A 71,520-nucleotide genomic window follows, 5' to 3' on the forward strand; every position below is an offset into this window, starting at 1 on the left:
GTTAGGGATCTGTGACAAAAAGGAAGATTGCTCTATGTAACACTAAAAGCTAAAAGGCAGCCAAGGCTGCAAACGTGGGCTAACTGCCTGCTAGCTGGAGGCTCCAAGGGCCTGGCCCAGCTTCCCCTGCCCCGGAACGGCCGATGGAACTGTGACTGTGTGTCAGGAACAAGCTTTGCTGTTCTCAGCCTTTTCAGTTCCCTGGGTTGCTGCTTCAGTGGCGCCGGCCCCGTGACGCAGTGTTGTCCTGTGGCTACCCTGGGGCGCATCGGCTTCCAGATACTGTGTCTAAGGGGGTTTGTCCCAGTGTGTCTTACCGGCTGGCAGCGTCTGCTGGCAGCGCCCCTAGGCATAGGCAGCTCAGCTGGTAAGTGGGGGATCGGCAGTCCTTAGTGCTCCAGGGGCCCAGGGCAGTGGTGCAGAACGGAGGCAGGGTCTTGCCTCGGGTTGCAATGTCTTGCTATGATACGTTGGCATGATTACATGTTGGAAAGGTTTGGACCAATTTGTATCAGTGTATCGAAGGGACTATTTATTCTCTACGTGCAGGGTTTTAAAGCTAAGCTTTCTCGGCTTTTATCTCACCAGTATTTTTTAAGATAATGGGAGACACATTTGTCATTGATTTTGATGTACAAACCAGGTGTGTGACTGCCTTGCTTTTAACTGCGTTCCTACTGTTACGGTGTCTGAAGTAATTCAGTATTATTCTGAATGTTATTTTGCCCTTAGTTAACAAAATAAAAACATTTCTCAGTTTATCAGTGGAAAAAAAATAAAAAAATAAAAAGCAGCCAAGGAAAGAGCTGTTAACCCTTTCCAAACCAGTCCGGACACACACGTCATGGCTCTCCCATTTTCGTGGGGCCCGTGCTCCTGCCCGTTTGTGGATCAGTCTCCACGGGCTCATCCTAACAGTCTGGTTGGGCACCAACAATCTCAACATGAATATGCCAGCTCAGGGGCTGGAGCACAAGCTATGCATGCAGAAGGCCTGGGTTTGGTCACCAATACCACATAGTCCCCTGCACATGGTGAAAAGGGGCAGCAGTCTTCAAGATCAGCACTGGGATTGCTTGATTTCAGAGCGGGCCCAGTAACGTCTCCATTGGAGACTTTGTTGTTACTGTGTCTGGCATATCGAATACATCACAGAAAACTTGCCAGGCTCTGCCCACTAATTAGGCGTGACTCAAACCCTGCCCCAACCATTCTGAAAAAAGAAAGGATCTGCTTAATTAAGAGATGCTGAGATGGTGATGAAAAAAGATGCAACACTAGGAAAATTCCAAACACCATGCCCTTCAGATTGGGTTCCTTCTTCATAATGACAAGCATCATCTCAGTCATTTATTTTGATTTTCAACTTTCTCCTCTATAAACTTCTAATATTTATTCTAATGAGAATATCCAACAGCACGTATTAGTAATTTATTATTTGGCTTAAGGATCTGAAGTTCCCGTCATCAAATATTTGACAGCCTGTTAGGTAAAAGGTGTTTGCATGGTGCCGTCATAGATAAGAGAGGGGTCAAGAAAAACTTACCCTTGCCACTGGCCCATGGTTGGAAACTTGCCTTAAGTAGGGTAAGGGAGAGAGAGCAGTTAGAATAGAGAAGGTTACACTATGACTATGACAGTTGGAAAATATCACTCTAGACAAGAATTGAAGGCTAAAAGTAGGCACAGGGTTATTCATAATAACCTTGCTGTACTGTACCTTACTGTAGTGAAAGCCATAATAACCAAAAGGAGAGGGAGAGAGAGAGATAAAGGAGGAGAAGGAAGAGGAGGAGAAAGAGGAGGAGGGGGAAAGAGGAGGAGGAGGAGGAGGAGGAGGAGGAGGAGAAAGGAGGAGGAGGAGAAAGGAGGAGGAGGAGAAAGGAGGAGGAGGAGGAGAAATGAGGAGGAGGAGAAATGAGGAGAAGGAGAAAGGAGGAGGAGGAGAAAGAGAAGAAGAAGAAGAAGAAGAAGAAGAAGAAGAAGAAGAAGAAGAAGAAGAAGAAGAAGAAGAACAACAACAACAACAACAACAACAACAACAACAACAACAACAACAACAAGAATGACTGAAACCCAGTCATGGATAACTAAATAATAAATTAATAAATTAATAATAATAATAATAATAATAATATCACGATCATGATCATCCTGTTGTTCATCGATTGTCTCGAGCAGGCACCAGTAACATCTCCTACCTAGCCCTGATATTTTATTTTTATTTTTTATTAGTGAGACATCATGAGGTACAGTTGTAGACTTACAAATTTTTGTTCTTGGGTTTCAATTATACAATGATCAAATGCCCATCCCTCCACCAGTGCCCATTTCCCATCACCACGGATCCCAGTATCCCTCCCACCCCCCATCCCCCCATCCCACCCTGCCTCTGTAGGAGGGCATTCCCTTTTGTTCTCTCTCTCTTATTGGGTGTTGTGGTTTGCAAAAGAGGCATTGAATGGCAATCATATTTGGTCTATAATCTACTTTCAGCATGCTTCTCCCATCCTGGGAGGTGTGGGAAGCCAAGAGCCCTCTCATAGACCCTGGCCATGGTTCCCATGTTAGGAACTGCTTGGGACAGACATTGGTGACAGTCTCCCAGGACTTCCTGATCTCAGCAGATACCTGATCTATAGCCACACATCAGGCTGACAGCTTATCTGGCCTTATCTATAGTAACCTACAGGATGCATCTACTCCCTAAGACCCTTTGATATACAAATGTAAAGCTCAGGATGCACCTACTGTCACAAGACCCTTTGATGTGCAAATGTCTACCTTGAATGTTAGGTAAAGCTCTTGTTGCTGACCTTACCATATATGGTTATATTGCCTCTGCTCCTGACTGAGCTGCCCGGACCCTATATAAACAGCCTGTATCCCTCAATAAAGCCTGTCCCTTTTTCTCTCTGTTTCTAAACTGTACTCTGTCTCTTGTGTCTCGTGTTCATTCGGTTGGTCCCTCCTTGCACCATCGGATCAATCCTCCGGCCACCTCCGCGGGCCGGAGAGTGGTTACCGGGGCCCCCTGCAGGGAGGATCCTCCCAACACCTTTATTTGGTGTTCCCTTCTCTGTCTGAGCAAACTTTTCCCCTAGCATGTGTGGTTGGCCTCCAAGCCATGGAGTAAAATTCCTGGTTCTAATCTCGGCCATTCTTGGGTGTTAGTCTCCTATTTTGTTACTTCATGTATTTATAAATAATACATGGGTGGAGAGGGCCCAGTCCCAAACCGAGTAGGCTTGGAGACCTCAGCCCCGGGACCTGCATACCTGGGTTCCTCTGCCAGTTCTTTCATGCATGAGGCCCATCTGGACGTGTGGAGAGTGGTCCCAGCATAGCCGTGGCTAGCTCCGGAGGTCCTCAGCTGCTGGGGCTCTGCTCAGGGCATAATGTAATAAATATATAATATGTATATAATGTATTTATAAATATATATTATATATAATATATAAAATATATATATATAACATATGCCTCAGAGACCTGGACCCTACGAAAACAGGATGAGAACGCTATTCGGGTCTCTCAAAGAGGAATTCAAAGAGCTATGCGGAAACGTTCAGAATAAGAGAAGGAACACGTGGAGGGTGCGGGATCCCGGAGGAAAAGAAAAAAGAAAAAACAGGTTCCAAAAAGAGCCGAGAGCACCGGCAAGTTCCAGATGGAGTAGGCGCCGCATCCCGCCTCCCCCAGATGGAATCCTGGTGACCAGAAGCCTCTACAAACACAGCTCGAGTATGCGGGAACGAGGACTTTTTCTCAAATCTGCCGGACTACACCTCCCAGGTAACCTCTGATCCCGGAAGTCACGCCCACAGCCCGCCCCCCCAGCGCCATCTTTGAAACGTTCAGAATAAGAGAAGGAACACGTGGAGGGTGCGGGATCCCGGAGGAAAAGAAAAAAGAAAAAACAGGTTCCAAAAAGAGCCGAGAGCACCGGCAAGTTCCAGATGGAGTAGGCGCCGCATCCCGCCTCCCCCAGATGGAACCCTGGTGACCAGAAGCCTCTACAAACACAGCTCGAGTATGCGGGAACGAGGACTTTTTCTCAAATCTGCCGGACTACACCTCCCAGGTAACCTCTGATCCCGGAAGTCACGCCCACAGCCCGCCCCCCCAGCGCCATCTTTGAAACGTTCAGAATAAGAGAAGGAACACGTGGAGGGTGCGGGATCCCGGAGGAAAAGAAAAAAGAAAAAACAGGTTCCAAAAAGAGCCGAGAGCACCGGCAAGTTCCAGATGGAGTAGGCGCCGCATCCCGCCTCCCCCAGATGGAACCCTGGTGACCAGAAGCCTCTACAAACACAGCTCGAGTATGCGGGAACGAGGACTTTTTCTCAAAACCGCGCGGCCGCTTACGCGGCCGCGCGACATCTCTCTATATACAAAGTGATCAATGAGAAGTAAACCACCCAATCTTTCTCCCTGAAAATCAGAGTTAAGTTTGGAGCATGGCCACAGCCCCAGAAACACAAGGACTTAATGCAGAAACCAGAAGCTTAGAGCGGAAAAGTGAACGGATGATGAGTTAACCCAGGCCATCATTTCTGCCCAGAGGGGAAAGGGTGTTGCCCCATTCGCCCTCTCTTCTCTGGAAAGAAGGATGGCGGCCGCATGGGAGCCTTGTGGACAGCAGGTATGAGCCAGAGTTTGGGGGCGTCTAAAACCTCATGGGAAGGGGGGTGTTCCGGTCCGTCCTTCACGCCCTACCAAGGTCACCAGTTGCCCCCCACGAGCGGCTCTCCAGCACGGCCACAGCCCCAGAAGCACAAGGGCTTAATGCAGAACCCAGCAGCTTGGAGCAGAAAAGTGAACGGACTATGCGTTGATCCAGCCCATCAAGTCTGCCAGAGGGGAAAGGGTGTTGCCCCATTCGCCCTCTCCTCTCTGGAAAGAAAGATGGCGGCCACATGGGAGCCTTGTGGACAGCAGGTATGAGCCGGGGGTGTGGGGGCGACTAAAACCTCATGGGAAGGGGGGCGTTCTGGTCCGTCCTTCACGCCCTACCGAGGTCACCAGTTGCCCCCCACGAGCGGCTCTCCAGCACAGCCACGGCCCCAGAAGCACAAGGACTTAATGCAGAACCCAGCAGCTTGGAGCAGAAAAGTGAACGGACTCTGCATTGATCCAGGCCATCAAGTCTGCCGGAGGGGAAATGGGTGTTGCCCCATTCGCCCTCTCCTCTCTGGAAAGAAAGATGGCGGCCACATGGGAGCCTTGTGGACAGCAGGTATGAGCCGGGAGTGTGGGGGCGACTAAAACCTCATGGGAAGGGGGGCGTTCTGGTCCGTCCTTCACGCCCTACCGAGGTCACCAGTTGCCCCCCACGAGCGGCTCTCCAGCACGGCCACAGCCCCAGAAGCACAAGGGCTTAATGCAGAACCCAGCAGCTTGGAGCAGAAAAGTGAACGGACTATGCATTGATCCAGGCCATCAAGTCTGCCGGAGGGGAAAGGGTGTTGCCCCATTCGCCCTCTCCTCTTTGGAAAGAAAGATGGCGGCCACATGGGAGCCTTGTGGACAGCAGGTATGAGCCGGGAGTGTGGGGGCGACTAAAACCTCATGGGAAGGGGGGCGTTTCGGTCCGCCCTTCACGCCCTACCGAGGCCACCAGTTGCCCCCACGAGCGGCTCTCCAGCACGGCCACAGCCCCAGAAGCACAATGACCTAATGCAGAACCCAGCAGCTTGGAGCAGAAAAGTGAAAGGACTATGCGTTAATCCAGGCAATCATTTCTGCCCAGAGGGGAAAGGGTGTTGCTCCCTTCCGCCCTCCTCCCTCTGGAAAGAAAGATGGCGGCCACATGGGAGCCTTGTGGACAGCAGGTATGAGCCGGGGGTGTGGGGGCGACTAAAACCTCATGGGAAGGGGGGCGTTCTGGTCCGTCCTTCACGCCCTACCGAGGTCACCAGTTGCCCCCCGCGAGTGGCTCTCCAGCACGGCCACGGCCCCAGAAGCACAAGGACTTAATGCAGAACCCAGCAGCTTGGAGCAGAAAAGTGAACGGACTCTGCATTGATCCAGGCCATCAAGTCTGCCGGAGGGGAAAGGGTGTTGCCCCATTCGCCCTCTCCTCTCTGGAAAGAAAGATGGCGGCCACATGGGAGCCTTGTGGACAGCAGGTATGAGCCGGGAGTGTGGGGGCGACTAAAACCTCATGGGAAGGGGGGCGTTTCGGTCCGCCCTTCACGCCCTACCGAGGCCACCGGTTGCCCCCCGCGAGCGGCTCTCCAGCACGGCCAGGACTCCAGAACACAGAAACCAATTTCTTAACTATCTGACTTTCAGTAGAAATACTTCCAGGGTCAATAGGTAAAAGAGCAGAAATCCAAAACCAACATTTAATTCTTGAACCCAGCCGTAGAAAGCAAATCACTTCACAATGCTTTTTCAGCATGTCTGATTTGGGGGGGGGGGTAAACTCTAAATAATAGTGGTGAATCTTTTATTGAAACAATGAATCTAATCAAAGCAGATAGAGTGTTAACTAGAATTCATCTGCTTCACAGGGACGGGGAGGGGTGGGGGGTGGGGTTTTATTGGGGTTCTTCATGGTAAAAAATAAGTATTGGTAAAGGGAAATGTGTTTGATATTTGCATGACTGAGACATAAACCTGAAAGCTTTGTAACCTTTCCCACAGTGATTCAATAAATAAATTAAAAAAAAAAAACAAAAACAAAAACAAAGAGCTATGCTTGGAATATCACGATTCACTCAAATGAGAGATAGAATCCGGAGTTCTAATCTTTGTCAACGCTCAAGAATCAGGGACGCTTTCTCATTTGCCAAGACATCAAAAATCAGATGGGCTGGACACGTAATGAGATTTACAGACAACCGCAGGACTAGAGCCATTACTGATTGGATTCCACGGGACATCAAAAGATCACATGGACGCCCGCCTATAAGATGGTCAGACTTCTTCCTCAAGACCCTGAATGATCGGTTTGAGACTCTGCATGTTCCTAGAACGAACAGATACCATTGGGCTACGCTAGCACGCAACCGGGATGAATGGAGACGTTACTGACAACCGCTCGAGTAAATCGATGAATAATGGGGATTAAGTGATTAAGTGATAAGTGATAATAAATATATATAAATAATAATAAATAATGATGGCACTGTCCTCCCATTGTTCATCGATTTGCTCAAGCGGGTCCAGTAATGTCTCCATTGTGAGACTTTGTTGTTACTGTGTTTGGCATATTGAATACATCATGGGTAGCTTGCCAGGCTCTGCTGTGCGGGCGAGATACTCTCGGTAGCTTGCCAGGCTCTCCGAGAGGGGCAGAGGAATTGACCTCGAGTCGGCCATGTTGGCTGCGTGGAAGGCAAACGCCCTACTGCTGTGCTATCGCTCCAGCCCAATAATAAATAAATAAATAAATAAATAAATAAATAAAATAACTTACCGTTGCCTTTAAGGACCTCACATTCTGGTAGGGGACACATTTCAAACACAATCAAAGGGGTTAGGTAGGGAGTGATTATCTCAAAGTCCTGGAATGTATGTTTGAAGCAGAAGCCTCAGGTTGTTTTTTTTTTTTTAAATTACTCCCAGGTTCCAAATTTTACTTTTTTAAATCCAAAATAACACTACAGAAACATTCAAATCAGCTTTCTCAAGAGGAATAAAATTTGTAATAGAAAGTAGAACGATTTCAGATACATTAAGAGACAAAAATTTCATTCTTGAGGATTACATACTTGCTCCATTTTGAGAGAATTTAACCTTCATATATGTTTTAGTTTCCAGTATTCGTTGTGTATTTTTTAAAAAAATTTTTTATTAGTGAAACACCATTAGGTACAGTTGTAGATTTACAATTTTTTGTGCTTGGGTTTCGATTATACAACGATCAAATGCCCATCCCTCCACCAGTGCCCATTTTCCACCACCATGGATAATATCCCCCCACCCCCATCCCCCCATCCCCCCCTGCCTCTGTGGCAGGGCAATCCCCTGTGTTCTCTCTCTCCTTTTGGGTGTTGTGGTCTGCAAAAGAGGCATTGAGTGGCAAACATGTTCAGTCCATAGTCTACTTTCAACATGCATCTCCCCTCCTGGGAGGATCCTCCAAACACCCTTTATTTGGTGTTCCCTTCTCTATCTGAGCTGCCCTTTCCTCTAGAATGCCCGACTGGCCACTAAGCTATGGAGTAATCCTCCTGGTGCTGATCTCAGCTATTCTTGGGTATTAATCTCATATTTTGTTACCTTATATCCCCCAGATGAATGCAATCTTTCTATGTCTATCCCTCTCTTTCTGACTCATTTCGCTTAGCATGATACTTTCCATGTTGTACCACTTGTATGACTTCATCTTTTCTAACAGCTACATAGTACTCCATTGTGTAGATGTACCAAAGTTTCTTTAACCAGTCATCTGTTCTTGGGCATTCAAGTTTCTTCCAGTTTCTGGCTATTGTAAAGAGTGCTGCAATGAACAAACAAGTGCAGATGTCACTTCGACTACACATTTTTGCCTCTCTGGGATATATTCCCAGGAGTGGTATTGCTGGATCAAATGGGAGCTCAATTTCTAATCTTTTGAGAATCGTCCATACTGTTTTCCAGAAGGGCTGAACCAGTCAACTTTCCCACCAACAGTGAAGGAGTGTTCCTTTCTCGTCACATCCGCACCAGCATCGGTTGCTTTTGTTCTTTTGAATGTGGGCCAGTCTCCGAGGTGTGAGATGGTATCTCATTGTGGTTTTGATCTGCATCTCCCTGATGATTAATGATGTAGAGCATTTTTTCATGTGCTTTTTTGCCATTCAGATTTCTTCTTTGAGAAAGTTTCTGTTCATTTCATTGCCCCATTTTTGTATGGGGTTGGATGTTTTCTTCTTGTGGATTTTAACCAGTATTTTGTATATCCTGGATATCAACCCCTTGTCAGATGTGTATTCGGCGAATATCCTTTCCCATTCTGTAGACTGTCTTTGTATTTTGGTCACTGTTTCTTTGGAGGTGCAGAAGCTTCTTAGTTTAAGATAGTCCCATTTATCTATCTCTGTTTTCACTTGCTCAGTCAGTGGCGTGGCATCTTTGAAGATACCATTAGCTTCAATGTCATGGAGGGTTTTGCCAACTTTGTCTTCAATGTACCTTATGGTTTCTGGTCTGATGTTGAGGTCTTTAATCCATTTTGATCTTACTTTTGTACATGGTGTTAGGCAGAGTTCTGAGCCCATTTTTTTGCATGTAGCTGTCCAGTGATGCCAGCACAATTTGTTAAAGAGGCTTTCCTTACTCCACTTCACATTACTTGCACCTTTATCAAAGATTAGATGATCATATGATTGAGAGGAGATGTCAGTGTATTCAACCCTGTTCCATTGGTCTGAAGTTCTGCCTTTGTTCCAGTACCATGCTGTTTTAATTATTACTGCTTTGTAGTACAGTTTGAAGTTAGGGAGGTTGATTCCTCCCATTTTCTTTTTCCCAAGAATTGCTTTAGCTATTCGTGGGGGCTTATTGTTCCATATAAATTTCAGGACTGTTTTCTTTGAAGAATGTCATTGGTATCCTTATAGGGATTGCATTGAATTTACACAATGCTTTCGGTAGTATTGCCATTTTGACAATATTAAGTCTCCCGACCCATGAGCAGGGGATATCTTTCCATTTCCTCATGTCCTCTTTTATTTCCTGAAGTAGCGTTTTGTAGTTTTCTTTGTACAGGTCCTTTACTTCCTAGTTAAGCTGATTCCTAGGTACTTGATTTTCTGGAGCACAATTGTGAACGGGATTGTTTTTTTCATGTTGCTTTCTTCTCTCTCACTGTTTGCATATAGGAAAGCCATGGACTTTTGGGTATTGATTTTATAGCCTGCAACTTTACTATACGAGTCTATTGTTTCTAGGAGTTTTTTTGGTGGAGGTTATTGGGTTCTCTAAGTATAGTATCATATCATATGCGAATAGTGAGAGCTTGATTTCTTCCTTTCCTACCTGAATGCCCTTAATATCTTTTTCTTGCCTAATTGCTATTGCAAGTACTTCCAGTACTATATTGAATAGCAGTGGAGAGAGTGGGCAAATCTGTCTCGTCCCTGATCTTAGAGGGAAGGCTGTCAGTTTTTCCCCTTTGAGGAGGATGCTTGCTGTAGGCTTGTGGTAGATGGCTTTAATTATGTTGAGGCAGGTCCCCTCTATACCCATTTTGGCTAGGGTTTTCATCATAAAGGGGTGCTGGATCTTGTCAAATGCTTTCTCTGCATCTATTGATATAATCATATGCTTTTTATCTTTTCTTTTGTTGACATGATGGATTATGTTGATTGATTTCCGAATCAATCCTTGCATCCTTGCATCCCTGGGATGAATCCTACTTGGTCATGGTGTACGATCTTTTTGATGAGTAGTTGGATTCTATTTGCTAGTAGTTTGTTGAGGATCTTTGCATCTGTGTTCATCAGGGATATTGGTCTGTAATTCTCTTTCTTTGTGGTATCTCTGTCTGCTTTTGGTATCAGTGTGATATTTGCTTCGTAGAAACCGTTCGGAAGTGTTTTTGATATTTCAATTTCGTGGAAAAGCTTAAATAGGATTGGGAATAAGTCCTCTTTAAAGATTTGGAAGAATTCACTAGTGAATCCATCCGGGCCAGGACTTTTGTGCTTGGGGAGACTGTTTATTACCATTTCAATTTCCTTGATGGTGATAGGTCTGTTCATGTATTCCAGGTCTTCTTGGTTCAGCCTTGGGAGTCTGTAGGAGTCTAGGAATTTATCCATTTCCTCGAGGTTTTGATGTTCCGTGGCATAAAGCTTCTCAAAGTACTCCCTGAGGATCCTTTGAATTTCTGTAGTTTCTGTTGTAATGACCCCCTTTTCATTTCTGATTCGGTTTATTAGGGTTTTCTCTCTCCCTTTCTTTGTGAGTTTTGCTAGAAAGCCTCAGGTTTAAGCCCTGTACTGAGCCTATGATCCCCCAGCACTGCTGGGAGTGATCTTTGCACACCAAGTTGGGACCAGCCTCCCATGCCCAGCCGAGTGTGACCCAGAAACCAAAAATTAAAAATATCATTCTGCAAAGAGCTAATTGCAGAGTTAGAAAGGGAAGTCTAAAGAGAATAAATTCTGGTAGTAAGAGGGTTATATCCAGGTCTGGAGATTCAGAGAGATTATCTCTAAGGAAATAGCATTTCAGTGGAAGGATGAGAAGGCTACTTGAGGGGACAGGAAGCACCACCATCTGAAAATAAGCTTTCATAAGAGGAAAACCACACTTGCAAAGAAGACCTGGGGCAGGAAGGAACTTAGCACAAGAGAAGAATTGAAAAAAAAATGAAGCTTAAGTGTGATGTTCAAGATGGGGGAAACGAGGCAGCTAGATGGACAGGGTCAGAAGGCTTAGAGATCAGGTTTCAAGTATAAAGTTTGGTGACCAGAATGATAGTTCAATGGGTAGGGCACTTGCCTTGCAGGCAGCTAACCTGGGTTCAATCTCCGGCATTCCATATTGAGCCCCAAGCCCAATAGGAGTGATTCTTGACTATAGAACCAGGAGTTACACCTGAGAATTGTCACCGTTCACGCAAAAATATAAAGTTTCATCTGAAGTGAAGTGGAAACTGATTATTCCTAACTGCAAGTCAATAGGACTGCTGGGAAAATAAGTATGGGTGGGGGAAAGGAGGTTATTGTAAATGTACAACTGGAATATTACTCAGCTATGAAAAAAATGCCATTTGGAATGATATGGATGAACATAAAGGGTGTCATACTTAGTAAACTAAGTCAGATGGAGAAATATAGACACACATAATTTACTCTTTCAAGAGAAATCAAATAGGGCCGGAGTGATAGCACAGCGGGTAGGCATTTGCCTTGCATGCGGCCGACCTGAGTTTGATCCCCGGCATCTCATATGGTCCCCCAAGCACCACCAGGAGTAATTCCTGAGTTCAGAGCCAGGAGTGACCCCTGAGCATCGTTGGGTGTGACCTCCCCCCCAAAAAAAGGCAAAAAAAAAACCCAGAGAAATCAAACAAATGAATGAACTAAGTAAAACAAAAATAAACTTTTGGACTATGATACCAAATTGGTGATGGGAGTGGAGGGGTGGCGGGGGTGAAAGGATAAATGAGACAAAAGGGGTCATTATAAGGCAGAACTGGATTTTTTATGATAAACTTAATGTAGCATAATGAAGAAGTTGATGGACAATAACATATGCCTGAAACATACATCTTATACTGCAATGTAACTTCAGGTTTCAAGTGTTGTTATTGGGCCAGAGAGATAAGATGCTTGCTCTGCATATGGTAGACCATGGTTCCAATCCTGGCACCACACATGGTCCCCTGGACATTTCCAGGAGTGATCCTTGAGCACAGAGCTAGGAGTAAGACCTGAGTACCTCTGGATATGGCTCAAGACACCCCCCTCACATATATCATTATTATTTGGGTAGGAGACTCCATAGCAGTGCTTAATGACCAGGGCCACTTCCTGTGACACTCAGCCAGCTGCAATGGTTGACTGACACTGAGAACACGGCCCTGGAGACAGTGCAGACTCTGGTGCTGGGAATATCAGGACCACCCCAGCAGTGTTTAGGGGCTTCCAGGGGTACACTCTGCAATAGTTGTGTGTTGCTGGGGATTGAACCACATGGCTTGTATGTGGACAAATTCTTGAATTTCCCCCAGCCCCTAGGAATTTATTTTTTAAGAAATGAAAAATGCTGGTAGCCACAGAATGTCTCGGTTCTCTAAGTGGCTCTCCCAGCAAGCTAACACGTGTAAACATACATTGTGGGGCCCAGGTTCCAAACCACACAATTTGGTGCAAGAGCAATTTTCAAATTTTCACTTGCATCCTATGTGCTAACTTCCTATTGACCCAATAGGACCAATAGAAGACCAAACCTAAATTTAGACATATGGCTCTCATGCAAATAAAATTTGTGAAACAGTAACATGCAGTTGTCATTTAAACTGGGTATTAAAAATAAATTCTAAGACACTCCCAACATAAATGAGTTTATCAAGAGGAGAAGAGATGAAGTAGAAGAGGAGATGAGAAGGAAGAGCCAGCTGGAATGTCAGCACAGTGGCGGGTATGGGCACTTTGGTGGTGGGGATGTTCTAATCATGTCACATGCTTAACACATAAATACTAACACAATTGTAAACCATGTCACCTCAAATTTTTGGCTTTTTGGGTCACACCTGGCAATGCTTAGAGGTTACCCTGGTTCTGCACTCAGGAATTCCTTCTGGCTGTTCTTGGTGGACCATATGGGATGCCAGAGATCAAACCTGGGTCAGCCACATGCAAGGCAAATGCCCTACCCTCTGTACTGTCACTCCTGCCCCATTTCAATTGCTTAAAAGAAATTTTACTAGATTGTTTAAAGGAAAAGAATAATTCTATAAATTGAACTATAGTGTAGTACAACTTAAAGATTAGTCTGGAAGGTAGGGAGGGAAACTGTTTCTACAATCGAAACTCCATTCTACAGTTGAAAAAGAAAAGGTGTTCAGTATTAAGAACTCTGAAGCAAATGATCATGAACAACGTTGTAAAGCATGACATTTAAATTAAGTTGCGGGGAGGAAGAATTCTGAAGCCCACCAAGGACATAAACCTGGTAATTTCCAGCACAACATCCTCTGGTTCTACTGTTAAATCCTCAGTTGAATTGGTCTGGTGACTCCAGGAGGGACCTCCAGAATACCTGAGCACTACTTGGTAGGTCCACTAAAGACAAATAAAACAGGACTCACGTTTTCTGGGTCTGTTACTGGGATCATGATCACTGAACCTAACTTTTCAGGATACAACAGGGCAAATTCTAGGTCAGGAAGAAAAATCAGCATTGGTAGATTCCGTGCTTTATCTTATACAAAATACAAGTCTTTTGCCCAGTGATGGTGATTAAATCACAGTTGTTCTGGGAGAATATGAAAGGGAAACCTCCCATTCTGCTCTCTTGGTGATGCAGAACAAACATTTTAAAGCCAAACTACTAATAGTTCTTGGGGGAAACTCTGTGATGCAACACTTCTTCCATGTAACATGAAGCATTTTCCCTGACAAGGCAAAAATTCACATGTGGTGCACATTTCTACATTTTTTTTCCTCCTAGGCTGACAAACTTTCTGGGTGTCCAGTTTAAGGAGAAAATCATAGATCAAGAGCTACTATGCCAGAGGGATGGAGCAATAGCACAGCAGGAAGGGCATTTGCCTTGCACACAGCCGACCCAGGTTTGATTCCCAGCATCACATGTGGTCTCCTGAGCACCACCATGGGTAATTACTGAGTGCAGAGCCAGGAGTAAACCCTGTGCATTGCCGGGTGTGACCTCCCCCCCCCCAAAAAAAAGAGCTACTATGCCAGGGGCTGGAGCAATAGCACAGCAGGTAGGGCATTTGCCTTGCATGTGGCTAACCCAGGTTCGATTCCCAGCATCCCATATGGTCCCCCAAGCACCGCCAGGAGTAATTCTGGAGTTCATGAGTCAGGAGTAACCCCTGTACAATGCCAGTGTGACCCCCCCAAAAGTAAAAAATTTAAAAAGCCACTATTTAAAAGATCTAGCTATGTGCCAAGGTCCTTGGTCCTGTCTGCTCCAATTTTAGTCTTATAACGTCTACTTCCATTTTATATGCTGTGAATCCAGTCTCAGAAACATAAATGAGGTATAACTGAAGTGAAATGGAAAGAGGGAAACAAAACTTAAAACAGCTACTTAGTCATTCTCATAGGGCTAAAAAACAGTATGAAATATGAACCCTAGAGGTTTGGCATAGAAAACAAATAAAAATGATTTCCTTATTCTCCCTGATCCTACCTTTCTTCTTCCGGGTTTATCACATTACTTGGACGATACACTTGACTACACCTCCTGATGTTGCTCAATATTTCAGTGAAAGAGGTGTTGGCAATCCGAAGGAGGATCTCTCATCACCCTCCCTCTATCACCCCGTAAACTTCTGATCGAGCCTTCACTATCCCAGTCCACCTGTTGGCGAGATGAGACTCTACCATCAGATGCCCCTACGGGCACTCCTATTGTTTTCTCTCATTTCAAGCCAACTGTGCAAGATCTGTGGTGAGTATTCTTTGAGCTAAAGCTACTCTAAGGGGATAAACTCCTGAGGGCTCCTATGTAGAGTTATCCAAGGAAAGATCCTACTCCAGTTCTATATGTGGTTGGACTTCATGTTAAAGGTAGCAGGACATAGTGAGTTAAGTTCCAGAATGTATCTTGTTTTAGGAAGGAGCCTAGATTCAGCCTCACTGTGGCTCCCGGTTCTTCCTCATGCTCAGGTTCTCTCTGTGACAGCCTCCCTCCCCATCACAGTCCATTCCTGCTCATTTTTATTTTATGTTATTTTGTTTTGTTTGATTTTTATTAGTGAAACACCATGAGATACAGTTGTAGACTTACAAGTTTTTGTGCTTGGGTTTCAGTTATACAATGATCGAGTACCCATCCCTCCACCAGTGCCCATTCTCCACCACCAATGATCCCAGTATCCCTCCCACCCCCCCCAAATCCCCCATCCCATCCCGCCTCTGTGGCAGGGCATTCCCTTTGTTCTCTCCCCTTTTGGGTGCTGAGGTTTGCAGAAGTCCTGCTCATTTTTAATCAGAAAATTCAGGGTCCCAGAAATTCTTGAAGCACAAGATTTTGAGACACAATCTGTTTCTCTACAGTTAAATTCGTGGGTTTGGGGGTTAGCCCTTTATAACTCACAGGGGGAAGAGAAAGTTAATAATCTCTTTCAAATAATGAAAATATTTGTCTTGGCATTAGAGTTTGCAGGTCTCAAGACACAGTTTTCTGCTTGTTTTTTGCTACAGAACTTTTATTTAAACCTCATTGTAGGATAGCATTGGTTTGTCCTTTCAGCCTTGCTGCAGGGAGCTTAGGTTTATTGGGTTACTTCCATCACAGTGCTCCCATTCCTCTGTGTTTATTTGTAACCTCTTTCTTTGTGCTCTGTTGACTTGTAATGTTTTTCTCTTTCCCTTCTTTTGCCTAGTTAATTCAGAGCAATGTCCTTTTTGTATGGACACAGTAAGAGATACATTAAATTTGTAGGGTGGCTCTCCAGGGAACATCTCAGACTACAGTGCTCAGGCCGGATTAATCATTCCTAACCTTAGCAGGATCCAAATCTAGTTATTACTTTTTGGATCATTACAGCATTTGTCCATGACCAAGCTTCTAACTTATAGTTAAGTATTATGGCACTTTGACCTGGCCCATTTTGATGCCAGGGTAACACATAGCTCACAGCTTGCCCTGGGTCTATCCAATCCCTCGTCGGGACCCTGCTTTTGGGGTTCTAGGGAGTAAGGGAAACAGGGGCTTAAGTCAGGAAAACAGATGTACAGGAGGAAAATATCATTCAAAGTCAAATAATGCCCAAGTCACAAAAGCATAGCTTTAACTGTCTAAAATATATATACCAAAAGGACATTGCTCTGAATTAACTATGCAAAGTTAACTCTTATCCTTATTCTTAAGGATAAGAGAAAAACAATATTTATAAGTCAACAGAGCACAAAGAAAGCAGTTACAAAGAAACACAGAGGAATGGGAACACTGTGATGGGAGTAACCCAATCAACCTAAGCTCCCTGCGGCAAGGCTGGAAGGACAAACCAATGCTATCCTTCACCTCACCATTTCTCTTCTGGGTGTTGGCCCCTGTGTGGTTTTATTTTTCAAATAATAAAGTAGAAGAAAGAAACCAGGATTTGGATTTAGTCTGACTCCTTTGTACTGAATGATCCAATGTTTCTGACTTTTATTTCGCTTCATCATTGAGGATAATACAGAGTGGGGATTGAAGCAAGTGATTTCTTGAAGTTGGGTGTAGTTTGTCAGGGTCATGATTTCTCTTTTGTAAATCTTTTCCACACCTCTGTATTAAAGCACTGTGATTTACTAAGTTACTCATAGTTGGGGGCTGGAGCGAAAGCACAGTGGGTAGGGTATTTGCCTTGCACGCAGCCAACATGGCCGGCCCGAGTTCGATTCCTCCGCCCCTATCGGAGAGCCCGGCAAACTACCGAGAGTATCTCGCCCACAGGGTAAAACCTGGCAAGCTACCCCTGACGTATTCGATATGCCAAACACAGTAACAACAAAGTATCACACTGGAGACGTTACTGGGCCCGCTCGAGCAAACTGATGAACAACGGGAGGACAGTGACAGTGACAGTGACTCATAGTTGAGTTTTAGACATGCAATATTGCAGCACTGATCCCATCACCAGTGTCAACTTCCCTCCATCAAGTTCCCTCCCATACCCTGTAACCCTTCACCTGCCTCCAGCCTGCCCTCTTCACAGACATCTTTCCAAGTTTGGTTGTTAAAGTTTGGGCCTATTGGCTTCAGTGTTGTTGACTTTTGTGGTTTGTATATTTGACTCTTCATGTGTGCGGAGAGTAGTCTCAGCATGATGGTGGCTGGTTCTGGAGGTCTTCGGCTGCCAGAGCCCTGGTCGGGGCGGTGAGGAAAACTCAACCCGCTCCCCTCCAAGGGGCCCCGGCGAGGACAGCCAGGCACTGGTGGCAGGAGACTCTGCGCTGTTCTCTTCCGGGAGCTGGGTTTTATAGTCTCTGAGTCTTGGCCATTGATGGGATTACACGGCACCAGGGGGCCAGTTGGTGGGTGTGACCCCCGCCTACTGGAATTTGGAGGATCTGGGTGGAGGATGCTCAGCCCCGATCTGAGCAGGCTTGGAGATCTCAGCCCCGGGACCCGCATGCCTTTGTTCCTCTGACGGTACCTTCATGTGTGTGGAGAGTAGTCTCAGCATGGTGGTGGCTGGTTCTGGAGGTCTTCGGCTGCCGGAGCCCTGGTCGGGGCGGTGAGGAAAACTCAACCCGCTCCCCTCCAAGGGGCCCTGGCGAGGACAGTCAGCCGCGGGGGCAGGAGACTCTGCTATGAAGGTACAGGCAGAGGAACAAAGGCATGCGGGTCCCGGGGCTGAGATCTCCAAGCCTGCTCAGATCGGGGCTGAGCATCCTCCACCCAGATCCTCCAAATTCCAGTAGGCGAGGGTCACACCCACCAACTGGCCCCCTGGTGCCGTGTAATCTCATCAATGACCAAGACTCAGAGACTATAAAACCCAGCTCCCGGAAGCGTGCGGCCGCATTTGTGGCCGCCCGACATCTTATTATCTCATTCCTACTTTGGACAAACTGGCAGGCTACCGAATGTAACCTGCCCACATGGCAGAGTCTGGCAAACTCCCCATGGCGTACTCAATATGCCAAATACCAGTAACAATGATGGGTCTCATTCTCCTAAAGAGCCTTGAATAGGGCACTTTCTTAAAAATCTCAGGGCTAGGATGAAGGAGATGTTACTGGGGCCTGCTCGAGGCAATCGATGAATAACAGGATGGTCATGATCATGATCAGATATTTGACTCTATCATCCCTTAACACCACCTTGTCCCCATTACTTCTCATCTGTCTCTTCTCTCCTTTCCCTCCACTCTTTCTTTCCTTCTCCTCCCTATACTTGGGGCCAAGTTTGATCAGAGTAGCACCTCCTCCCCTTTGAAACATTGCTTTCACTCATTCGATAATTCTAAATGCCAAATATAAGTGATATCATCCTGTATTTAGACTTCTTCTTCTGGCTTACTTCATTATACATGATGTTTTCCAGTTCCATCTATGTCGCCACATGAATTGCATGATTTCATCATTCCTTAGAGCTGTGTAGATTCCATCATGTATATCTACCACATCTTCATGTCAACGATTCTGTCGTTGGACATCTAGGTTGATTACAAATCTTAGCTATTGTACTTAGTGCTGCAATGAATAATGGTGTACATATGTTCTTTTTAATGTCCTGGGGATAGAGACCCAAAAGTGGAATTGCTGGGTCATATAGGAGCTCAATTCTGAGGTTACTGAGTACTCTTTACACTGTTTTCTATAGGAACTGGACCAGACAACATTCCCACTAGCAGGGATGAGGGTTCCTTTGTCACCACATCCCTGCCAACAGAAATTGTTTCCAGTACTTTTGACATGTGACATTCTCACATATAAGATGACATCTCATTGTCTTCTTGATTTGGGTTTCCCTAATAATAAGTGATGATGAGAATTTTTTTTCATGTGCCTGTTGGCCATCCCTCCATCTTTCTCAGAGAGTGTCTGTTCAGTTTCTCTCCCCATTTTTTTTTTTTTTGCATTTTGGGCCACATCCAGAAATGCACAGGGGTTATTCCTGGCTCTGCACTCAGGAATTACTCCTAGCGGTGCTTAGGGGACCATATAGGATACTGGGAATTGAACCCGGGTTGTCTGCATGCAAGGCAAATGCCCTACCCACTGTGCTATCGCTCCAGTCTGTCTCTCCCCATTTTTTGATGGGGATTTTAGATTTTTGTTGTTGCTGTTGATGATGATCCTTGTGCTGGAGTGATAGCACAGCGGGTAGGGTGTTCACCTTACAAGCGGCCAACATGGCCGACCCGAGTTCGATTCCTCCGCCCCTCTCGGAGAGCCCGGCAAGCTACCGAGAGTATTCGATATGCCAAACACAGTAACAACAAAGTCTCCAATGGAGACGTTACTGGGCCCGCTTGAGATCCTGTATATCAACCTTTTATCTGATGTGTTGAGTGAAAATATTTTCTTCCATTCAGCTGTTGTTTAGTTTTAGCCCGTTTTTCTTTTACCATACAGAAGCTTTTGATTTTGTAGTTCCTGTTGTTTAGTTTTACTTCTGTAAATATTTGCCCTGGATTTGAAGTTTCAAACAATTCTATCCTAGGCAGCCACATCTTCCTGGTGTGTAAAATAAGTAACAAAAAAAGATCAATACCACAGTGGAAAGACATGTACTCCTATGAGCTAAAGCACAGGATTCTCCAACTCTAATTTTTAATCCTGTTCCATCATCTCTTCTGTTGTATTTACAAATAAAGGGCCTCTAGAGTTCCTTTCCAATGAAATTTTTGTTCATTGTAAACAATACTTACAATTATATTATAATTCACTTTGTCTTTCTTGGCCAAGGAAGCTGATTTGAGTTGTTGACCAGGAAATGAAAAGGTCTATTTCTGTGCCAAAAATATATATATACTGAGCTGGACGGTTCCACAAAATTTCACAGTAAATGACTCACAATAGTTGAATTGTACCTGCTACAAGCCATGACCTTTCAACAATTACTTTATTATGACCTTCCTGACTCTTTCTTTTATAGTAAAATAAGGTGGTCAGTGAAAATCACAGTTCTTGAGTTCACTAAGTATAGTGATAGGAACTCCCACTGGGTTAGATGTAACAATATATACAAGTGTTACAGTTTATAAAGTGCTTTTTACCTAATAACTATAAGTAGGTATTATAATAACCATTCTAGAATGAAGAAACTCAAGGTCAAGAAAAGTATACAACTTACCTACAGTCATGAATCAAACAGCAGAGAGTCCAGCCAAGAACTGGCTGAACTAAGATTCTTATTTCCAACTATCTCACTCACCTGTGAAATAATATAGAGATGGGTAAGATTTTCTTGGGTTTACGGGCAGAGTTTATTTGTTTTAAATATAAGCCATAAACATACTGGAATATTTGTTATTATAAGAGGATATGTTTTAGTATAAATGCATTTTAAAACATTTAAAAGTATAAAGGATTGGGACCAAGAATATAACTCAGCAGTAGAGTCAATGAATTGCTTGCATGAGTCCCTGGGTTTGGTCCCTAGCAACAACTAACAATTACATGCATGCACGCACATGTGCATGCGTACGTGTGTGTGTGTGTGTGTGTGTGTGTATGTGTGTATGTGTGTGTAGCAATTCTTGGGCAACTTTGAGCTCTCTTTACTTCCATGGTAAAATGTGTTTTTCTCCAGTCCTCACTCCTGGGACCTAGATGTATTCAGAGTAGGTACTGACAAATTAAGATTTTTTTTTTTAATTCCCAGTCTGTTGAGCAATCAGAAAATGCACCTTTAGGGCCACTTGACAATATTATACAGATATTTTTACTTCTTTCTCTCAGTATTAACCTGAAGGAAAGGACATAGAAGGTGAAATAACTGAATCCAGGAAGTACGAGGACAATAACAGCTGATGTGTGTTTTATCTCAGTGAAGACCCCAATGACCCCATATTCAGAATCATGGATTGGTAATAGAGCTGTCTACAGGACTACTATGCTCCCAGCTCACAAGGGGAAGTTTGTGCAATTGTCAAATTAGTGAAATACTTCCATGCTGGCTGGTAAATGAACAAAACATCGCAAAACAGGTGCAATAGATACGTTTTGCGTTGTTTCAGAAACCATCACCACTGGTTGATATATGCCTGTGCCATATATGTTACTCAATGCTATTATGTCACTCCTGTTCCTATTTTTAAGATTTTCTAATATTTTGGTTCCTTTTTCTCTCCTGCTACAGAGATAGGCAAAGAGCAGTACTTCCATATAAACCCTCTGGTGAGCACAATAATCAATTCCAAATATACCGAAGGAGTGCAAGCTGCTAATATTCTGTTGTCCCTCAGACTTGTTGGGATTCATAATCAAAGCCTCGATCAGCGACTGATCCAACAACTCCAAGACAGCGTGGCAAGAAAAGGTCAGAGTCCTTATCCCCTGGAAGACGTTTTTGGGGGCGAGCACATCTGGTAGTCCTCAGGGCTTATTCCTGGCTCAGTGCTCAGGGTTCACTCCTGGAAGTATGCAGGGGACAACATGTGGTGCCAGGAATCAAATCTGGGTCAATTTCCTGTAAGTCAAGCACCCTGCCCTTCTGCAAGATTTTGAAAAAAGAAAAAAAGGCTTAATTTACTTATAAAAAGTCACTGTCACGGTCCTCCCGTTGTTCATCGATTTGCTCGAGCGGGCCCAGTAATGTCTCCATCGGAGACTTGTTGTTACTGTGTTTGGCATATTGAATATATCACGGATAGCTTGCCAGGCTTTGCCGTGCAGGCGAGATACTCTCAGTAGCTTGCCGGGCTCTCCAAGAGGGGCGGAGGAATCGAACCCAGCTGGCCGGGCCAGCTGCGCGCAAGGCAAATGCCCTACCACTGTGCCATCGCTCCAGCCTTTATAAAAAGTATCTCCAGAAATTCTAAACTTGTATGTCCAGAGTATCTCTGCTACCTCCACCATAACTGTGTAAAACTCGAGGCTCAAAACATTAATCTCCTGGGGCTGGAGCGATAGTACAGTGAGTAGGGCGTTTGCCTTGCACAAGGCCGACCTGAGTTAGAGTCCCAGCATCCCATGTGGTCCCCTGAGCACCACCAGGAGTAATATCTGAGTGCGTGAACCAGGAGTAACACCTGTGCATCGCTGGGTGTGATCCCCAAAAGAAAAAAAAAACAACAATATTAATTGCCTGGAATTTGAAGAGGTCTAACTTCTTTCAGTCCTAAAAACTATGTTTCTTTAATAGAGAAAAAAAGCAAAAACACAAGAAATTGTAAATGTTTCTCCACTTACCATGCTTTATAAACAAGATGGTGACCTTATGTGGTACTGGGAATCAAACCATGGTCAGCTGCTAGGCAAGGAAAGGGCCTTGACCTTGATACCACCTCTCTGACCATTCTCAGTTCATGCTTATAAGAATTGCATGATTCAGTTTTTTTTTTTACTTCTTTATAAGAAAAAGATATAGCTTTCATTTATGGACTAAATGAAGGAAGTTGACAATAGAGGGGTAATCATGGAGCATAGAGATGTAAACTGAGGTTGAAATCTGACTCTAACTTAAATCTTTCACACCAAAAGGAACCTCTACTTTCTAATAAGTGTGAAAAGTGCTTCCTGCTTCACATTATTATTAGAATTATAAGGTGTCTGGGAGTTTTGTTACTCTGTAAGCAAAATAAACAAGTTAATTGTTACTCTCCTAGCAAGATTACACACACAAAGACAAAAATCCAAGGCTTTACAATTTATCTTACTTCTCTTATTTTGCAATTACTTAACTGGGGGCACACACCTGGCAGTACTTGGGGCTGAGTCCTGGGCCCTGTGCTCAGGGATTACTCCTGACAGTGTTCAGGGGAACTTATGTGGTACTGGGAATCAAACTAGGGTCAGCTGCTAGGCAAGGAAAGGGCTTTAACCTTGGTACCACCTCTCTGGCCATCTTTGGTTCATTCTCATAAGAACTGCATGATTCAATTCAATTTTTTTAACTGCTTCATAAGAAAAGATATAGCTTTCGTTTAAACAGTACTGCCAAAAAAAAAAAAGAAAAGAAAATGAATCTGATCTGGGGAATAAACAAAGAGTTAAATATCAGTATGGAATGGAACAGAAGACAGATATGACAAACAATCTAAATCACAAAGAAGAAGACAAAGGGTCAAAAAAGAATCACAAGCAGGAGGGAAACTGGGAACACTGGTGGTGGGAAATGTGCACTGGTGAAGGGACAGGTGAAAGAAACATTATATGACTGAAACCCAATCATGAACAATTTTGTAACTGTGTATCTCGTGGTGATTCAGTTAAAAATTAAATAAATTTTTAAAATAAAAAATTTGTTAAATGTACATGAATGATAAAACTTAATTTTTTTTCAGGATCAGATTTAACCTCAGGACAGCTTGCCTTAATTACTTTGGCTTTGGGAGCATGTCAAAACCCCAATGCTTCATTTAGATATGATCCTCACCTTGTTATTCAACTGGAAAAGAAATTCCAAGCAGAAATAGAAAATATGGGTAAGAATCAAATGTCCGGAAACCTTCGAAAGTCCTATCCCTCCACTTTTTCAAAGCTGTAGGAAGTTTCCCGTCACTCCTTCCTGCTCTTCATTCCACTTATTTCACTCCTCTTTGCAAATAACTTTCCCTTCTTTCCTCATCCCACAGGCAACGTAAACCTTTTCAAATATGTTCACTGAGCACTGACATTACGCAAAGAACTGTTGTGCAAGTGATCACGCACACACACGCATGCACGCACAACACAAAGTCCTCTACCAAGCCGGAAACCTAAATTTTAGACTAGTATGAAACATACAAGAAACAAAATTATAAGATGTTATGTCATAAATACAAAAGTTCTCCTCATTAGTATAAGAGCTATCACTATCACTATCACCCCATTCTTCAATTCGCTCGAGCAGGCCCAGTAACGTCTCCATTAGTCCCTGACACATGCAGGTGTAGCCCGATGACATATTGGGGGCTCCTTCAGGGTCAGGGGAATGAGGACCATTCATTGTTACTGTTTTTGACATATTGAGTATGCCACGGGTAGCTTGTCAGGCTCTGCTGTGTGGGCAGGATATTCTCGGTAGCTTGCCGGGCTCTCCGAGATGGATGGAGGCTTTTGGGGCAGCCCCTAATCTCCTTTACAGGTGTTCCTAGTCAGGCATATAGGCAGGTATGATACTCTCAGTAGCCTGCCGGGTTCTCTGAGAGTGAGAACTAGAGAATAAGAGGTCACTTCCGGGAGCTTGGTTTTATAGTCTCTGGATGGCCGTTGATAGGTTACACGGCAGTTGGTGGGTGTAACTGTCTAGCTACTGGAAGGTGGGGGAGCTGGGTGGAGGAGGCCCAGTCCTGAACCGAGCAGGCTTGGAGATCTCAGCCCTGGGTCCCGCACACCTGGGTTCCCCTGCCAGTTCCTTGTCCAAGTGTGTGGAGAGTGGTCTCAGCATGACTTTGACTGGGTCCTGGAGGTCTTCAACTGTCGGGGCTCTGCTCGGGGCGGAGAGGGAAACCAAATAATAAATAAGAGCTAGAGGTGGCCAAATTTCTGTATCACTGAGAGGTGTGAGATGTGGGGGTGTGTGGGGGGCGGCAGAGAATAGCCTTACCATACAGTGATGGTTGCTAGTGAGGTGGATTGCTTTTATTTTAACACCACAACATATTTTTTGTTTTGTTTTTGGGTCACACCTGGCAATGCACAGGGGTTACTCCTGGCTCTTCACTCAGGAATTACTTCTGGTGGTTCTCAGGGGATCAGATGGGATACTGGGAATTGAACCCGGGTCGGTCGCATGCAAGGCAAACGCTCTACCTGCTGTGCTATCGCTCCAGCCCCACCACAGCACATTTTTTACTGAGGGTTTTTCTGATTCATGTTTGGGCCATACCTGCTGATGCTCAGGGCTAACTCCTGGCTTTGCACTCAGGAATAACTGCTAGCGGTTCTTGCGGGACCATATGGAGTGTCAGAGATTGAACCCAGGTCAACCGTGTACAAAGCAAGCACCCTCATGGCTGTCCTCTCTTTCCAACCCTTCCCCTTATGTGTATCCTATAGCTCTTCATCTTCATTCCCGCCTTTTTCCAGGATGGCCTTCAATTTGTGTTTGTCATTTTAGCACATTACTATTGAAATCGCCCAAGATTGGGAGGGGGGAAAGCTGTGCTCCTCCTAACTCAGCGACCATGTTATAAAATAATAAATTGAATTTTATATATCAGATCTACTGATTCTATGAGTTAGAATCAGGATTACACCTCCGAAAATTAGCAATTAGCACTGTAGCACTGTCCTGTCGCACTGTCCCCTCGTTGTTCATCGATTTGCCCGAGCGGACACCAGTCACGTCTCCATTGTGAGACTTGTTGTTACTGTTTTTGGCATATTGAATACGCCACAGGGAGCTTGCCAGGCTCTGCTGTGAGGGCGGGATACTACAAGAATAAATTGAAAATGCTTTACTGTTCTGCACTTCTCTCTCTCTCAAATACTGTTTTCTCTCTGCCAGAAGCACACGAAGGCAATCCACTGACTAACTACTACCAGTTCAGCACGGCTGTTTTGGCCTTATGCCTTTTCAACGGAACGTACTCAGTCACCAAAGTTGTCCAACTCCTGATGCCTGAAAATAAAAACTATTATTTTGGTGGCCAGTTCTCAGTTGGTGAGTCACTAAACATAATTCCCTTTATACTCAGGACACCACCACTGGCTCTGGGCTCAGAGATCACTCCTGGAATAAGGTCTTCTCTGCGAGACCTTTGATTTTTAGCTTGAAGTAAATATTTGGATTTGTCTACCTCTTTCCCCTCATCTCCTTGTATATTTATTTTATATAACTATATAATATATTTTATATAAATTTCATATAAACATAGGTAACGTATAAATGAGTTTTGTATCAATATATTTTACATAAATAGTACATATTTATATATAGGTAAATGTACATAATTTATGTAAAATTATATAAATCTATGAATAAGTTTATTTTTGAAAATAAAGGCTATTCTATCTAATCACATTAGATTATGAAATGTTCATATAAGATATTTTAGGAAGTGTGAAAGGAAGAAATTAATACTGTTTCTATTATTGGAACAATTTGGATGTGTGGATTTATTTTAACAAAACCTCCTCAATGATAAAGCCCATATTTTGGACAATTGGATATACATTCACTATGGAAAAGGTTAAGAAATTTTCCACTATAACCCAAAACTACCATATCTGAAAGAAAACCCCTTGTAGAAATGGGTATTGGTGTTCATCTCCTATATATCCAGATCCAAGCTCACCTTTCTAAGAAACTTAAAGTAAATCACTATTCAGTATCTCAAGATAATTAAGACGAATGTGAAACTTTCTATACTTTTCCTATAATATAGAGTCCTAATCAGGGGAAACCATGTAATGAGCCCTTATCCTCCCTATTTCCAAAAGTTTTATTGGGAGACTGAGTGATAGCACAGCAGGTAGGGTGTTTGCCTTGATAGCCGATCCGGGTTCGATTCCTAACATTCCATATGATCCCCTGAGCACCACCAAGAGTAATTCCTGAGTACAAAGCCAGGAGTAACCCCTGTGCATCACCAGGTGTGACCAAAAAAGGAAAACAAACACAAAGTTCTATTGGAAAACAGTTATATTCAGTGTCATTTTCTCATCCATCTAGTAGAAATCTTAGAATATTTCAAAGACATATTACATACAGACATAATATTTTGGCATATCATCCTGGGTTTTCTCAACTTGTTTGCCATTATGACTAAAAGATAAAAAGAAAATAGTAACTAAAATGTAAAAATGAAAGGCTATCCATGTGTGTATACACCTCCAGTTTCACCATGCATACCTAAAACCAATGTGAGAGGAACTGAGTACCCTGAAACTCACCAAATTAAAACAGTCTTGCAATATTTGAAAGGATAATGTTGACAAATGACTGCTTTGTATCCTTCTCTCCATCCTTAAATAACATAGCTGACCATTTCCTAGAGATGTGTCTGTTGGAACACTGAAAGTCCCATACTTTAGGAAAGCCCTCAACCCAAGGAACATAGGGATGGGTGGTCTTCCTATCAACGATGCTCTGTTTCCTGACAGACACTGGTGCAATCGCTGTCCTGGCACTGAACTGTATGAAGAAGAGTGTGGTAAATAAACAGATACAAACAGACTTAACGGGTATCAATAACTATATACAGCTACTGGTCAAAAAGATTTTGGCTGAGAAAAAGGACAATGGTCTCATTGGAAACACATTTAGCACCGGAGAAGCTATGCAGGTAAGTCAGAGCATAAAATAGAAGACAGAGAAGGGTGTCATGGAAGGAAAACCACACCTTTATCTATTTTTATTGACCTCTTAAGATCTCATTATTAATTTCATTTCCTATGTTGATATGTATTTTACTCATGTGATTCCCTTTCCCTGCAACCTACAGTTTTCCATATCCAAAGCTTCTATGAAGGTTTGTCTGTCTATAATGTTTAATATATTATTATATAATACAATAATATAATATAGTTACCATGTTATATATATATAGGCTGGAGCGATAGCACAGCGGGTAGGGCGTTTGCCTTGCATGCAGCCAACATGGCCGACCCAAGTTTGATTCCTCCACCCCTCTCTGGGAACCCGCCAAGCTACTGAGAGTATCTCGCCTGTATGGCAAAGCCTGGCGAGGTTCCTTTGATGTATTCGATATACCAAACACAGTAACAATTGTCACAATGGAGACATTACTGGGCCTGCTCAAGCAAATCGATGAACAACTGGAGGACAGTGACAGCGATTATATATATTATTATAAATAGTTATTATGTTGTGGCTGGAGCGATAGCACAGTGGGTAGGGCACATGGCTATCCCAGGTTCAATTCCTCCATCCCTCTCAGAGAGCCTGGCAAGCTACCTAGAGTATCCCGCCCACACAGCAGAGCCTGGCAAGCTCCCCTGGCGTATTCAATATGCCAAAAACAGTAACAAGTCTCATAATGGAGACGTTACTGGTGACTGCTCAAGCAAATCAATGAACAATGGGAGGACAGTGCTACAGTGCTGTAATGTTTTATAAAGCTCTAGAGTCTTCTACAACTAATATACTATTCTATGACTGCAGTTTCACACTTTACCACACTTTGTCATTATGTGCCCATCTTTCCTCCCAAAATGCTATGGAAGCATTAAATAGAAGTGACAGTAATAGTTGCTAGTATTTATTGATGTTAACTCTAATGCAAAAAGCAAACCAATGAGGAAATAATTATAACCTCCATTCCCTAAAATAAGAGCATGAGTCAGAGCCAGGGTTTCCCTACCATTATAAATCCAGAAAGTGGTGGAAATAAATGTAACCCAAAATAGCTGGTTTCAAAACTTACATTCAGTAGCTACACTTTCATGGATACACTCCTTGGTCTGAGATTTTATTCGTATATTCACTCACTGATTTACATAAAGCCTAAGGATAAGAAACAAAAAACCTTCAGGGCAGATTTACAGGGTAAAACAAAAAGGCCCTTTAAATAATTCAGAGTGAGAGAACTTTAAAAGGAATAGAAGAGAAAAGGATAAAAACAAAAGGCATGAGCCAACATTACATATTTTAGGAAGATCAATGCATTGGGCATGGTCAGCCCAGGGTTCTTAGAAAAAAACTACCAGATAAAGCTGGCGATATAAGCAAGGATCCAGTGATAAAGTTCCCTGTGTTATTGTTACTATTCATGTGATTCAACTTCCTATGTTTGAAGTTAATAGAAAATAATAGTTTCCCCCTTCTGACTGCAATTTGAGTCACCTGGAGGGATTTTAGGAAACATAAATGTCTAGACAACACACTAACTAATTAAAACAGAAATTTTGGGGTGGAACATGACCTTGGTCTTGTCTCAAAGCCCTACATAGGATGCAAATTCACAGCAGAATCGAGAGCTACATGCCATTTCTATTTGAGCATCTTTGGTCATGGTGATCCTTGTCAGCAGAGTGCTCCCCTCCCTCCTCGCATCATATACTAAAATGCCGTTGCACCACCAAAGCCTGTCTCACATTTCTCTCCTCCATAAAGACTTTCCTCAGTCCCATTAAATGCTTATAAGCTCTTCTTCTACTAAAAGACCATACACAAGGTGGTCATTTATTATTAGGGCTCATTTCATGATTCTTTGTTGACAATATTTCTTGAGGGCCTCCTCTAGCACAGCTATTGTTCTATATCATACTGGTATCATAACCATACTGATATTTAACTGTTGTTTATTCTCCAGATCAGATTCATTTTCTTATTTTGGCAGTACTATTTAAACGAAAGCTATGTCTTTTCTTATGAAGCAGTGAAAAACAAAAATTAAATCATGCAGTTCTTATAAGCATGAACCAAAGATGGTCAGAGAGGTGGTACCAAGGTCAAGGCCCTTTCCTTGCCTAGCAGCTGACCCTAGTTTAATTCCCAGTACCACATAAGGTCCCCTGAGCACTGTCAGGAGTAATCCCTGAGCACAGGGCCAGGACTCAGCCCCAAGTACTGGTCCTATATTATAGCTTGTGTTGTTAAGCCATTCTCTACCACTTCACCCAAACTAGTTTGGACACTTCCTGATAGATATCTTAGTTGTCTAAAGCTCCCCCTCTGAAGTCAATATTTACAGAATTCATTAGCTGTCAGCTTTCCTCTTATTTAACTTTTATTTCTGTCATTTATCCACTCTCTCTCTCCTTAGGCTCTTTTTGTCTCATCGAATGATTACAATGAACATGGGACAGTTTGGAATTGCCAACAGACTCTGGACACGGTACTCAAAAAAGTCTCTCAAGGAGCATTCTCTTTGCCCATTGCTGCAGCCCAGGTCTTGCCGGCCCTACTGGGAAAGACTTACTTGGATGTTAACAAAGATTCGTCTTGTGTCTATGATTCAGGTAGAGCACTGAAAAGCAATCTCTTTTACCTTTCAGCATCATGCCCAAAGCAGATGAGATTTTGATGCTCTGGGTACCAAAAGGGACCAGGTAAACAACAAAAGCAACAGTCTTACAGAGAACTCACTCTGAGTTCTGTCTTCAAGAATTTTTGTTTCCCTGAGAATCTGTTCTTAATAGGATAGCAGGTGTCATTCTTGGTTCAAATGCTGATTTTAAAAATTTGTTTTGAAAAATCCAGATCCAAAAGGGTGTTTTCTGATTCTTGGATCCAAGAGCTGCTCCATGCATCAATCCAATTCAAAGTAATTTGACTCTCTGTTATGCATGGGGAATGATCCCTCTGGAAAATAAGATCTGTGAGGAAGAAATTTGGTCAAATAAGAAAAATTCAGCATAGGGACTGGAGCGATAGCACAGTGGGTAGGGCGTTTGCCTTGCAAGCAGCCAACCTGGGTTCGATTCCCAACATCCCATATGGTCCCTCGAACACCACCAGGAATAATTCCTGAGTGCAGAACCAGGAGTAATCCCTGTGCATTGCTGAAATTCAATGGAAACAAACAACAAAAAAGCAACCAAAAAAGCAAACAAAAAAAGAAAATTACAGCATAGATCATTTATTAAAAAATTGCAGCATTTATTTTTAAAAAACTGGTTTGCTGAGAGATATAAGGAAGATTTTTTCCCTTCTATCTTGCTTGCTCCTCATTCAGTCACTTATAAGTTTATGGACCTTGGACAAATGTTTAACCTCTAAATGTCAATGATCTGGGAGCTAGAGTGATAGCACGGCGGATAGGGCGTTTTCCTTGCATGCGGCCAACTCAGGTCGATTCCCAGCATCCCATATGGTTCCCTGAGCACTGCCAGGGGTAATTCCTGAGTGCAGAGCCAGGAGTAACCCCTGTGCATCGCCAGGTGTGACCCAAAAAATCAAAAATAAATAAATAAATAAATAAATGTCAATAATCTGGCATAAATTTCCAAGAAGAGAAGGATCAGGTAAGATAGTTTAATAAGGGACTACTGACTGGGGCTGGAGCGATAGCACAGCAGTAGGGCGTTTGCCTTGCGTGCAGCCGGCCCGGCTGAGCCAGGTTCGATTTCTCCGCCCCTCTTGGAGAGCCTGGCAAGCTACCGAGAGTATCTCGACCTCACGACAAAGCCTGGTAAGCTACCCGTGATGTATTCAATATGCCAAACACAATAACAACAAGTCTCACGATGGAGACGTTACTGGGCCTGCTTGAGCAAATCGATGAACAACGGGAGGACTGTGACTGTAACTTTATATGTATATGAGATTATTTACTTTGTTTATTTTTATCACTGTTCATGCAGTAATAACTTCCCTGTTTTTCTGTATTTGACAGATAAGTTCAACGTCTCCACTCATGAGCCTCTATCCAAAACGCCTACTGATGAAATCTCAAATATCTCCGTCCATTACTCTGTGAAAATCAATGAAACATATTCCACTACTGTCACTGTGAAAAATGGTTCTGTCTTTCTAAATGTCATGGAGGAAGCTCAGAAAAAAAATGAGACCCTATTTGGGTATGTCTTTACCTAACCTAAGTTTAATGTGTTAGATGTAGTTTTGAAAGACTCGGTAAAAAGACATCTGCGCCGACCGAACAAAGAGGTCTAAAACTCTTCAATTTCTTTGCTATCTATCCATCTACAAGGTATCCATCTACATCTTCAAACAGGATCAAAAAATGTAGATTGGACATTCCACTTTCTATCACACTGTAGAGTTTCAGCTGGTTTACTCAATGAGTGAATAAATCCCAGCAACTTCTGTCAGCAAAATTCTTTAAACAAATGAACCTCTTAAGTCATATATTTGTGTCAAAAACAGTGTTTTTCAACCACTGATTTGCATGTTGATAACAGTCCACATACATTTCTGCTAGTATTCAGAAAAAAATGCTTCTTAATACATATTCCATTTGGGTCATGTTGCAGTATTATTATTATAAAAATTACATATAAATGCTTTTATTATAAATAATGGTTTCACTTCCTACTCAAAGGCCATTGAAATACTTCTCTTATTTTCACTGGTCTGAAAGCAGAAGAAGGTTTAAAACCACTGGTCTAGTTTCTTAACTACTTCTGAATCTCTGACCTATTTGAAAAATTAAAAATCTTTAGATTAAGGTTCCCCCGTCTTAGAGTAGTCAAGTAATTAAATTAAGATGTTAACTTTGCCTCTAGAAAATATGGCATATTTGACTCATTTAACCTAATTGTTAATTATGTATTATGCCTAATAAAATGATGTTAGAGGTGTTCAAGAAAATCCTCTACAGATAAAATATATGCACGTAGAATTAAGAATTGTCTTCAAGGGCTTCCAGAAAGAAGAAAAACATGACTAGGAAATGGAAAACACTGACCATATCACTTTTTTTTTTATTTTATTGAATCACGTGAGATAGTTACAAACTTTTATGTTTGGGTTACAATCATATAATGATCAAATACCCAACCCTCCATCAGTGCACATTCCCCACCACCAATATCCATGGTATACCCCCCTTTCCCACCCTCCCCCTACCTCCATGGAAGACAATATTCGCCAGCATATCATTTTTTAATAAACAGCATCACGATCACGATCATCCTGTTGTTCGTCAATTTCCTCGAGCAAGCCCCAGTAACGTCTCCTTCGTCCTTGTCCTGAGATTTTAAAAAGTGCCATATTCAAGGCTCTTTCAGGGTTAGGAGAATGAGACCCATCATTGTCACTAGTATTTGGCATATTGGCAGGGGTCACACCCACCAATTGGCCCCCTGGTGCCATGTAATCCCATCAATGGCCAAGACCCAGAGACTATAAAACCCAGCTCCCAACCGCAAATGCGGCTGCACGACATCTTATTGTCTCATTCTTACTTTGGACAAACTGGCAGGCTACCAAATGTAACCTGCCCACACGGTAGAGTCTGGCAAACTCCCCATGGCGTACCCAATATGCCAAATATCAGTAACAATGATGGGTCTCATTCTCCTAACCCTGAAAGAACCTTGATTATGGCACTTTTTTAAAAAATTCTCAGGGCTAGGACAAAGGAGACGTTACTGGGGCCTGCTCAAGGCAATCGACAAACAACAGGATGGTCGTGATTGTGATCATGATTTGGCATAGTGGGTATGCCACGGGGAGTTTGCCAGACTCTGCCGTGTGGGCAGGTTACGTTCAGTAGCCTGCCAGGTTGTCCAAAAAATAAACAGCATAAAGAATCAAATTGTGCTTTCTTATTCCCTCTTTCCTAAGAAAAATTCTGATTTAACTTATGGTGTGTCTAGGACACAAGCACAACCTTTCTTCTTCTGTTTTTGGATCACAATGGTTGCTAGATCAGTGTCCATTAGAAATGGTTCACTGACAAGTGTCTACCCTGACAAGAGGTGGGTACTGAAGCCACAAGAATATTTCTCTAATTTATCATGGAACTAAGTTAAGTGCTTCGTAGAGGGCGTGCATTATCCCCAAGAATGTTTGTACCACCCGCAGATCCCTGGCCTGGCTCAGATCTACAGAATCATGATATCTGGGCAAGAAGCTGAGGAAACTGTATTGTTTGACAACAGCTTCAAGTGATCCTTAAGCACAGTGGACTTTGGAAAACTGCCATATGGGGTTGTCCAAATTCCTGACACTGTTCCCACAGTTTTACAGTGACGGAGAGCTCGTGGGGACCCTACGTCACGTCTGTTCAGGGTCTAAGAGCCACCAATGAAGATAGAAGCTACTGGCAACTTCTAAGTGAAGATAAACCATTAAGTCAAGGTATGGAAGAGCACCTATAAAGAGCCCACCCACAAGTAATAATGTCCAAAGATTAACGGTGGGGGGAAAGTGGAGAGGGAGAAATTCTTTTGAGGAATATGTCAGTGAGGTAGGAAATGAGTCATCGTTATTCAGTGAATTCATAAAATTATTTGACCCAATAGCACAGCAATAGGGCATTTGCCTTGCGCACAGCCAGCCCGACCGATCCAGGTTTGATTCCTCCACCCCTCTCAGAGAGCCCGGCAAGCTGCCTAGAGTATCTCGCCTGCATGGCAGAGCCTGGCAAGCTCCCCGTGACGTATTCAATATGCCAAACACAGTAACAACAAGTCTCAAAATGGAGACGTTACTGGGCCCACTCAAGCAAATTAACGAACAAGGAGAGGACAGTTTTGTTTGTTTCCTAAATTTCACTTCTTGAAGCACCATGATTTACAAAGTTATTCATAGTTGGCTTTTAGACATACAATGTTCCACTGCTAATCCCACCACCATCATTTGACTCACTTTTCTTTTTTTCTTTTTTTCTTTTTGTCTCAGGCATTGGCAGTTACCTTGTTCATGATGGAGAAAATTTGGAGATTCGGTGGAGCAAATATTGAAAAACTCAAACCTTCTTCAGCTGGATCTAACCCTTTTTTTTTCAGGGAACTCTCATATGGAAAATGACCTCATGCCTTCCTTTTCTCTTCTCTTAATCCTAATACAGAGAGTCAGTAACCTCCTTTTCTCTGGTTGCATGTTCAATAAAAGATCAACAACAGTATGAGAACAAGCACCTTCAACTTGGTTCATTACTACTAAAATGGATTCCTATTAAAGGGAACACTGCCCCAGGAAGTAACAATGTGAAGAGAGGGTCAACCAACACCTCTAAGAGCTTTGGTTCTTCTCAAGTTTTTTCCCACTGACTAGATGACCTTGGGCAACGGCAGAAAATAAACATAAGGTTTTAGGTCGAATGATATAGCAACAACCAATGAGATCAAAAAGAATGTTTACAGGGAAAGTGAACTCTAAAGTCCAGATGCTAGGGCTGAGTGGACATAATGACCTCATTCAGGCAGTGGGGAAAGGGGAAATATTCTGGGAAAGGGAAAATGTTCCAGGAAAAGGGAAGAATGTGCAACTTCTACATTAAAATTAGTCCGTGGGATCAAAGAGCACTTGATTTGTGTGTGGGAGCTCCAGTCTGATTTCCAGCACTATAAGGGTTCCTCAAGAAACTCTGCCAGATGTATCCCTTGAACATGCAAAAAATATTAAAAATTAACTAGCATATAAACTTTGAGAAATAGTAACATCTTCACCTCCAGCTGCATTTTTATTTTTCCCAAAAATTTTTCCCCTTACTTCCCCATAAAAATCACTTGATTCCATATCATTAAAATAAACATGCAAAAAAATTAAAATTAAAAATAATTGTGCAGGTTTCCTGAGCACCAGGGGTAATCCTCAAGCACAGAGCTGGGAGTAGTACCACTAGGTGTGACCCATAACAAAAAAAAAATGAACGAGCCCCCCAAACAAAAAAAAAACAAAGACTACACCTCCAATATTCATTTTAGTGCTACAATCAGAATGCTCATGAGCACCCCACCCAGTGAGGCCACATCATGATGTACACCTCAAGGTCATAGCAAAAGTGACAGAGGGAAGAGAAGGTGGGAGTTAGAAAACAGTGACTTCACTATAACTGTACCCCTGTTGTTCATCGATTTGCTCGAGCGGGCCCAGTAACGTCCCAGTAACGGTCCAGTAATGTCTCCATTATGGGACTTGTTGTTACTGTGTTTGGCATATGAATATGTCATGGGTAGCTTGCCAGGCTTTACCATGAGGGTGAGATACTCTCTGTAGCTTCCTGGGCTCTCTGAGAGGGGAGGAGGAATCAAACCCAGGTCGGCGGGGCCGGCCTCGTGCAAGGCAAACACCCAACAGCTTTGCTATCACTCCAGCCGATGAGTTCTCAGGAATTAATAAAATCAAGATGTGATTTAAAGAATCACATCTTTCCACCAGTCCTAAAGTAACCTAAAGTGCACGAAAGCCAAACCCCCTTGGGGATATAGGAATTGGGACTGACAGGATTCTCATACCAAGATAGCCTCCATAGAAGGCTGGATCCCTTCAGGAGATGACAAACTTTAGCAAGAACAAAAGGCTGCGATAAGAATTTGAAAGAAGACCACCAAAAGTTCTGATCTCTTCTGTTTGATAACACCTTGCAACAGACTCTTACAGACATAAAAAGTCCCAAGGGGGTGGAGTGGGGGGTTAATTGGGGGGCAATCCCATAAAAGCAACTTTGCAAAGGCAATTTGCACACTTTCCTCATTTGGGGGTTTACCCACATCTCTACTTGTCTCTCTCTCCTCTGGAAAAAGCCTGTGCTCTTGTCTTAAATGAATTTCACTCTTTCCCACCTCAATCTCTAAATAAAACTGTTCCACCCTATGATACATCTCCTTCCGAAATTATTCTTTTTTGGGGAAGGGGTTAGGGTCACCACCGGTGATGCACAGGGGTTACTCCTGGCTCATGCACTCAGGAATTACACCTGGCGGTGCTTGGGGGACCATGTGGGATGCTAGGAATTGAACCCGGGTCAGCCACATGCAAGCAAAATGCCCTACTCACTGTGCTATTGCTCCAGTCCCCTCCTTCTGAAATTCTTTTCTGCAAAAGTAGTTGGCAGATCTGGAAATGTGGGTGGAGACACAAACTGATATTCCTTTTCTTGCAAAGGGTAATCCCTCACTCCATCCTGAGATCACAGTTCCCTAAGAATTCAGGTAATGAAAGCCAGTTCCCATGCTGTATAGATCAAATGGACTGTGAGTGAAGCTTCATGGGTGCCCAGTAAGATGGTAAGACACTAGCATACAGACCATGTGAATTATTGGTTGGACTTTTCCAGTCCCAACTACCCCCCAGGGACTTCCCTGGGAATATGGTGGTCTTGAATAGAAGATGATCTAGAAGATGACAGCACGTTGTATCAAGACAATTACCTCCCTTACTCCCCACCTCTCCCACCAACATCATTTGGGGAACGCCAGGAATCCCTCGTATCTTGGGGGAACCACCCACAATACCAACATCAATAGAATAACATTAACCTTTGAGCAAAGATATGAAGGAAGGGAGGGAGTCACAGATTTGGAGGAAGAGAGTCCTGGGCAGAAGGAAGAGTAATTGCAAAGCTCAAGAACAGCCTGAAGTTCTCAAGCAGCTGCACAGAGAAAGGAGAAAGTGGTTGGAGGTGAGGTCTGAAAAGAAATCAGATGCCAGATCCTACAGGACTTTGACTGATCATTGACAAGATTCAGAGAGGCCTGGGAATGGCTCAGTGGTAGACCAGCAGCCTGGTAGGCATGAGACTCTGAGCTCAAACCCCAGCACCACCCTTTATACAGAGTCCCACTGGAACTCTGCTGTCTGGGATCCCAGGTCACAACAAAATGTGTGATCTCTGCAACCAGGTGGGTGTGAACGCAACTAACATGTGTTACCTCCAACAAACACCACAGCCAAGCCTGCAGATGCCACAACCACAGGGGGTGCAACTCCCCACTCCCAGCCCTTCATCCTCATCACAACAAACGAAAAGACCTGGAAGGGTAGTAGAAAAAGATGAAAGCACTTGGAATTTCATTCAAAGCCTCTGGAGAAGATTCCCCTGAAAGGAGCATACTCAGAGTTAATATATGCCACATTTTAATATGTCTTTAAAAAAATATATATGCAAGCTATTTGAGACTTTCATCCCAGATATGGGGAGTAAAAGTCAAACAAAAAAATTTCTGGGAACCCAGGAACTATAGCTTATCTAAAGTCAATGTACTTCAAAGAATCTAAGGTAGACTCCAGGTTGGATCAACTTCACTGCACAAAGCCGGACCTGACCTGGCAGGCCAGCACCTGAGGTCTAGGAGGGCAGACTGCAAAGCCAGTGTCTCTGACCACAAGACGAGGTGTCTTAGCAATCGCTCAAGTCTCAGTGAAGTGGTTTCTGATCATTGGACAGATCACTGTCTGAAAGGGCACATCAAGATGTTAACTTTTCACCGGAATAAGAGACAAAGTCTTTTTTTTTTCTACATTTTTTATTGAATCACTATGAGATAGACCCTTACAAAGCTGTTTGTGGTTAGGTTTCAGTTGTACAGTATTCCAATACCCATTCCTCCACCAGTGTAGATTTCCCAAAAGCAGGCACTTTTCTTCTCTCTCTCTCTCTCTCTCTCTCTCTCTCTCTCTCTCTCTCTCTCTCTCTCTCTCTCTCTCTTTGCAGAGACAAAGTCTTGTGTCTATTCATACCATAGCCCAACCTCCCAAAACTATGACCCAGGATTGGGATAAAGAGCAGTCTGTGATCTCTCTTGACTTCACTAAATACACAGCCCCAAGTTTCTCATGTGACTGAGTTTTCTAGAAGTCACATTCCGACTACCTGGACAGAGTAGGCAAACTTAGATAAGCAGAGGAAAAGGTGCTCTATCAGAAAGAGAGTTCAGCAAAGGGTGGAGGTCAGCAAAGGTTCAGAAAGGCTGGCTGGGGAGGAGGGCAGACTGGTTTCCCCGGAGAGGCATATATATAAAAGAAAGAAGAAAAACACTCTCTTGTGAACACAAGGATTTGTGGAGAGCAGACGTGGGCAGCAGAGAACATAGAGATGGCCTGGTTCACCGTCTACCTCTTCACTCTTCTCTGGTTCGTGGCAAGGACCAGTCCCCTCACCTGCTGTGAGTTGGGTCCTTTTTGCCCCAGAGCACAGGAAAGCATCTGCCGAGGACTCTGCATAAATGTCAGGCATGGGACATCTATCATTCTGTGGATGAGAGAACAGCTCTTGCTGGAGGAGCTCCCAGAGGGGCAAAGCGGGGTCGAAGTGGTGTGGCCCCTCTTTCCTAACTTAGCACGCTGATGCTGATATGTGGCTCACACATGGATGAGGATCAGCTCACCCAAAGTGCATCAGTATGTTAATAAGTTCTTGGAGGGGCAATTTGATGCCTTTTTTTTTAAAAACGATTGAAATAACCCCAGAGGAATGAAACTTGATAGTACAGAGTCACACTCAAAAGATGGTTATCCATCTGTGGCCATTTGGGGTATTTGCTCACAAGTCATGTCCCTAATCCTGTTTTTGTTTGTTTGTTTGTTTGTTTTATTTCTGGGTCATTCCCGGCCGTGCACAGGTGTTACTCCTGGTTTTGCACTCAGGAATTACTCCTGGAGGTGCTGGGGTAGTGGTATAGGGGATGCCGGGGATTGAATCTGGGTGGGCCACATGCAAGGCCAACACCCTAGCTGTTGTGCTATCATTCCAGCCCCATATCCCTAATCTTTAATGGTCCTTCTGTAAGAGTGGGGTGGGGTGAAATCTATGTAAGGAGATCTGTCATTTCTAGGAATGTACTGCAAGTCATCAAAAATGCCTGTGAGCCACCTGCTGGAAGTTACTAAATGAGAAACACTTTCTTAAGGGAAGGGTTATTTCATAAGATGCTGGAACTAACCAGAAAAGAAAAATCTCCATGTCACTCCATGCATCTTGGATGCCCGGCCCTACACGAGAGCATCCCCAGGGAGGGCTGCACCAACCTTCTCCTCCCCAAAGGTCCAGCTCTGTTTTCTCAGGGGGAGGGGGGCCCTGGAAAATGGCTTTTCTCTCCCCAGCTGTTCCCTCAGCCCAACAGTCCTTGGTGGACGGGATCCAAGAACTCATGGAGACGTCGGTGAGCAACTCGGCCTTTCCAAACCCCAGCGTCCTGCTTGCCATGAACCTGGTTGGTGCCCAAGACCCAGAAGCCCAGGAGCTGCTGGTATACAAGCTCATGGCCAGTGATGACTCTGGTAAGCGGTCCCAGCCCACCCCAGGCTCCCTGAATCCCACAGAGATCCCAACTTCCTGTCTTCCAATCCCACGCTGCCTCTGATTAAACTGGATCCCTTCAACACCTTTCCCAACACATCTGGGAAAGGCCTGGGAAGAAATATGTGTGATGAAGAGGCAGCCATGTGACAGACAGAGCTTTAGGCCCGAAGTAGAAAGAGCCGTCTCCCTACACTTCATTTCCTCCTCTGCAAAAGGCAGATGATTCTAATAATTAGAACGCTACTGGTTCCAGAGTGATAGTGGGTAAGGTGTTTGCCTTGCACGCCACTGACCCGGGTTTGATCCCCGGCATCCCATATGGTCCCCTGAGCACTTCCAGGAGTGATTTCTGAGTGCAGAGCCAGGAGTAACCCCTGAACACTGCTGGGTGTGCCCCCACCTCCAAAAAAGAAATATTAGGGAAAAAAATAAAAACACTAGTATCATCCGGGTAGAGCAAGGGTCTCACATGTGAGAAGTGCTGAGTTTCATCCCTGAAACTACATGATCCCTGGGAATCCTCCCCTTCCCACACCACCAAAAGTGGCTCTCACAACAATGACCAACCCAAAATAAATAAAAATAATACTAAACGCAACAATAATGATGGTGATAAACTGTTCTGCCAGCCTGCCTCATAGGATTCACCTGGAATGTCCAGTGAAGTCACTAGGTCAGAATTGCTTTAAAACAGAACCTAGGGAGCTACACAGAAGTCAGGGGCAGTGTGCCTGGCCTGTGAAGCATCCTGGTTTGGTCCCCAGCACTCTGCCCTGAGCACTGCTGGGTGTCACCCTGGGTACCCTTGAGCACTATGGGGATGCCTGGTGTTTCTCTGCCCTACAGACTCTGCCTGAACAGCACATATTCTTGGGCCTTGCATTAAACTATCCTGCCCAGGGGCCAGAGCAATAGTACAATGGGTAGGGCTTTTGCCTTGCATGCGGCTGACCCAAGTTCAATCCCCGGCATCCCATATGGTCCCCCAAGCACCGCCAGGAGTAATTCCTAAGTGCAGAGCCAGGAGTAACCCCGAGCATCCACTAAACTATCCTGCCCATCAACCTAGTCTCATCACTCCCTGACCCTCTGAGCACTGTTTGAGAGAATAAAATAAAGGTTATTTGATAGCTATAAATTTTGATGTATAAATTTGCATGAATAGTCTCACTGATTTTCTATTTGGGTGGGTGGGGAGGTCATACCTGGTTGTGCTCAGGGCTGACTCCTGGCTCGCAGATCACTCCTGGTGGTGCTTGAGGGACCCTATGGGGTGCTGGGGATCAAAGCGAGGTTGGCTGTGTGCAAGGCAAGTGCCTTAACCCCTGAACTAGCTCTTAACCCCTCCTGCTGCTTCTCTAAACAGCAGAGATTCTTGGTGGATGGGTCAAGTCATAAAAAGGCCATTTGATTAAATATTCCCTAAAGCATTTTCCCATATTCCTTTCCCTTAGACATTTCAAAGATAGGGAAATTGCGCAAAGGGCTGGAGTGTATATCTTGCCTGCAGAGGCCCTGAGTTTAATCCCTGGCACCACATGGTCCTCCAAGCACTGCCAGGATGGCCCCCAAACCACTGGCCCCACACAGCACTAAATCTATGTGTCTGAGTATTGACCTTTCCTGCCCACACAGTCAGGTAGGACAGGAGGAAAAAATAGCCACAGGACCTCCAAAGCACTGCTTGAAATCCCTCCCTAGGAAATATCAAAATATAATCCAATCAATTGTCACAATCACAATTGTCCTCCCGTTGTTCATCGATTTTCTCAAGCGGGCCCAGTAACGTCTCCTTCATGAGACTTTGTTGTTACTATGTTTGGCATATCGAATACATCACGGGGAGCTTGCCAGGCTTTGGCAAGCTTTTTTGCCGTGCGGGCGAGATACTCTCGGTAGCTTGCCGGGCTCTCAGAGAGGGGCAGAGGAATCGAACTCCGGTCGGCCATGTTGGCTGCGTGCAAGGCAAACGCCCTACCACTGTGCTATCACTCCAGCCCCATAATCCAATCATGTTACAAAATTAAGTGAATTGAGTAAGATGCAGAAAACTGGGACTAGAGACATAGTACAGGGCTAAGGTGCTTGACTTAAATGTAGTTGACTCTGTTTTGATTCAGGAACCACTTAAAATCCCTGAGTATCACTAGGAGTGATCCCAGATTACAGTATCAGGAGTAAGCCCAGAGAAACATCAGATGTGGCCACTCTGTAAAATAACAATGAATGAAAACAATAATACACACACACACACACACACACTCACACACATATATATATATGACTGGAGCAATAGTGCAGTGGGTAGGGCTCTTTCCTTGCATGTGGCTGGCCAGTGTTTGATCCCTCGTATCCCCTTTGATTCCCCGTGCTCTGCCAAAAGTGATCCCTGAGTGCAGAGCCAGAAGTAAGCCCTGAACAGAGTAGGGCGTAGCCTGAAAACAAACAACAACAAAAAAGAAAACTAACAACAAAACAAACAAAATACACACTAGATATACACAAATATCTTGTGTGTATGTACTTCGCACGCGCACACACACACACACACACACATATATATATATATTTATAGGGCTGGAGCAATAGCACAGTGGTAGGGCGTTTGCCTTACAAGCAGCCAACATGGCTGACCCAAGTTCGATTCCTCTGCCCCTCTTGGAGAGCCCGGCAAGCTACCGAGAGTATCTCGCCTGCACAGCAGAGCCTGGCAAGCTACCCATGATGTATTCGATATGCCAAACACAGTAACAACAAGTCTCATGATGGAGACGTTACTGGGCCCGCTCGAGCAAATCGATGAACAACGGGAGGACCGTGCTTATATATATATATATATATATATATATATATATATATATAAAATCACTGTATCACTGTCATTCCATTATTCATCGATTTACTCAAGCGGGTACCAGTAACATCTCCATTAGTCCAAGCCCTGAGATTTTTAGCAGCCTCTCCTTACTTGTCTTTCCCAACGCTGCTCTATTGGAGGATCTTTCAGGGTCAGAGGAAAGAGACCCATTATTGTTACTGTTTTTGGCATATCAAATACGTCATGGGTAGCTTGCCAGGCTCTGCCGAGCCGGCAGGTTATTCTCTGTAGCTTTCCGGACTCTCCAAGATATATATATAATATAAATTATATATAATATTATATATATAATTTCCCTCTATGATTTGTTGCCTACTGTCTGATCCCCATAAAATGTGGTGTGGTAATTATGTAAAATGGGTAGGGAGTGTCTTATGATGTGTCCAGGAATATGTTCACTCATGCGTGAGGCTCAGCCCAAGCATGTTGAAAGCGGCTTTGAGTGTGGCAGCAGTTGAGCAGTGGAGGTCGGCTGCCAGGGCTGGGTCCCTTGGGGCGGGGACGGCTCTCACATGCCCCCTCTGGGGCACTCCAAGTGAAAACAGCCTGGCACAGAGTCTGGTGGCATGGTTATGGGGGCCTCATTTATGTTCATTTTATTACATTTCATGTAATCTGGGTAGGATGAAGAAATCTGGAGCCAGAGATATAGTACAGGAGTAAGGCACTTGCCTTGCATGCGGTTGACCCTTATTCTATTCCTGGCACTGCATATGGTGGTCTGAGCACTCAGGAGTGATCCCTGAGTGCAGAGCTAGGAGTAAGTCCTGAGCACTTCTGCTTGTAGCCCCAAAACCAAGAGAAGCAGCAGCAGTAGCAGCAGCAGAAAAGCTCATCGCAGGCCCCTGAGCTCTTTTCTCCACTAAGCTGTGTTGCTTTCTCTGCTACAGACCTGACCATTGGCCAGCTTGCCCTCACTGTTATGGCCCTAACCTCCTCCTGTCGAGACCCTAAGAATAAAGCAGAGATTCTACAGAGCCAGATGGAGAAGTGGTCACCCTCAGGTAAGATCTCATCTGAAGGAAGGCTCAGAGTGAGGAAAATAGCCCTTACTGGGTGTTTCAAGTCTCAAGTAGGGGTTGGGAGGTGGGGTAGGGAGGAGTGGAAAGTTAGAGAAGAATCTTGAACTGTCTCTACCCAAGTCCCCTCCACCAAGTGAGGCTAATCCTCCAACTGAGACCCTCACTTGCAGGCCACATTGAAAGAGATGCCCCTATCCCAATCCCAAGGATACAGATGTGCCCAGTGCTTTACTGCCTGCCTGGACACGGAGGTTCTGGAAGTGAACTCCTTCAAGTTGGCCAATGAATTGCTTTCCTTGGGGGACAGGGTTTTCTAGCACTATCTCTTGAGAAGGTTCAGTTCTTGCTCTTTCACAAACATCCTTGCAATTGTATATGTGAGTCTGATGAAAACCCTCTGTTCCCATCAAGGTCTCAATGTGCCAGCTTCGTCCTTCTATGGCCCCAGTCTGGCCATCTTGGCTCTGTGCCAGAAGAACCCTGAGTCCACTTTGCCAATAGCAGCACGTTTTGCCAAGTTCCTGCTGGTCAACACCTCTCCCTTCAATGTGGGTGAGTAAGGTCCTGGCTCTCATCCCCTGACCTCAGCAGGGAATATCCAGGGCATAAAAATGCCTAGAGATGGAAAAGATTTAACCACATGTTGTTGGTTGTGTGGATGAATGAACACATCAAAGGGAGATAGTAAATCCTAGAAACCAGGATCACATTTGTCTCAGTAACCAAATTGGGGACAATAAACACATCACTCAATTCACAGTGGTTTCCTGACAAAATATTTAACTATTAAATCAATGTCTAGACTTAGTAGTGCTCTGAACAGTCTCTCTTGTTTTCTTTCATTTTTTTCTTTGTTTGTTTTGTGGATGCTTCCATTCTCTTTTCTCAGAGCTTCTCCTTCAATCAACCAAATGATCTCCTTCTAAAGGAGCATCTCTCTGAACTTAAATCCCAAGTGATCCTGCCCAAAGACACAATAAAACCATCATATCCCTTTCTTCTGGTTGTGAATGGGAGTTTTGTCCCATTCACAACACCATATCCACTGTCTTCCCTTCACTCTTCTGCATATGAACATCCTTCTCTGTGCGATGGCCCCTGCGGGGGCCACTGTCATGTCCCCAGTCCCATTTCTGATCACCTTTCCTGCTCTGCCACTCTCTAAGCAACAACATTATCTCTGTCTCATACCCTTACACATGCCTTGATCACATGCTCTCCTTTCAGGTTCTTTTAGATATTTAGATATTTAGTCTCAGCATCAAGAACAAGTGTCACTGTCCTCCTGTTGCCCATGGCAGACTTCATACACTATCAGGGTATTTATGCCTTGGGAAATGTCAACTATGGGGGCCAATACTGATTTGCATTACACTGCTCCCTTCAGGAAATTATGCATCTTCCAAGAGGAAGTGAGGGTGGAGAAGGGAATATCTGAGTAAGAAATTGCCATCTAGAGAGGATTGTTGGTGTCCTGGTCTTGTCATGCCAGAATTTTTTCCTTTAGTACATGTTTGTTGGATACTAATGAAAAAGACCCTATCCTTGACACTTTGGGTGTTGTGTGAAATCCCCGCTATTCACAACCTCACAGAGCAGAGTAATAATAATAATCACTGTCACTCTCACTGCCCTCCCATTGTTCATCGATTTGCTCGAGCGGACCCAGTAACATCTCCATTGTGACAATTGTTACTGTGTTTGGCATATCGAATACGTCACGGGTAGCTTGCCAGGCTTTACCATGCAGGTGAGATACTCTCGGTAGTTCACTAGGCTCTCCGAGAGGGACGGAGGAATGGAACCCAGCTCGGCTAGGCTGGCTGCGCTCAAGACAAACAGCCACCACTGTGCTATCACTCCAGCCTAATAATAATAATAATAATTTTTAAAAGCAAAGTGCTGAGACTGCAGAGTAAGTGCAAAAAAACAAAGGCCAGAAGAATTCAGAAAGGAGACTGGGAATCTGAGAAATGATGACTTTTTGAAAGATAAACATTGAGACCAAACAGGTAGGATGGATCATATTCCCAGTCAATTGAATAAAAACACAGACTTCGGAGTCCTACAGATCTGGGAGCATGAGTTACTTGCGTGTGATCTTGGGCAGTTACTTGATTGACCTCTCCAAGCTTCCATCGCCTCATCCTAGATTTGGACATCATTTCAGGTCCCATTTTATAGGTTGTACTGAAGAGGCAATGTTTCTGGAACACATCTCATCTGAAACAGTGTATCTGGAATTCAACATGCTCAGAATAAGTGGTGGTGTTTTTATTGTTGTGGTGGTGGTGGTGATGGAGGTTGTATTTTCCCTGTGGTTCACAGACACGGGAGCAGTAGCAACGTTGGCTCTAACCTGCATGTTCAACAAGATCCCTATCGGTACAGAAGAAGGTTACAGGACCCTGTTTGGTCAAGTATTAAAGGATATGGTGGAGAATATCAGCCTGAGGATCCAAGACAATGGCATCATCGGGGATATCTACAGTACTGGCCTTGCCATGCAGGTAAATACATCACTGCATGTCTCCACTGAGTCCTTCCCAATAAGGTTGCACTATAGGACCAAGAGCTCAGGATTCTCTCCACATCTCTGGGGAAGAGCAGCAAGTGTGATAGGAAGCAGTTTCCTTAGGGTGTCTCTATTTTTCTACTGATAAAATAAGTTTACTACTTAGGTTAAATGTTCAAACAAACCTCCTTTCTCTTCCTGGGAAACAAAAAAGAAACAAATCCAAAAATACTGGTTTATTATTAATAACTAAGTGTGTTCACATAATTATAAACAATTGAAAGTTTGAGGCATTAAAAAATAAAAGGTTTTAGGGGCTGGAGATATAGTACAGTGGGTCTAGTTTTGCACATGCCCAGCCCCTACAACCCATATGGTCCTCTGAGCCCACCAGGAGTGATCCCTGAGCATAGAGCCAGGAGCAAGCTCTGAGCCCCATCAGCGTGACCTCCCCATCACCAAAAATAAATAAGTTATTTTTAAGTGACTAAAAAAAAACTAGGGCTGGAGCGAAAGCACAGCGGGTAGGGCGTTTGCCTTGCACGCAGCCAACATGGCTGGCTCGAGTTCGATTCCTCCGCCCCTCTCAGAGAGCCCGGCAAGCTACCGAGAGTATCTCACCCGCACGGCAGAGCCTGGCAAGCTACCCGTGATGAATTCAATATGCCAAACACAGTAACAAGAAGTCTCATGATGGAGACGTTACTGGGCCCGCTCGAGCAAATTGATGAACAACGGGAGGACAGTGATGGTGATGATCTTACTTGTCAAATGTTCTTTTTAAAATTCTTTGTCTTTTTTTTTCAATTTTTATTAGTGAGACATCATGAGGTACCGTTGCAGACTTACAAATTTTTGTGCTTGGGTTTCAATTATACAATGATCAAATGCCCATCCCTCCACCAGTGCACATTTTCCACCACCACAGATCCCAGTATCCCTCCCACCCCCCATCTCCCCAATCCCATCCTGCCTCTGTGGCAGGGTATTCCCTTTTGTTCTCTCTCTCCTTTTGGGTGTTGTGGTTTGCAAAAGAGGCATTGAATGGCAATCGTATTTGGTCTATAGTCTACTTTCAGCATGCTTCTCCCATCCTGGGAGGATCCTCCCAACACCTTTATTTGGTGTTCCCTTCTCTATCTGAGCTCCCTTTTCCCCTATCATGTGTGGTTGACCTCCAAGCCATGGAGTAAAATTCCTGGTAATAATCTCGGCCATTCTTAGGTGTTAGTCTCTTATTTTGTTACTTTATGTTCCCCAGATGAATGCAATCTTTCTATGTCTATCCCTTTCTTTCTGAGTCATTTCACTTAACATGATACTTTCCATGTAGTACCACTTGTACGTAAATTTCATAATAAAATTCTTTGTCTTAATTTAAAAAAAATAACCAAGGAGGTGGGGAACAGAAATTTCATGGACTGGAGGTGTAGCTCAGTGAAGGGGCATATCCTACAAGAGAATTTAGGTTTGAAAGCTGGCACCAGATGGGGGCGGGGGGGGGGTGATTTTTTTTTTTTAAGTAAAGAAGAGCTCTACCTACTTAGCTGGAGCGATAGCACAGCGGGTAGGGCGTTCGCCTTACACGCGGCCAACATGGCCGACCCGAGTTCGATTCCTCCGCCCCTCTCGGAGAGCCCGGCAAGCTACCGAGAGTATTCGATATGCCAGACACAGTAACAACAAAGTCTCCAATGGAGACGTTACTGGGCCCGCTCGAGCAAATCGACGATCAACGGGAGGGCCTTTACCTTTACCTTTACCTACTTAGCTAATTCATGACGATCTCCCAAAGTCACTAAACAACAAATCTTTCTCAAGTTCTCATACAATCTCAGTGTCCTTTCAGCCTTGAAAAGAGCCCTAGGAAATGGCAGTACAAGGTGAATCGGCTACAAGTACACACACTTAGTCCTGTGCGTTCCCTAGTTCCAGGCTTGGAGTCTATAAGCTACTTTTTTTTCCCCTTTTCTTCTCAAGCTACTTCTTGCTCTACAGCTCCACCCCATCATTAGGGCACCATCCTCCCAAACAAGATGCACTAGAATAAGCAAGTAAAAGACCATGTAGTTAAATTCTCTAATCCAGGGGTCTCTAACCATTCTGTACTTGCAGGTCTGCATACCAGCAGCTGAACTTGTTAACTGTTTTGCGTTGATATTTGTGGTGGTGGCTGAAATTTTTCTGGGCCATACCCGGTCCCAAAGCACCCTGCCCCCTCTGCTACTCTCTCTCCCAATCCCTTTTTTTTTTCTTTTAAATATTTTTCTTTACCTTTACCTTAATTGTTATTAGTGAAACACCATGAGGTAAACGCTACTTCAGGAAATAAAAGAGGACATGATAAAATGGAAAGATATCCCAATCCCTTTTGTTTTAATTTGTTTTGTTTTATTTTGTTAAGCCCAGGATTCTGAGTTCCCAAGCGGCGAGATGGACAGAATCACTAACTCGATAATGCAAAAGCAGTAGGAGTTTTATTCCAGTCTACTGGGGTCAACTATCTGACCCACAGAGTGGTCTCTTGATAGTCATCCCGATTTTAGGCAGCAAGCAGTTTATACAGGGTTTGATTGCATAAGCAGTACATACCTTATTGTTTCAGAAAAAAACCTTACCTAGTTACCAAACAAAGATGTTTTGGCAAGTGTCTAAAGTATGTGTTGGACTCTGATAGGCTTGTGGTTGCTGGGTACTTTCTTTCTTTCTTTCTTTCTTTCTTTCTTTCTTTCTTTCTTTCCTTCATTCTTTCTTTCTTTTTATTTTTTAATTTTTATAGTGAAACACCATGAGGTACAGTTGTAGACTTACAAATTTTTGTGCTTGGGTTTCAGTTATACAATGATCGAGTACCCATCCCTCCACCAGTGCCCATTTCCCACCACCACGGATCCAAGTATCCCTCCCACCCACCCCCATTCCCCCATCCCCCCTGCCTCTGTAGCAGGGCATTCCCTTTTGTTCTCTCTCTCCTTTTGGGTGTTGTGGTTTGCAAAAGAGGCAATGGGTGACAATCATGTTTGGTCTATAGTCTACTTTCAGCATGCTTCTCCCATCCTGGGAGGATCCTCCCAACACCCTTTATTTGGTGCTCCCGTCTCTATCTGAGCTCCCTTTTCCCCTAGCATGTGTGGCTGGCCTCCAAGCCATGGAGCAAACCTTCTGGTACTAATCTCAGTCACTCTTGGGTGTTAGTCTCCTATTTTGTTACTTTATGTTCCCCAGATGAATGCAATCTATGGTTTTTTGGCACATTGTGATTGATCGAGCCCACTTGCCTGCTTGCTGAGCCCAGGATCTTTCAAGGGGGGTTCAGGTTGGTTAGTTACACATTGTTTCTTTGATGGGAACTGAAACTGTTTTAGTTCCCAAAAATGAACCTGAGGCCTAACTGATTTTGCTGATTTCTGCCAACTGTCATGGTGTCAATTTTGCCCTTACAGTCTTTGTTGAGGTTTCTTGGTTGAGACTGGGGGATTTTGTTTGTTTGGTGGCAACAGAAATTGAATCTGGGCCGTGAGTTCTACAGAGCCACATCCCCACCCCTCCCTAGCAGCAGTTAAAAACTACTGTGAAATTTGTTCTCAGAATGTTGTCTGGGGGCTAGAGAAATAGTACAGCAGGTAGGGTTTTTGCCCTGAACAAGGCCAAACCCCAGGTTCAATCCCTGGGACCCCAAATGATCTCCCAAGCCTGCCAGGAATGATTCATGAGAACAGAGCAAACAATGACGCCTGAGCATTGTTGGGTCTAGCCCCCAAAACAAAACAAAAACCCAAAAACCCAACATCAAAATACGAATGGGATTAATAGAGAAATTATAGTGTGAGTTTCCCAATTCAGAAAGCACAGGAAACAGAGAATCAGGGAGTTACAGGTTGTCATCCATGACTCTAATCACTGTATCACTGTCCTCCCGTTGTTCATCGATTTGCTCGAGCGGGCCCAGTAACGTCTCCATTGGAGACTTTGTTGTTACTGTGTTTGGCATATCGAATACGTCACGGGGAGCTTGCCAGGCTCTGCTGTGCGGACGAGATACTCTAGGTAGCTTGCCGGGCTCTCCGAGAGGGGTGGAGGAACCGAACTCTGGTTGGCCATGTTGGCTGCGTGCAAGGCAAACGCCCTACCGCTGTGCTATTGCTCTAGCCCCATGACTCTAATATAACTCGGAATGAGAGGACATAAACTAAAAAATTGTTTATATAAAGCACGGATATAAATGCAAACTACGTGATAAGAGCAACAAGTAAGAACAAAAACACACACACACAGTTTGTCTCCATGCTGAACTCTACATGTTTCACTCTACATTTGCAGGGCTGGGGTCCACAGTGGTCTGTGGAAAAACAAAGGCAATTTGGAAGGCTTTAAAACATGGCCTTAATTTATTACTCACTGAAGAGTAAATTAATTTAACCTTCGGGCTAGATTGAGAAGGGTTTACTTTCGATAGTCTGGTTTGTGAATCACATTTGAGATCTTCTCACTACACGATATGTGGTGATAAAATGTACCCGTGAATGAAAGCTTTCCTGGAAAAAGGCAGGATGTCATCTAGAGACAAATATCAGTGACCTCGCAGCTTTCTTAAGGATATACAACATTTCTCTGTCCTTACAAAGCCAAAGTTGAATTGGTTCTGACTGCAGCCTTAAGTCTGAAATCACCCCATATCTAAGACAGATGCTTTTTCTAATTAAAATGTTCCAGTGAAGTTAAGAAGTGCAAAGGAGGGGCTGGAGCATTAGTACAGCAGGAAGGGCATTTGCCTTGCATGCGGCCACCCCTGGTTCGATTCCCAGCATCCCATATAGTCCCCTGAACACCGTCTGGAGTAATTCCTGAGTGCAGAGCCAGGAGTAACCCCCATGCATTGAATCACCGGGTGTGCCCCCAAAAGCAATAAATAATAATAATAATGATAATAATAATAATAATAATAATAATGTGCAAAGGAGGCCAGATCTGTGCTGACATGGGTGTGGCTCCCAGCTCTGCCACCATTTTAAGCACACACTGAATTTTATTTGACCTATAATAAGATAGCAAAAGTAATTTTAACACATGTTCCATAATTTTCTGTGGCCACTCCCAGCAAAACAAGTGTGACATTGGGGCAGGAGAGAGAGTACACAGGGTAGGGTACTTGCCTTGCATGCAGCTAACCCAGGTTCGATCCCTGGCACCCCAAACAGTCCCCTGAGCCTTGCCAGGAATCATTCCTGAGTACAGAGCCAGAAATAAACCGTGAACATCGCATTGAGTGTGGTTAAAAAATGTCACTGTCACTGTCCTCCCATTGTTCATCGATTTGCTCAAGTGGGGCCAGTAACATTGTGAGACTTGTTACTGTGTTTGGCATATCGAATATGTCATGGGTAGCTTGCCAGGCTTTGCCATGCAGGCGAGATACTCTCGGTAGCTTGCTGGGCTCTCCGAGAAGAGCAGAGGAATCGAACTCGGGTTGGCCATGTTGGCCGCTTGTAAGGCAAACACCCTACTGCTGTGCTATTGCTCCAGCTCGTGGTTAAAAAATAAAAATAAAAAAGAATAAGAGTGACTTTGAACTTCATTTCCAACCCAGGGGTTATGCATAACTACAGAAGTGGCAATTGCTTCTCTAAATTGGAGCTGAGAACAGAGATTTGTTGTGTGGCTACTAGGTCACCCCGCAGTGAATAAGTCTGGGGTCAAACCTTGTGCCGCTTCAGTTCAGGACTCTGGACAAGCACAAAGATTAGTGATCATGCCTATACTTGAGATGACTTTAAAAGGTTCAGCGTCCATGGAGCACATGCTAGGGGAAAAGGCAGCTCAGATAGAGAAGGGAGCACCAAATAAAGGGTGTTGGGAGGATCCTCCCAGGATGGAAGAAGCATGCTGAAAGTAGACTATAGACCAAACATGATTGCCACTCCATGCCTCTTTTGCAAACCACAACACCCAAAAGGAGAGAGAGAACAAAAGGGAGGGAATGCCCTGCCACAGAGGCAGGATGGGATGGGGGGGATTGGGGGTGGGAGGGATACTGGGATCTGTGGTGGTGGGAAATGGGCACTGGTGGAGGAATGGGTATTTGATCATTGTATAATTGAAACCCAAGCACAAAATTTGTAAGTCTATAACTGTACCTCATGGTGCCTCACTAATAAAAATTTTTAAAAAAAGGTTCAACGTCAAGCTATGCCTGCTCTTTCTCCCTTTCCCCTGTCCTAGGCGCTCTCTGTGTCACCTGAGCAACCTAACAAGGCGTGGAACTGCAAGAAGACTATGGAAGCAATGCTGAGAGAGATTAAGAAGGGGAGCTTTCACAACCCCATGTCCATTGCCCAACTCCTCCCTGCCCTGAAAGGCAAGACATACCTAGATGTGCCCCACGTATCTTGCAACCCTGGTAAGAACTCTTAACATCTGCCTCTCTCTGGGTCACTAAGTAGCACTAAGTTATGTCAGAAATGGTATGGAGACTCATTTTAAGGGACATGCAGATGCCTTACACCTAATACTTCTGTGCAGGCAAAGCTGGGGATCAATTCCAATCCCCAGAGTTGTGTGCTAACACCCAGCCATACTATCCTGCCCTCACTAAGCAGCACCCATGTCCACTTTGCCCAAAGCATGCACTGAGGAAAATGGGTAAAACATTTTGTGGGATGCTGGAGAGAAGTTTGATGGTGTTTAATAAGAAACATACGAAGCTCCTTCATTCATTTCACAAACATATCAACTATTATGTACAGTCTCATCATATCTGTTCTTTATAAAGTCAGGAGACATATATGTGAGTCAAAATTACAACACTGGTAAGAGTGAAATGAGCGTTCCTAGACATGGAAGCCACTATCATTACCACAACAAAGAAAGCATAGCAAATGCCTTAACTTTTGTTGGGAAGCTTAGCAAAGGAACTGAGCTGATATTTGATATTTGAATACCCAAATGTATAGCATGCCAAAAGAACAGGGTGGAATCTTGGCACGTTGTCTTTTTAATTTAGCCAATAACAAGTGTGATACAGAGGTACCTACAATTCAAACATTACAGAAATAAACATTTAGAAAGGGAGACTCCTGCATAGAAGTGTTATCCGCCTAGAGAAAATTGGTGTTTGGTATGGATATCGCCAACTCTTCTTTCCAGTCAAATATTAATATAAAGTATCATTCACCTTTTGGGGCTGGAGCGATAGCACAGCGGGTAGGGTGTTTGCCTTGCACGCAGCCGACCCGGGTTTGATTCTCAGCATCCCATATGGTCCCCCAAGCACCGCCAGGAACAATTCCTGAGTGCATGAGCCAGGACTAACCCCTGTGCATCGCCGGGTGTGACCCAAAAACCAAAAAAAAAAAAAAAGTATCATTCACCTTTCATTGCATGCATCTTCCAAAAATAAGCAACTAAGTTGTGTACCTCAGTGAAAAGTTTACAGAGTCCACATTCAAGCAACCTAAGTCAAATCATACCAAATATAATCACATTCACCAAATTACTCAGCTGCTTTCCAGTGATTTCCCAGTTTTAACCAAGTATGTGTGGGATCTTTCTCCATGGAGTCTATATTAGTTGTCCAGGTATTTTGTTAAATGTCTGAAACTTACTACCTTTGCTTCCAAACTCTTCAGTTAAACAAAGAAATCAGTGAGTGGCAAGTACCATCTTAAATATACAATTTAGGTCTCCTGGTCTTGCCTTTACACTCTTGATTCTTGGAGCAAAAGAAATGTTCATTGTAAGACTCTTCAGCGATGGTCCATTCTCTAGCCTGGAATCAGCTTCTTATCATATCAGCTGCTCAAAGAAAATGATCAAGTTCACAAACTCATTGACATTTCCTGAAACGCTTCCCCAGGGTAGTCCCCAGCCACAGAGATTTCACTCCCATAATGTAAATTTCGTCCTCCTTAACACCTCTGGGTTCTTCGCTCTTCTCAGATCAGGAAGTGCAACCAACTCAACCCGGCCATCCCAGCCCTGTGCCCACGTCAGCATCCAACATCACAGTCAGATACACTATCAACAACCAGCTGCGGGGGGTGGAGCTGCTCTTCAACGTGACCATCAATGTCAGTGTGAAGAGTGGGTCTGTGCTTCTTGCTGTTCTCGAGGAAGCACAGCGCAAAAACCCCATGTTCAGGTGAGCCCTACAAGTGCCTTCACGGTACTTCGACAAGGCCTCACAGGAATTCGACATTGCACTCTTGTGTTTCTGTGTCTGTCTGGCAGGCTGTCTGTCTGTCTCTGTCTCAGTCTCTGTCTCAGTCTCTATCTCTGTCTGTCTCTCTGTCTCTGTCTCTGTCTCTCCTCTCTCTCTCTCTCTCTCTCTCTCTCTCTCTCTCTCTCTCTCTCTCTCCAATTCTCCTACCCCTTTCCCTCTCAGAACAGCCTACGTTTATTTTAATAGCTCTTTGAGGAGCTATTAGATCCAATAACCAAGTGAGTTTCTCATGAAACAAACCATACAAGCCCATATATGATGGAGTCTGCAAAACAATTCAAGAGACCAGGAGATAGTACTGCATGCATTCTGACTGAATTCAGTTCCCAATACCATAGATGGTATTGCAAGATGTCACCCTTAGAGGCTCGACCCCACCTCCTGGGGGCTAGCGCTGAACTGCCAGCCTGGTTGGCTGAGAACCCCGGGCAGCAGCTTTACATCAGTAAATAGGAAAGCAGCCTGGAGAGAACACAGTGGATAGCCACATACCTCGTCTGCTTCCCAGCACCATACGGTCACCTGAGTGTTACCAGGAAGCCCCTCTCCCTGCACAGTACCACTGGGTTTGGACCCCTGGAGGCCCCTTCAGCCCCCAAGCACTGCCAGGCCTGAGTTGCACTGCTTTCTTGGACCCTCATGTTGAACCGCCAGTTCAGCTGACTAAGAAGAGGCCTCCTGAGAAACACCTGGGAGTTCCCAAAATAAATTAAAAGTAAATAAAGAAAAATAAGCATGAATCAAGATGAGTAAGAAGGGGCTGCTAAAATCTCAAGGCTGGGAGGAATAGAGATGTTACTGGTGCCTGCTTGAGTTATTCAAAGACCAACGGGATGACAGTGATACAGTGATACAATGAAAGGAAAATCACTGTCACTGTCCTCCCGTTGTTCATCGATTTGCTCGAGCAGGCCCAGTAACATTGTGAGACTTGTTACTGTGCTTGGCAGTAACCAGCTGTGGGTCCAGCTCTGTAATGGGCAGCTTGCCAGGCTTTGCTGTCTGGGCGGGATACTTTCGGTAGCTAGAAAGAAAAATAAAAACAAAAATTCAGAGAGAAAGACAGAGAGAGAGAGAGAGAGAGAGACAGAGACAGAGACAGAGACAGAGACAGAGAGAGACAGAGAGACAGAGAGAGTCCTTGTGAATTAGAAGTGTTAGCAGGGAAGGGGCCAGAGGGATAGTACAGCAAGTAGGGTGTTTGCCTTGTATGCGGTCAACCTGCTTTGGATCCCCGGCACCCTTGATCCCTGGGTTCGGAGCCAGGAGTAAGCCCTGAGCACCACCGGGTGTGGTCCAAAAACAAAAAAGAAGAAAAGAAAAAAATTGGAAAAAAAAAAAGAAAAAGAAATGCCAGGGAAGACATGTGGCTTTTAGCACTTTCAAGGACTAGATGTTGAATCACAGGATATGGGAGGATCCACTTCTAGACTAGAGCAAAGCACCTGAGACAGGACGGAGCAGGGAATTCAGAACGAGTAACCAGACCAGCACAATGAGAGGAGAATACAGGATTAGAATAAAGTGAATCACATCTAGAAGGCTAGGTTGAATGATTTTTCATTTTCAGTCTGAAACGTCAGGAGATTGGACTTCAGGTTTCAGAGAAGCACTACAAAGTTTTGAAAAGCCATGCTTTAAAATATGCATTATGTGGTACCAATGTACCACAATTGTTCCACCAACAGTGACTGGATACAGCCTTCCCCATCCCTGTCCACCCACTCCCTCTTCTCCACCTCTAAAGCTTAATCCAGCTGTCAGAATCCAGGTTTGTTTTAGTTCGATTTTGCCTGATGCCAAGATTTTCTCCCTTATATCCCACAAATGAAATAATAATAATAATAATAATAATAATAATAATAAAACTGACTTTATTTCAACTTTAACTTTTGGATCTACTTTCTTTTCTTTTTGCTTTAATCACTTTTTTTTTTTTTTTTTTTTGCTTTTTGGGTCACACCCAGCGATGCATAGGAGTTACTCCTGGTTCATGCACTCAGGAATTACTCCTGGCGGTGCTCGGGGGACCATATGGGATGCTGGGAATCGAACCTAGGTCCGCTACATGCAAGGCAAACGCCCTACCCCCTGTGCTATTGCTCCAGCCCCAATCACCTTTTTTTTTTGAGACTGTAATTTATTTTCTTTATGTAGATGCGCAGAAGAGAAGTTGATAGATTGTATGGCAATCTACTTTTAATTCTCTGAAAAACCTCTAAGTTGGCTTTTATTTTACCTGATTTCTCCCCCACGTTTCTGACTGTGAATGAAATACATTTACATAGCACAAAATTTGAAAGGAAAAATAACAAAAGGAACAAAGTATATACCATAATATAATCACTGTTCTTTTAATAATTTTGTACATTTTTTCTATGCATATAATAGTTGTGATCCATCACATAGATTAATATAGTTCATATATTTGTATCCTGCATTTTTACCTAACATTACTATGTAATAACATTATTATTGTATATTCCCATGTCACTAAAATTACTAAAAACATTATTTTCATAATTGAAAAAATTCTATATTCACTATTCCTATTTTTTTGCCACTGTGGGGCATTTAAAGATTTACTACTTAATAGTTTTTTAGAAATGCATTCACTTTAATTCCACTTAATTAACAATAACTGCATTTTTATTGTGGGGTTTTTTTTTGCTTTTTTGGAAGGGGACATAACCAGTCCAGTGATGTTCAGGGGTTTCTCCTGGATCTACACTCAGAAATTACTCCTGGTAGTGCTTGGGGGACATATGAGATGCTGGGGATTGAACACAGATCAGCCAAGTACAGGGCAAACACCCTCCCCACTACACTATCGATCCAGCCCCCACATTTTTCTTGTCAAGCATAAAGGTAAAGGTTGATCGTCCCGTTGATCGTCGATTTGCTCGAGCGGGCCCAGTAACGTCTCCATTGGAGACTTTGTTGTTACTGTGTCTGGCATATCCAATACTCTCGGTAGCTTGCCAGGCTCTCCAAGAGGGGCGGAGGAATCAAACTCGGGTCAGCCATGTTGGCTGCTTGTAAGGCGAACGCCCTACCCGCTGTGCTATCGCTCCAGCCCTTGTCAAGCATAATTCTATCTAATCTTTAAAGTGCTTATACTGTTTCCATCCCTTTATCTTAATTTCTTATTGCTTGAACCAAAGTGAAATGTTTATTGTATGTATTCATATTCCTACAGATTTGAAACTACTATGACATCTTGGGGACTTCTTGTCTCATCTATCAACGATATTGCTGAAAATGTTAATCATAAGACTTATTGGCAGTTCCTAAGTGGCCAAACACCTCTGATTGAAGGTGAGAGAAAAAATATTTGGAAAAATCTTCTATTGTTAGAAGGCTACATTCTTTCATTCCTTTACATAATTCACTCATTCCTTTGATCAATACATAATTGAGAGATTGCATGTATATACACTGTAATTCATGCACAGCGATTACATATATATGCACATGTGCAAATATTGCCACTATATAGTGGTTAAATAGCTAAACATGAATAGTTATGTAGATGAATTAGAAAGAGAAGTTATTTTTTCTAAATTAAAAAAATCATAAAAAATAAAATAAATGACTGATTCCACTCTGAGTGAGCAAGGAAATGGATTAACCTACTTAAAACAAGAAGGGCTAAAAGAAGAAAAGGGACGATGATGTTAGTGAGAATTTAAAAAAAAGGCAAAACATGATGTTGGAACGTGATGTTAACCTGATTTAATTATCACCACACAGAGATATGATGTGAAATGAAGTTACAGAGAATCAAGACTGTGGCTTTGTAAAGATGCTTCACTATTCAATATTGTTTGGGTTTTGGATTGCTTTTATATGTGTGTATATATACACACATAAAGATAGACACACACATATCTATATAAATCCATCATGCATTTTATAAAATCTGAACACTCATAATTTGGGAAATTGCAACAAAGCATGAAATAACGATCCCAAGAGATAGTACAACCAGTAGAACACTTGCTTGGCACATAGCAGATCAGGGTTCAATTCCTGGGACATATTCCCAAAATATTCCCAGTGACCCCTAAGTACAGAGCCAGAAGGTAGTCCTGAGCAGTAAAAGGAAAGAAAAAAGACAAGGAAGAAAAAAAGGAGGATGAGTAGAAGGGGAGAAAGAGGAAGAGGAGGAAAATAGAAAAAGGAGGAGGAGGAGGGAGAGGAGGAAGATGAGGAGAAGGAGGAGGAGGAAGAGGAGGAGGAGGAGGAGGAGAAGAAGAAGAAGAAGAAGAAGAAGAAGAAGAAGAAGAAGAAGAAGAAGAAGAAGAAGAAGAAGAAGAAGAAGAGGAAGAAGAAGAAGAAGAAGAACAAGAACAAGAACAAGAACAAGAACAAGAACAAGAACAAGAACAAGAACAAGAACAAGAACAAGAACAAGAACAAGAACAAGAAGGTAATGAGGCTTCACTGAGGCACAATTTTCACACTTACAAGATAGAAATAGTCATAGTCATTTCTGAATTATTATTCACTTGATCACTTGACTTGATCACTTGACTTCCTGTTAATAGTCGATTTGCTCGAGGGGGCGCCAGTAACGTCTCCATTTGTCCCTGTCGTGTGCTAGTGTAGCCCAAAGGCGTCTGTTCGCTCTAGGAACATGAAGAGCCTCAAACCGATCGTTCATGAATTATTGTTAGGATTATAAATATTCATTAAAGATGAGTAAGTGCAATGTCCATTATGGCTTGAAGATGTGCGTGAGAGGGGTAAGAGAGTAAGTACAATGTCCAGAGGATGGTTATATGCACCGTGATCACCTCCCTCTGCTCTCTGCTTACTTCCAGGGGTTGCTGACTACATTCCTTTCAACCATGAGCACATCGTGGCCAATTTCACGCAGTACTAAGAAGGAAATGGGTTCAGCCTCAATCAAACCTCTCCAAGGGATGGTTGAGATTGCTTTCACTTTGTTTCACTGTAATGGGTTTCACTTCATTTCACGTCTATGACAGACATGGATATCAACAATGCTATCATGTTCTTGTTAAAAATGTGGAAACCACTATGTAGAATAAATGATGCAAACTTCCCTGATCTCAGTATTTGTGTTTCATGGGTTTCAGGGTGGGAAAAGCCCTTTCTCAAGGCAATCATTGTTTAAACCTAGAGCTGGGGGTAACAGCAAAATCCAGAAGGTATTTTCAGAGATCATTGTGATTGTCTCAATTAATTACCTAACACACTCCTAAAATTAGTCTGTGTTTAAAATCCAAGTACTCCTTTTACAAATCACTTAGTGTGAACACATACACCTACAGGAAATGGCCAGGGCTGTTCCTTAGGAAATTTCCAAATGGCTCAGAATCAGGTTATGTCTGAACTCTCCCCTTCTTTTCCAAAATTTGTTTTAGAGAAAGTCAAGTTTTAAAAAGATCTTGGTGTAATTTACATCCATAAATATATATTGACAATATAATCTGCATGTGAATATAGATTTTATATAGATTTTATATATTAAATACAAAATATATCCATAGATCTATCTATACAAATAGATCAATAACCCCCATTTCCTATATGACTTTAGATATTAAGTATTTAATATCTAAATATTAAATACTGGAGCGATAGCGCCAAACACAGTAACAACAAAGTCTCCAATGGAGACGTTACTGGGCCCGCTCGAGCAAATTGAAGAACAACGGGAAGGCCTTTACCTTTACCTAAGTATTTATAACCATACATAAATAGTTCAGTAATTATATTTGACAAATTTAAGTTTTCTGTAGCTGCTGACTGCTGTCTGGAGCGATAGCACAGCGGTAGGGCGTTCGCCTTCCAAGCGGCCAACATGGCCGACCCGAGTTCGATTCCTCCGCCCCTCTCAGAGAGCCCAGCAAGCTACCGAGAGTATTCGATATGCCAGACACAGTAACAACAAAGTCTCCAATGGAGACGTTACTGGGCCCGCTCAAGCAAATCGACGATCAACGGGAGGGCCTTTACCTCGGAGAGCCCAGCAAGCTACTGAGAGTATTCGATATGCCAGACACAGTAACAACAAAGTCTCCAATGGAGACGTTACTGGGCCTGCTCGAGCAAATCGATGATCAACAGGAGGGCTGACTGCTGTCAACAAGGTCAACAAGGTCAAACATCTAAAGAAAGATATGAAAGATGGCATCAAAGGGAATGTGTCTGCCACAGAGGTGGGGGGGGGGAATGGGGATACTGGGAACATTGGTGGTGGAGAATGGGTACTGCTGGAGGGACGGGTACTCGATCATTGTTTGACTGAAACATGATCACGAAACTTTGTAAATCTGTAACTGTATCTCACGGTGATTCATTTTAAAAAATGGGAAAAAAATTAAATAAATATATTTTTTTAAAAGATGGCATGAAAGGATTTAAAACATATCACCTTTGGCCCACGTAGCCCCATTCCATTTTTTCAATTGTTCTGGGCCACACTCAGCAGAGGTTACTCTTGGCTCTGCACTCATAAACCACTCCTGGAGGTGCTTGGGGGGGGGGGGGCGGGGAGGATGTGGGATGCCAGGACTTGAACTCGGGTCGGCTGCATGCAAGGCAAGAGCATTACTCACTGCACTATTGCTCCAGCCGGCCCATCCAAATTTTGAAATTTATACAAAGCGATACGGAGGGGAGTATCATAAGAGACAGATACACGAAAATCAACGTCAGCTGGGGCAGTTTGAGAACATAATCGAGGTCAGCAACATCCATAACCTTTCTACTACTGGCCACCCTCAGAAGCAGGTCAGTTTAACTGCCCAGTCCCAGGTCTCCCTTCCTGGCATATCAGAGCAAGAAAAAAAAAGGTTCTCATCTAGACCCAGGTCTTCATCCAAGCACACCTACTTGAACAGAGTTAGCTGTGCATGTCCAGCTGTTGACACTGGTGGGAGAGAGGGAGACTGACAGTGCATTTTCTATAACAAGTTACAATTCCTCCAGGAGGAAGCACTTTAATAAACTGTAACCTTGAGCGTGTGTGTGTGTGTGTGTGTGTGTGTGTGTGTGTGTGTGTGTGTGTGTGATTAAAGTTTCCAGGACAATAAAGTGCTTTTGTGCCCTCTAGTGGCTAGTGGTTGGAGCTGATAAAGTCTAAACTTTAGGAGCCTGGTCTGTATGCATAATTACTTTAGTGAAGATGAGGGATAAGAGAAAAGATTGCTACCAAATAGTTTTCATCCACTTGGAAATGGTTTGCTATCACATTCGTCTTTACTAAGCTCTATGAATGGCCTATGTCAAATACTCATTTCATAAGAACTGGGAATAGCAAGGCTGTAGTATTTTAGTAACTCCCCAAGACTGAACTGGATCTAGCTTTAAAGCTCTGGAATTAGATCTAGCTTTAAAGCTCATATAAACACGTCAATCTTTCTCCCCGCAATGAGAAAGGCACTCAATAGATATGTTAAAGTAATGAAGACTTTTCAGTACCTGTTTCTTTTACTATTGTCTACAGGATTTTATTAAGATAATCTATGTGTATATGAAAGCGCTTTGTAAATTATTCTTGAGCTGGAGAGATAAGCAGAGGATACGGTCCTTTTATGCATGTGGCTAACCCTGGTTTTGATCCTCAGTATCACATATGGTCCTAAAGCATGGCCAGGAATGATCCTTGAGGACTGAGCACCTTTGGATGTGGTTCACTGCCCCCCCCCGCAAAAAAAAATAGTAAATCATTCTGGTATGTTGGTTAATGTTAATTAGAATACACTGGGTTTTGTTGTAGCAAGGTTATGGTGCTATTGCAACTTAAGAAATGTCTTTCAGGGGCCAGATAGTAAATCAGACAGGATACTTGCCGTGCATGCATCTGACCAGGTTCAATCCCCAGCTCTATGTATCTGTGCATCGCCAGCAGTGATCCCCAGCATAGTCAAGGAATTAGCCATAAAGCACTGCCAGATGTGGCCAAAAGAAAAAAATGGAAACAAACACACACCAAAAAGTCTTACATATTATGGAAGCTGAATCAATATTAAGGCACCCTTGAGAAGACTTTGTGGCTTTCACACCATCTTATAATTAATAAATGTTTTATTAAAATGATATATCTCACCCACATATATACATACATATGTGTGTGCCATTTATAGCTATAGCCAAACTTGGAACTAGATCGAAGTTCCTATTATTTCTTTATATTAAAATAAGTAAGTTAAAAACTAAGGTGCTAGATAATTTTTATATGCATAGAAAAATAATAAATCCTAGTGGTGTCAACTTGGATAAGCCAGAAACAATGCCTTGTACTGATTCTCAACATCTTTCATTGTGAAAGCGTTCACAGAACAGAGTCTCAAATTTTATCAGTATTAGAACTATCTGTAAGGCTAGTTCTCTGTAGGAGTTCCTGAACCCCATCTTCAAACTTCTGACTTATGTAGGAACCAGACAGTCACACTGTTAACAAGAATCTTATGCAGATCTAAAGACCAACTTGGGGGAGATTTTACATCAGATCTTAATCCCTTTGAGCAGAATTGGAATCATTCTAGCTGTGTGGCACAATTCTAAACTTTCAATGTCCTACAAATGACAACTAGAAAAATTATAAGTGAGAATATCGAAAGAGAAATAAGGAATAGTAAGAAATTGTAAGAAAAATAATAGGGAAGAGGCCTGAGATATAGTACACGACTAAGGCACATACCTTGCTTGCAGTCAACCATTTGATCCCCAGCACTACATAATTCTCAGAACAAACCCAAACACTAAGCAGGGAAGACCTTAGGTGCTATACTTGATTTTTTTACTTATATACACTTCTTTACTGAAATACCAATATAAACTAGTTGTAGTCTCATCATAAGTTGAGACTAGTATAAGTTGCTAAAGAATTTATGCGGGAGGAGGGCAGAGGGAGTACAGCAGGTAGGGCACTTGCCTTGCACAAAGTTGTCCCAAGTTCAATTCCCCCCACCCTATATGGTCCCTCAAGCCCCACCAGGAGTGATCCCTGAGTTCAGAGCCAGGACTAAGATCTGAGCACCACCAAGTATGTCCCTCTCCCCTCAAATAATTAATTTTTCAAATTATAGAATGTTGAATATACTTTCTAGTTCTTTTAAAATAAACTAGGTGAAAATTTTCCATTAAAAAATACCTTAGCAACCAAAGATTGTACTACTGTTCTATTTTCTGCCCAAAGCAATATTGCACAACATTCTGTTTGAGATTTTTTAATGCTTGCAAGCAAGTAAGCATTAGAGACTATTTCCTTCTCCACATACGTATATCTGTCTTCACTCCTCATTGACTTTTGTGCCCTGTTTCCCAGTCAGGAACGGAGGAGGAAGAGCAAGCACCAAGCAGGCCGTCCTGGGACTTCCAAAGAACATTCTACTTTCTCCTCAGGAATTTATTAAGCCATTGAGGCAGGCTAATGGAGACTGAACCTCTCTTTCTCGCAGACCCACTACCCATTCTTATTATATTTTACTTTCTCAACTAGTCCTTTTATAAATTCCTAATCCCAATCTGGGTATAACATTGTTTAAATGGACAAGTCCACCATTGCTCTTACACTGTTGTCCTTCCATTGCTAGACCCTGAATAAACCAGCTCGCCACCCCACCCCCCTTGTCTCTGGAATAACTGGCTTTCAAACTATGATCTCCCAAAAAGGTTCAATAGTGTGCTGATATCTTAATGGTGGCACACATAAGGCTGAGGAGCACGGTTTGACCCTTTGAATTGCTCTTTGGACAATAAGTCTTGTTTATAGGTGCTGGAGAGGTAGGACAGGGGTTAGTTAAGGTGCAACTTTGTACTCAGTCATTCCTTTTCTTTTTCTTCTTTTTTTTATTCCTGATATCACCAGATAAAACAAGCTCCCAGAGGGAGAACAGTGCAGTCTCCTGCCCCTGCGCCTGGCTATTCCTCGCCGGGGCCCCTTGGAGGGGAGCGGGTTGAGCTTTCCTCCCCGCCCTGGCCAGGGCCCCGGCAGCCGAAGACCTCCAGGACCAGCCACCACCATGCTGAGACCACTCTCCGCACACCTGAAGGTATCGGCAGAGGGACAAAGCCACGTGGGTTCCGGGGCCGAGATCTCCAAGCCTACTCGGATTGGAGTCGAGCATCCTCCACCCAGATCCTCCAAATTCCAGTAGGCGGGGGTCACACCCACCAACTGGCCCCCTGGCGCCGTGTAATCTCATCAGCGGCCAAGACTCAGAGACTATAAAAACTAGCATTTGCGGCCGCGTGACATCTTATTTTGACATCTCATTCCTACTTTGACAAACTGGCAGGCTACCGAATGTAGCCTGCCCACACGGCAGAGTCTGGCAAACTCCCGTGGCGTACCCAATATGCCAAATACCAGTAACAATGATGGGTCTCATTCTCCTAAAGAGCCTTGAATATAACCTCAGGGCTAGGATGAAGGAGACGTTACTGGGGCCTGCTCGAGGCAATCGACGAATAACAGGATGATCTGTGATCTGTGATCTGTGATATCACCAGGAGTGATCCCTCAGCACAGAGCCAGAAGTAAATCCTTAGCACCTTATGCCGAAGCCTAATCCATCCTTACCAATTTTTGTTTATAAAAATAAAATCCCATTAACTCTACTGAGGGAGATTTAGTGTGCAGATCAAAAAAAGCCCATAAGATTGTGAGCAGAGTTCTGCCAGTAACTTCTTCAGCATAACAGATTTTATTTGTAGTCATCTGTGAAGTTAATCTCACTGATGCTGGGGGCATGCACAGATTTAGCTTGATTTAAGTACAAGATAACAACCACAATCTGCTAAGCCCTTTATGTCCTAAAAACTTGGGAGGGCGGGGATTCTCCGTCTCCCTAAATATTAAAATTCTTTAGGATCATACAAATATTTATCCCGCACTCTCCAAATAAAATTGCACATTACTACTGAGAGTATCCTGCCTGTACTGCAAAACCTGGCAAGCTCCCTGTAGCATATTCAATATGCCAAAAACAGTAACAACAAGTCTCACAATGGAAATGTTACTTGTGTCCACTGGAGCAAATCGAAGAACAACGGGAGGACAGTGGTACAGTGCTACTTCCTTTTACTTTGATATCAAGCCCACTGGAATCCCTGGCATGACAGCTTGTGCTCAAAGTTAGATCCAATTGATTTCCTGATGTGTGACCTTGGGAAATAAACTCCTTTCATGCCTTTGATGGAACCCGTCAACTGGTGTCATGACCTATATATCTCACGGATTTGCTGGAAGACCTCAAGGCTAAGCCCAAGTATGCAAGGCCTGACACATTGCAAGAGTCCAGTAAAGCTGAAGGTCACCGTGAACCAATAACATTTTTCTCATGACTTTGAGCGGTGGCCTGGAAACGTGGCATTAAAAGGGCGTTATAGGGGTCTTAGTGATAATGTAGCGGCTGGGGCGTTTGCTTTGCACGCAGCCCACCCTGGGATCCATCCCAAGCATCGATCCTGCAAGGATCATACCCTGAGTGCAGAGCCAGAAGTAACCCCTGAGCATCCCAGCATCCCTGCGTGTGGCCCTGGCCCCCCCTCCCAAAAAAAACACCAAACTGAAAGAAAGATCTAAGCCTCCCTCCAAAAAAAAGAAAAGAAAAGAAAAGAAAAGAAGCGCGTTATCAGTGAACCCAGGCTCAATCCGAATAAGAAAGGAAATGAGGAAACGGAGCAGAAAAGAGATGTCAGGCGGCGGTCCCTAGCATCCCCGGAACGTACGTTCCGTGGCTCTGGTTTCTCCAGCTTCCGGCGGAAGTCTCCCGGCGGAGCTCTGGGGCGCGGACCGCCCCGCGACCGGAACTTACGGCGCCGCCGAACGTTGTCGGAGTCGCTGCGCCCGTGGGACCCCGAGTCGTGGCCGAGCGCGCGTGGCCATGTGGCGCCTGCTGGCCCGCAGCGTCGCGCCGCTCTTGCGGGTGCCCCTGGCAGGTGGGAAACCCCCCCGGGGCGCCCTCGACGGGTCCCTCTTGCGCGCACTAAGGATCACGGGGGTGTCTGCGCCCAGAGACCCACGCAGGGGGGAGGCGGGGGGCGGCTGGCCCTGCCCGGGTGCCCACGAAGCACCCCTAACGCCACCTGCGTGGTTTGCAAGCTTCTTTGCACCCCCCACCCCCCAGATCCCACCTAGTTTGCAGTTGTGCCCACTCTGCCCTGCAGGTTGACCCCTGAATCTCATAGTGCGACCCCCTCCCATTTCCGCAGTTTTCACCTGTGCCTCCCCCCCCCAGGGGTGGGGGTGGGGTGGGGGATATCCACGTGGCCCCGTTAAGAAACGCTGACCCTCAGCGCCCTTGGCCCAGGGCTCTTGCCTTTGCCCCCCCCCTCCCCCACTGAACCCACCCCCCCACCCCCCCCACCCCCCAAACATGTTCTGTCTTTGTAGATTCCTGGGCCGCCGCCCCTGCCAGTGCCGGCCTCAAGACGCTGCTGCCCGTTCCGACCTTTGAGGGTGAGAGAACGTTTCTGCCATTCACCTGCTCACTTGCTCTGTGATGGGGGGAGGTGGCAGGAGTGTCTCCCCGCGCGGGCTTCACTCGGTCTGTTTGCCAAGTAGGGAAAGGGCCCAGGAAAGGTCACTGCTTTGAGGGTCACTGCACAAAGGTGCAGTGGGATTCCACCGACCCACCAAAGAATGTGGCCTGCATTCAATCCTCAGCCAGACCATCACACTTGGGACTCCTGGGTTTTCGCATTGAGGGTCACACAGCTGTAGGCATTTGCTTTTATTGTCTGGTATTAGTTTGTAAAATATAGACATTGAAGGGAAGCCACAACTTCATAAATCTGATTTTTTGAATTTTCTTTTTTTGGCGGGGGGAGGGAGAAATTTCTGAGGAAGGGAAGAGAAAGAGAGACACACACTCAAGAGAGAACACCCCAGTACATATCCCAGCATTAAAGTACGAAAGTACACATCTCAAAAGGTGAAATGTGGGTGACAGGTGACATATGTTCAGGCAACATGTACCCCAGGCAAAACGTGCAAGCTTGGATGACACATGTGCTCAGGCAGCACATATGCGCCTGACTAGCGAAAAATTATTAGAGGGCTGGAGCAATAGCACAGCGGGTAGGGCATTTGCCTTTCACGCAACCCACCCAGGTTCAATTCCCAGCATTCCACATGGTCCCCGAGTACTGCCAGAAGTAGTTCCTGAGTCCAGAGCCAGGAGTAACCCCTGTGCATCACTGGGTGTGACCCAAAAAAAGAAAGAAAGAATTATCGGAAATCTCAAAAAATGAGATGGGCCCATGCCTGGGTCCATAACTGTTAAACTTCCTCTACTTCCATTTCCACAGGTGGACTCCAGGCTAGAGGTTCACTATTTTCCAACAGGAAGTGCCTCTGAAAGCTTCTGCTAGAAACTGGTAGGGGAGAGTTTCTGTAACCCCTTCCGGTCCCCTTGTAAGTTGCTGTTTGGGACAGGAGGAGCTCGATGGGCTGAGCAAATGCGTTCATGCAAGAGACTTGGGTTCTGTTCTTGAGCATTATTGTGTATGGCCCAATAACAAAAACAAAAACAGAATGATATATTTCTTCTAAGTCTTCTGTTTTCATAGCTGACTCTACCATGAAGCTTGTTTTACTATATATAAATATATATATTTTTTAATACACATGGGGTTACTCCTGGCTCTGCACTCAGGAATTACTCCTGGTGGTGCTCAGGAGACTATATGGGATGCTGGAAATTGAACCCAGGTCGGCCGCGTGCAAGGCAAACGCCCTACCCTCTGTACTATCGCTCCACCCCCCCCTACTGTACATTTTAAATGACTTACAAGGTAGTTTCCCCTCACCCCAAAATTGCAGGTGTAGCCTGCATCTCACCAGCCCATCCTCACCCAGCACCTTGTAAGATAGGTCCAGGTATCCGGGTGAAAGACCACTGCATAAATAAATGGCACTGATCAAAGGAGCCCTAGTTGTTAGTGTCCGCACAGGAATGTGACAGAGTAAGAGGGCTTAATTAATTTTGTGTAGAATACAGTGTCATTTCTGTTCTTCCTCTTCAGGAAGAGGCAGTAGTGTTTCGTGTCAGTGGGTGTGTATACTGTAGTATGAGCCTGACTGTGTGTGGACCTGTGCCTTTGCTATATATGTTAACATTTCTTAGTTCTCTATTTTCCAAAAGGAAGTCCTGGGGGGGGGGGGGGAGGAAGATTATGAAGTTGTTTTAGAGATTAAATGAGGTAATGCATGTAAAGCTTTCAACTCAGGCCCTCAGTACACATGTGAAAACAATGTTGGCTAGTAGTATGCTGTGACAGTCTTGTATCTCTAACCCTTTCCAGACTAGCCCCTGCTATAGTTTTAGGCACTGTCTAATAAGTGCATTTTGGTTTCAAGTTTAAAAGTTGATTAGCTTTAAGGGCCCAGAAGTATTTGCATCGTTCTTCACTGATAACTTTGACTTTTTTTTTTAATATTATCATTTGATAGTTATATCTCTAAAAGAGAAAATGAAGGCTCTGAATTGTATAGCATTACTTAATCTTGATTGCCTATGCTCCTTCTAGATGTTTCCATTCCTGAAAGGCCCAAACTTAGATTTGTTGAAAGGGTACCACTTGTACCCAAACTGAGAAGAGAACCTAAAAACTTGAAAGACATACGGGGACCTTCTACTGAAGCTACAGAGTTCACAGAAGGCAAATTTGCAATCCTGGTAAGTTCCGCATCAAGCAGCTACAGCGGGTCCTGAAGTGCCCAATGCTGCCACCTGTGGGTGCTGGAGCAGTCTAAGGACACTGCCATCCCAGCCTCCAGGGCACTGGGATGTTTTCAGTTAGTTCTCTTGGAGAAGGTTGATTTCCAGGAGAACGCTAATTTTCTTTTTTAAGAGAGAGTGGTAGAAATTTGGGGACCTCTGAGCTACCCAGTGGAAACCAGGGATCAACCAAATATCATGGTCTGCATTCAAAATTCTGTTCCATGGTTTTTTGTGTGTGGGGTTTTTTTTTTTTTTTTAGAACTGCCACCAGTTGTTTTCTTCATCTGTTTTTTACAGTCTTTTAAACTGATGTACAGTACCCAGTGAGGAAAAAAAAGTTTTATGTAGACATAATGTAAGAGCAGGAAGAGGCAGCCTAATTTACTCTGTAATTAAACCAGATATTCTTAAGTCTCCTAAAATCAAACTATTCTTGGACCGGGGAAAGGGCTCAAAGGACTAGACTAGAGCACATGGTTTGATCTCTGGCATCACATGGCCTCCGCAGCCTGGCTGGATATAGCCCTGGAGGGCCCATCCCTTCCCAGGATGAAATGAGCAAATGCCTATGATCAAAGTAAACTACCTTTGACACCAGGTGTGGAAGAGTGTTTCTTGACTCCATGAGGAGCTTCTGGGTAGACTTGATGCCAGTGCCTGCACAAATAGGTGTGGAGCGGGATTTAATTCCCAGCAGGTAGCACAAGTGATGTTTTATTAGAAGGTTTTCATTTCTCACTATTCCGGTCACACTGGCTTTGCTTAAATTCTCCAAGCCCTTTCTTTTGGACCATTCCTCTTCCTGGAACATTCATCTCTTCCCTTGGCTAGATCTTACCAGTTGGGCCTACACTTTCAATATCACCTCAGTGAGACCCTGCCTGTCTATCCAATTAAGTGGGCGAGCCCATCCTCCCTTACTACCAATTCCTAGAGGGTTTTTTCCCCCCACAACAGTACTTATTATAAAACTCTTGTTTGTGTCTTCACGTGTATCATTGAAGTCGTTGTCAATGTAAAAAAGGGAGAGAACTACGATTGAGTCTGTAACATAGTTCATTCCCCATGATGTTCTAATTTTCCCATTCAATTTTAGGCCCTGGGTGGCGGTTATCTCCATTGGGGCCATTTTGAGATGATGCGCCTGACAATCAACCGTTCTATGGACCCCAAGAACATGTTTGCCCTGTGGCGAGTGCCAGCACCTTTCAAGCCCATCACCCGCAAAGGCATGGGGCAGCGCATGGGAGGAGGGAAAGGTGCCATTGATCACTACGTGACTCCCGTGAAGGCAGGTCGCCTCGTAGTCGAGATGGGCGGGCGCTGTGAATTCAAGGAGGTAGAGGGTCTTCTCAACCAGGTGGCACACAAGTTGCCCTTCCCTGCAAAGGCCGTGAGTCGTGAGACTCTAGAGAAGATGCGAAAAGATCAAGAAGAACGAGAACGTAACAACCAAAACCCCTGGACCTTTGAGCGCATAGCCACCGCCAACATGCTGGGCATCCGGAGAGTACTGAGTCCATATGACTTGACCCAGAAAGGGCGGTACTGGGGCAAGTTCTTCTTGCCTAAGCGTGTGTAGTGAGAATGTGAGGAGAACAAAGTACAGACTCTCGAGAAAGCCAGAATCTATCTTCCCCTCAGCCTGCCCTTTGAAGTCTGGGGGAGCTGTGTTGGCACACAGCCTAGGAGCAACATATGAATAGATGTTTTGGAGACAACTGTGTTATTGTTGGTTTACTTTTAAAGTGTTACCTTAAGTCTGAGCATCATCTTAAGATACAGCTTCTCATTGATAAGCTGTAATTGCTTAAATGATTACCATACTGGCCCAGTTCCTAGGCGCTCTGGTTCTCCCTGGTTGAAGAGGAATGTCAGGCTGAAATGCATATTTATATCTTCCACCCGATGTAAGTCAGACTCAGTATCTTCACTACCTTCATCGTGTTCACACTTTCTTCACTACCCTCGTCATGTTCACAGTTCTGCTCATTGTTAAGTAGGTTTGTAAATATGTTTTGTTACGGTGGTTTTGGAAAAACCAGGGGAAAAAATGACAAAACATAGTTCATTGATTCAACGGGTATTTATTTATGATTCAGTAGATATTTATGTGGAGCTATCCATCTCTCATCTTCAGAAGGAAGGATGGTAACAGGAAGAACAGATGCATACAGACACTCAAACTGGCCTTTGCTAGGTCTGGAAATCTGAAGTTTTCTGAGGGAGAGTGGCTCTGCCTTTGTATCCCTGCTGGTTCCACTGGCACGGTGCTATACAGAACATCACTGCTTGGATGAATGAGGGACCTATCGACTCAAGGCCCCATGGTCCCAGC

The 71,520-nt window shown here is 44.0% G+C and overlaps 3 protein-coding genes across 3 annotated transcripts; all 3 read left to right on the forward strand.

Annotated features, from left to right (window-relative positions):
- The first annotated feature begins 15,008 nt into the window (after nucleotides 1-15,008).
- Nucleotides 15,009-34,599, forward strand: TCN1 (transcobalamin 1). The gene is made up of 9 exons (XM_056139096.1): nucleotides 15,009-15,087; nucleotides 21,439-21,618; nucleotides 23,585-23,725; nucleotides 25,732-25,887; nucleotides 27,330-27,511; nucleotides 29,954-30,154; nucleotides 31,531-31,709; nucleotides 33,836-33,954; nucleotides 34,498-34,599. The coding sequence occupies exons 1-9, from the start codon at nucleotides 15,009-15,011 to the stop codon at nucleotides 34,557-34,559; spliced, it is 1,299 nt and encodes a 432-aa protein (XP_055995071.1). The 3' UTR covers nucleotides 34,560-34,599.
- Nucleotides 34,600-38,635: 4,036 nt separating this feature from the next.
- CBLIF (cobalamin binding intrinsic factor) lies at nucleotides 38,636-59,362 on the forward strand. The gene is made up of 9 exons (XM_056107264.1): nucleotides 38,636-38,705; nucleotides 39,643-39,819; nucleotides 43,610-43,723; nucleotides 44,153-44,293; nucleotides 46,070-46,251; nucleotides 52,476-52,653; nucleotides 54,192-54,393; nucleotides 57,674-57,792; nucleotides 59,301-59,362. Exons 1-9 carry the CDS (start codon nucleotides 38,636-38,638, stop codon nucleotides 59,360-59,362), a joined length of 1,245 nt encoding a protein of 414 aa, XP_055963239.1.
- Nucleotides 59,363-66,267: 6,905 nt separating this feature from the next.
- On the forward strand, nucleotides 66,268-70,906 carry MRPL16 (mitochondrial ribosomal protein L16). The gene is made up of 4 exons (XM_056133166.1): nucleotides 66,268-66,396; nucleotides 66,851-66,916; nucleotides 68,989-69,137; nucleotides 70,279-70,906. The coding sequence occupies exons 1-4, from the start codon at nucleotides 66,342-66,344 to the stop codon at nucleotides 70,762-70,764; spliced, it is 756 nt and encodes a 251-aa protein (XP_055989141.1). The 5' UTR covers nucleotides 66,268-66,341; the 3' UTR covers nucleotides 70,765-70,906.
- Nucleotides 70,907-71,520: the final 614 nt, after the last annotated feature.

The sequence above is a fragment of the Sorex fumeus genome, unplaced genomic scaffold (assembly GCF_029834395.1).
Source record: "Sorex fumeus unplaced genomic scaffold, SorFum_2.1 ptg000007l, whole genome shotgun sequence".
Classification (NCBI taxonomy): Eukaryota; Metazoa; Chordata; class Mammalia; order Eulipotyphla; family Soricidae; genus Sorex; species Sorex fumeus.

Coding starts and splice junctions, on each gene's coding strand:
- TCN1 (XM_056139096.1), top strand. CDS start 15,009: ATGAGACTCTACCATCAGATGCCCCTACGGGCACTCCTATTGTTTTCT. Junction 15,088..21,438: donor CCAACTGTGCAAGATCTGTG/GTGAGTATTCTT, acceptor CTCCTGCTACAG/AGATAGGCAAAGAGCAGTAC. Junction 33,955..34,497: donor AGATAAACCATTAAGTCAAG/GTATGGAAGAGC, acceptor TTTTTGTCTCAG/GCATTGGCAGTTACCTTGTT.
- CBLIF (XM_056107264.1), top strand. CDS start 38,636: ATGGCCTGGTTCACCGTCTACCTCTTCACTCTTCTCTGGTTCGTGGCA. Junction 43,724..44,152: donor GGAGAAGTGGTCACCCTCAG/GTAAGATCTCAT, acceptor GTTCCCATCAAG/GTCTCAATGTGCCAGCTTCG. Junction 46,252..52,475: donor GTACTGGCCTTGCCATGCAG/GTAAATACATCA, acceptor CCCCTGTCCTAG/GCGCTCTCTGTGTCACCTGA.
- MRPL16 (XM_056133166.1), top strand. CDS start 66,342: ATGTGGCGCCTGCTGGCCCGCAGCGTCGCGCCGCTCTTGCGGGTGCCC. Junction 66,917..68,988: donor GCCCGTTCCGACCTTTGAGG/GTGAGAGAACGT, acceptor TGCTCCTTCTAG/ATGTTTCCATTCCTGAAAGG. Junction 69,138..70,278: donor AAGGCAAATTTGCAATCCTG/GTAAGTTCCGCA, acceptor ATTCAATTTTAG/GCCCTGGGTGGCGGTTATCT.